General features: G+C 40.8%; 5 protein-coding genes across 5 annotated transcripts; all 5 read right to left on the bottom strand.

Moving 5' to 3' along the window:
- Positions 1-2,998: 2,998 nt before the first annotated feature.
- Positions 2,999-3,780, bottom strand: LOC143631463 (peptidyl-prolyl cis-trans isomerase-like). Its single transcript, XM_077100231.1, has one exon. The coding sequence runs from the start codon at positions 3,525-3,527 to the stop codon at positions 3,009-3,011; it is 519 nt and encodes a 172-aa protein (XP_076956346.1). The 5' UTR covers positions 3,528-3,780; the 3' UTR covers positions 2,999-3,008.
- Positions 3,781-23,373: 19,593 nt separating this feature from the next.
- On the bottom strand, positions 23,374-25,975 carry LOC143634144 (uncharacterized). Its single transcript, XM_077102305.1, has 3 exons — positions 24,611-25,975; positions 23,713-23,911; positions 23,374-23,622 (listed from the first exon to the last, which is right to left on the bottom strand). The coding sequence occupies exons 1-3, from the start codon at positions 24,776-24,778 to the stop codon at positions 23,522-23,524; spliced, it is 468 nt and encodes a 155-aa protein (XP_076958420.1). The 5' UTR covers positions 24,779-25,975; the 3' UTR covers positions 23,374-23,521.
- Positions 25,976-26,427: 452 nt separating this feature from the next.
- On the bottom strand, positions 26,428-31,424 carry LOC143634122 (uncharacterized). The gene is made up of 17 exons (XM_077102288.1): positions 31,215-31,424; positions 30,999-31,118; positions 30,545-30,600; positions 30,329-30,439; positions 30,157-30,255; positions 29,966-30,054; positions 29,727-29,875; positions 29,484-29,627; positions 29,304-29,408; positions 29,104-29,214; positions 28,909-29,016; positions 28,714-28,824; positions 28,488-28,623; positions 28,004-28,418; positions 27,115-27,222; positions 26,572-26,630; positions 26,428-26,442 (listed from the first exon to the last, which is right to left on the bottom strand). The coding sequence occupies exons 1-13, from the start codon at positions 31,422-31,424 to the stop codon at positions 28,495-28,497; spliced, it is 1,542 nt and encodes a 513-aa protein (XP_076958403.1). The 3' UTR covers positions 26,428-26,442; positions 26,572-26,630; positions 27,115-27,222; positions 28,004-28,418; positions 28,488-28,494.
- Positions 31,425-31,458: 34 nt separating this feature from the next.
- Positions 31,459-37,924, bottom strand: LOC143634133 (uncharacterized). Its single transcript, XM_077102295.1, has 12 exons — positions 37,730-37,924; positions 37,478-37,651; positions 36,685-36,774; positions 35,721-35,793; positions 34,416-34,549; positions 34,014-34,154; positions 33,778-33,935; positions 32,256-32,424; positions 32,077-32,175; positions 31,900-31,977; positions 31,744-31,803; positions 31,459-31,656 (listed from the first exon to the last, which is right to left on the bottom strand). The coding sequence occupies exons 1-12, from the start codon at positions 37,835-37,837 to the stop codon at positions 31,459-31,461; spliced, it is 1,482 nt and encodes a 493-aa protein (XP_076958410.1). The 5' UTR covers positions 37,838-37,924.
- A 2,795-nt stretch (positions 37,925-40,719) lies between these two features.
- On the bottom strand, positions 40,720-42,178 carry LOC143634113 (uncharacterized). The gene is made up of 2 exons (XM_077102280.1): positions 41,981-42,178; positions 40,720-41,874 (listed from the first exon to the last, which is right to left on the bottom strand). Exons 1-2 carry the CDS (start codon positions 42,117-42,119, stop codon positions 40,913-40,915), a joined length of 1,101 nt encoding a protein of 366 aa, XP_076958395.1. The 5' UTR covers positions 42,120-42,178; the 3' UTR covers positions 40,720-40,912.
- Between the last annotated feature and the right edge of the window lie 14,076 nt (positions 42,179-56,254).

Here is a 56,254-nt window from a genome sequence, read left to right as displayed (position 1 = left end):
CAACAATTACCTAGCTAACATAATTATAAGGTATAATTTAATTAACTTTGATCTATTATAATATAAATGATCATGTAGGCCATACATAAATATACATATCTATATATTTATTCTTACACAGTACTTATTAGGGGTGTGTTTTTTAAACGTACCCGAATAACGAATCTGAACTGAAGCGACCCGAGACCTGAATAATCCGATCCGAATTCACCTGAACCGATTAAACTCCTAACCCGAAACCGAGATAAAATATGCGGGTCGGTATTTGGGTTGAAATACCCAAATTCGGGTTGACTCGAATAACCCGAAGTATGATACATCGATGCATGCATCCCTAATTTTTATAGGGTAATTTAGTGGTGAAGTAACATAGTGACCATATGTATTCTTGTGCGGCTTTGCTCAAGACTCCAATTAATATTGGATCTATCGCATTGGATCCCAATGCATTAATTACCATAAAACATATTGAGAATGTATTTTCAATTCAAAAACTTAAATGGTATAGTATTTAAACCAATATGTATTGAGCATGTTTCTTCAATCTACACAAGTATTGATCCACATGCTACAACACTCCATCCCGTCTAATGCGTGCCTGTATGATAAATTTCATGTTTTGCTAAATATTATAGGTTATTGTTGAATATGGTTGTATATTATGGTTTTATCGGTTTGGAATATGGTTTTTTTTATGATATTGTTAAAGGTAGATATATTTTTTTAATTTGTTAAACCCGACCCGTTTAACCTGAAACCCAAACAAACCGAACTTATTTGGGTCGGTTCTTGAGTCAATTTGTTTTGAGCTCAAACCCGAACAACTAGAAACCCGAAGAACACCCACTTATACATTAAAGAAACTTAGTCAATGATGAGCTGAATTCGGTACGATCAAACCAAACCCCTAAGTGTGTGTTAGAAGATTTATTTTTTGGTTTGAGATAACCCAACCCTAGTATAATTTCTAATATGAGATTTGATTCGTTTAAATGATTCAATAGATTTTGTTAATTGATTGGCTTAAGCTTTTGTGTTCATGTATCAATAATATATTTCGTTTTTGAAACGGCATATTTCTTTTTAATCCTTGTCATTTGTGGAAGTCGAACCTAAGACATTCCAAACTCATATGTTTTGAAGATTTTGACTCAATTAATGAGCCACAACCCAATTGGTTACACCAAGAATAAGTTCTCTCTAATAATTAGGCTTGTGTCTCTTTATGCTAACCCTTTTTTTCTTTTTTCATGAACAAGCATGAGCTCTTTATCATAAAGTTAATTCACACTTTTCATTTATGGAGAAATGCATCTAAACAAGCTGCTCCTAATGAAGTAATATAATTGTATTCAAATATGGAGAGTAGCTTTTCAGTTAACGATAATTGATTTCAAATAAATTAGTAGCGAGGTAATTTGAAGGTTGTTTTCTTTTTTTGGGGTCTTTCACATGATAATGAAATCATCTTTTTCTCTCTTTATAAGAAAAGGCACAAGGTTCTAATGCATGCCAGTTACCAAGGTTTTAGTGGGAACTGGGAAGCTTTATGTTTGTTGAATATGGTTAAATTAAAATTTTAAAACGACTAACCCACGCATCTTGAATCCTTACCAATTCAGAAACGATGTCCTTTTTTCTAAGACCTTGATACTATTTGACAAAAACCATAGTAATTAAAATTGAACCTTTTCTGTACTCTATCTAATTCTATTAACTTATGACCAATATATGTTGTAGTCAATGTAAATAATTCGGTGTGGCTTGTGTCTTAACAGCAACGTATCAAACAAAAAATTTAAAAAGAGGTTTGATAAAAATGGGTGTTGTAGCGGCATGGAGCACCAACCTTCACATCACCCGTTAAACCCTCGCCATACCACAAGACAATAATTACCAGTTTCCTTTCTCTATATTATCTTGATGGTGCCCTAAGGACTCAAAAGGAGAGCTAAAGGGTTCATCCCCATAAACAACCAATCACTTTCTTTTAAAACAAGAATCTAATTAAACCTTGTTAACACACAACGCGCTTGTTAAAAGGTTAATTAGTTAAAACAGAACTACGTGATAGTGACATGACGTTGATATGACGCTACAACCAGCCCTCGCTAGTTAACCAGCACACGCAGCCTAATAACGAATATCCAAAAAAAAATAAGAAACTACAGCTCTATTCAAGCGTTGTTAGCCTACACTACTATTAGGTTGTTCACTATGTTGACGTCATTGCCACGTAGGAAACGAGGCTTCAAAACGTAGAAAACGAGGCTTCAAAGCTCTTCTTTGGGCGCGAAACACCGTCAAAGGCGCAAAAGGTGAGGGAGAACAGTTACCCCCCTTCTCCGCGCTGCAAGCACGAAGGCGCCCTAACCCCGCCTCCTCCCACGCCTATAGCGACCTTTCTTAGAGAATATAGCTTGACCATAAGAGTTCAAAAATCGCTTTCAAAGTCAAACCTGCTTTTAAACAATTTCTGGTTGAATACATCATGTAATTTCTACCACCACAAGTCTACAACTTTGAACTTTCAATGACTTGGTGACAATCCGACAATACGTTACTTTCATATATCAACTACTAAAAAATCCCTAAAGAATAATATTTAAGCCATTAACAATTTGTCAAACATGTAAGTTTCTTTAATCAGCTGATAAATCAAGACAATAATACCCAAAAACAAATAGATAAATAAATAAATTATAGAGAAGATTATGAACTTGAAGCACTGATCTATAACAAAAAAGTTGCATATCATGCGTATAATAAAATTGTTAACCAAAGATATCATAAGTCATATCATTAAAACAAGCAGATCAAAACCAGATATATAAAAACAATATGCCAATATTAAAAACTGATGTTATTTATCCCAAATAGTTCATCATCCATCAACAATCAAGTCAATGAGAAACCACCACCACCACCACCACCACACACAGTAATTAAAACCCTAACAACCACACACACCAAACAAAAAACACAGTTACTAAACCAAACATTCAGATCTAAAGCTGACCACAGTCAGCAATCACAACCTGCTTAGAGCAACTCCCACTACCAGATCCAACCTTCTCAATCACCTTCACAACCTCATAACCTTCAACCACCTTCCCAAACACCACATGCTTCCCATCCAACCACTCAGTCTTACCCGTACAGATAAAAAACTGAGATCCATTAGTATTCGGCCCAGCGTTCGCCATCGACAGGATACCAGGTCCAGTATGCTTCTTAATAAAGTTCTCGTCAGCGAACTTGTTGCCGTAGATGGACTCGCCGCCGGTGCCGTTGCCACGTGTGAAGTCACCGCCCTGGCACATGAAGCCCGGGATGACACGGTGGAACATTGAGCCTTTGAAGTGCAACGGCTTGCCGGAGGTTCCTTTGCCTTTCTCGCCGGTGCAGAGTGCACGGAAGTTCTCGGCGGTGCGGGGAGTAGTGTCGGCGTAGAGCTCCATCACGATGCGGCCGGCCGGTGCGCCGCCGATGGTCATGTCGAAGAAGACCTTAGGGTTTGATGCCATTTAAGAATTGATTATTCCCAGAGTGGTTTTGTGATTGATGGTGAAATCAAAGAGGTTTAGGGTTTTGGGATTGGAGGTGAAGATGTTATATAGGGAGGTTAGATGGATGGTTAGATGAACTAGGCCGTTGATTTTGGACACGTGGAAGGAGATGAGGTGTGGTGATGAACTAGGGTTGGGTTTTGGTTAACTATGGTTTGTTTTGGCTCACGCACGAATCACGTGGCATATGCTCCCTAGATATTCCTGCTCAACGGCTATAAATTTAATTAATATCAAGTTTTATAAGTTGAATTTCTAAGAGCATTCTCATCCACCCCCTATTCATAAATCCAAAATTACACTAAAATACACTATGTTTTTTCTCTTCTTTTTAATTAAATAATGTTTTTTTATACATTTATCATTATCATTTATCTTTCCTTCACTCACAACCACTTTTAAAATATATTAAAAAATTATAAGGGGTGAACAGTAGCTTTTCAAATATACAGAAAAATCACTACGTTTTCTAAAATATAAAAACCCTTCACTCACAACACCTTAAATCAGTTTCTATATTATAAAAATACTCCATCACATAATATGAGGGCTTGGATGAGAATGCTCTAAGGCCATGTATTGAGCTACATTGGCGAATGACTGAGCATGGTTTTTTTCGGTTATTAGGTGAAGTTCAAATTAAACCGAAGTAATTGGTTATTTAAATATATAAACCGTTTGGTTTTTTGGGTTCGGTTCGGTTATTTTCGGGTTTTTTTCAATTATGTGTAGACAATGCAAAAAAATAATAATAATAAAAATAAATCAATAAATAATGAAAATGCATATTTTAAGCTTTTATAAGAACATATTAAAGTACCACAATATAATGAATTCAAAAAAACCAAAAATAGATACGTGTTACGTGAAGATATACGAATACAAAGTTGTTTAATAGAGTTTAAAATTCAATAAATTTTTTAATAAAAAACATTATAAGTTTAGTCTCAATCTTCATTAATCGTCTTATTTATCTTCAAAGTTTAGTCCATTTATGATCATATTGATAATCTTTAACACCATAAATCGGTTGGGTTCAATTTTTTTCGGTTTTTTTAAAATGGATAACCAAATCGAAACCGAAAATTCGGTTTTTCAAAATAAAAACAAAAAATTAACCGTCGGTTAATGGTTCGGTTCGATTTTTTTCGGTGCGGTTTTTTTGGTTAATTCGGTTTCGGTTTGGTTAATTCGGTTTTCTGCTCACCCTTAATTTTTGGCACGCGGCGTCATGTTAGTAGAGGTACGATTTTCATTTTACGGTGTAATGGTTTGTAGCCTAAAAGTGTCCCATAGATATTAAAATATTATCTATTTTGAGATTCAACTATTCGACAAATACATGGCGCCCACTCCCCCCCCCCCCCCCCCACTCCCAAATCGATGGGGGTGGGGGTGTTCATGGTGAAGTTGGGGCGATTTCCGCCCCCACTACAGTCAGTCTAAGTCGGGTTGATAAAAAATAAGGTGGTGTTTGTTTTCACATATCAGTTATTCTATATTGTCTTTTAAATCTATAAAAGGTATAAAAATATAATAAATTATAAAACAAAATATAACACAATGCTGAGTAATATAACACAATGTCAATAAAAAAAGACATAATGATGAAAAAAAACAAAAAAAAAACACAATGATAAATAAAAAGACGATGATGTGAACAAAAAGTTCTAAATATACAAGCTATAAATCGAAAAGTGATAACTTAAAATCTAATATCATAGAGTTCAGCGAGAGAGTTCTAATGCTGCTAATATGACTTCAGTCAGAGTCCGTTTAATATCCTTCATACGACTTCCTGTTTTTAGAAGGCTATGTCTTTAAACCCGACCCCATGTTTTCACTGTGTTTCTTCCCACTTTTTGGCCGTAACAAAATACAATATTATCAATTTCCTCCTCCATTGATGTGCGGGTTCAAAATAACAAGAACATGACATTTCTATAAATCCAACAACTTCAAAACAACATTGTAATGACTGGTTTAGACTATAAAGTAATGAGATGAGTAGATTGTTATGTTAACCTAGCCAAGACGAGTTAGTTACTAATTAACTACTCGTATAGGAATGTTAACAATGTAAACTAGACACGACGAGTTAACTACAAATAAATTACTCGTATGGGTAATGTAAATCAGGTAAACTTATCAGAACGAGTTAATTACTAATAAAATACTCGTATCGGGAATGTAAACTAGTCACGACGAGTTAACTACATATGAACTACTCGTATGCGTAATGTTTACCAGGTAAACTTATCGAGACGAGTTAATTACCACTAAATACTCGTATAATGAATATTAAGTAGTCGTTGACCAATATCTACTCGTAACGACTAGTTGACCAAACAAACTGACAATTCCGGTTAGTGTTTTGTAAAACAAACCAGTTAGATGCATTTGGTAATCAAACTCATCGTCGTGGTTAGTTTTATAAACTACTCGCCACTCTTAAGGTTTTAGAATCTGCTCGTCGCGACTAAAGGATATCTTATTAACTCGTGAGCCTTGATTATGAGGCTTTAAACTTATTTAATATTCACGAGAAGATGATTAGTGAAACTAGTCGTTACGGTTAGTTATAGACACATTGCAAGTTTTAATTTGTTATACAAACTACTCGTGGTTAATCATAAACTATTGGTCACGACTAGTTTATAATACCTATTTTAGGAATTTGTTGGAAATGACACATAAAACCTGAAAAACGTATTCATAAACGCCTATTTTGAGAATTTTCCCTTTTTTATTTATTAATTTTCACTTTTGACAATTGCCTTCACTCTTATTTAATTGATGACATGTATGTGTACCATTGACTTAATTGGTGACGGATTCTAGATATTATTAATGGGTTTCACTATCAATTTTTTATGACTAAAATGGCTCAATTCCACTGTGAGTAACATACTCATTAGTTGTAGCACAGTGAAACAAGATAATCTCAATCTCATTTATAGTCAACACAAGTGGTTTGGAGAAGTTACACGTAATTGTTCAAGTAAATAGTGGTTTAGCGAAGCTATTTTTCAAAAAAGAAGTATTTTGATAAGTGGTTTGAAGTAGTAATATTATTATTAGTGGCTTGAAATAGTGGTTCGAATTACAAATGGCCTTATGTGGGATCACATTGGCTTGAAATATGGTTGGTAATTGCTAATTAGTATAAGAGGCAATAAACCGTATTTTGTTTAAATTAAATCATTAATGTGTTCATAAGATAAAGTGAAAAGTTTTATTAAACTATAGACACAACAAAGATAACAAATTTTAGCATGTTTTTAGCTTAGTATAAGTGGGATAGTAGGCTATCTGAAAAGACTAGTAGGATTTTTAATTTTTATATATATATATATTCATTCTTTCTGAAATACTAACTTGTGCTATTAAATTATGTGTTGTGTAAACCTAAGGCTACGTTTGGAGGCGTTACAAGTTGTTATTAGAGATGGAGTTTAAGAGAATTATGTTACAATAGCACACTAAACTTAGAGTCGAGTGTTTGGAACAATAGGATGCTAAGTGGAATGTTAAATATGTTGGGTGTTGATAAAGGGGGGAAACAATAAATATAATGTTATTAATTGTGTAGTTGATAGACATTATGTAACTGAAGAAACACTAAATGGCCCCGGCAGATTAAGGATAATCTGGGGGTTAAGTAGATGTTTCCCACGAGGGTTAGGTCCAGCAAAGATGGTTATTCTTCTCGACCTGCAAAACAGACACCGTGAGCTCGTCACTGAGAAGGGGGGGGGGGTTTCCTCCTTGTGACCACCCTCCGGCGTGAGAATCAGACTAGATTGCTCTGAATATAAGTGTATATAGAGAGAAATAGCTAGGGAGAAGATAAGATGATGATACCGTTCCAAGGTGTTGGAGTATTTATAGCCGAAGGTAGGTTTCCAAGCAGGTACGGCCAGCTGTATAATATTCCTTTTCCACCATCTACGGGCTATGTTCGTGCCACGATGGGAGTTGGTGGGTAGGCAGCGGCTGATAGTGACATTTTGTACTGGAGCGTGCTGCTCCTCGTACTATTGTCGGTGAGCTGTCACCCTGTGATTGGTTCATGGGTTGCTTTTGCCAGATCTTGTCTATTTGTCCATACCTTGGTAGGTATAGTACAAAAGATCTTCTAGAAGCGTACGGACTTGGTCTTTTGGGCGGGAATATTCCCGCCCTGCTCATTCCTTCTTCAGGTGACATTACTGAAGTATAAGAGTTAGTGCCTTATGCGTGTAGCCTTACTGTTAGTGCGGGTAGCTGTAACATCTGCCCGAATCCGACCCGACCCAGATACCCGTTTTCTGATCCGATTCTTTTTATGATTTAAAAATTAATTATAATCTTTATAAATCTAACCTTTAATAAATCTTTATGTATATATATATTTTTAAAATGTTTCTTCCGCCTCTCCTTCCTCTTCTTCTCTTTTCTTTCCGCCGTCCCGCCTTCTTTTCTCTTGTCGCCATCCCCCCCCCCCTTTGTTTAACCCTTGAGCCTTGAACCCCTTTTTCTCTTAACTCCTTGCTTGTCCTTTGGCTCTTCCCGCCTAAGGATGTCTGCGCAGCTCCACGCGCTAAACTCCTTACAAGGAAGCCTGCGTGAAGATTGACTGTTCCTGCGCTACGCGCTAGGAACTATAGTTCTTCCCGCGGCGCGCTAAGAATGATACTTCTCCGCGCGACGCGCTAAGAATTGTAGATCCTCCCGCGACACGCTGTAAATTTGTAGTTCTTCTCGCAGCGCGCTAAGAATTGTAATTCTTCCCGCGACGCGCTAAGGATTTATGTTCTTCCCGCGACGCGCTAAGGATCAGTTCGTTCCGCGACGCGCTAAGGATTTGTGGTTCTTCCCGCAGCGCGCTAAGGTTTGTCTGTGTCAGCCTTCTGTGTGTGCCTTCGCGCTCGCGCACTCAGCTTTCTCGCGCTAAGTCTTGTGTCTTTTATCTTGATTTATCCAGCCGTTTACCTTTGGTGATATCTTATCTTTTGTGCTGTTGACCTAACTTGCTTTGTGTCTGAAAAGTTACTTTCGGCGCAGCATGCGCGTCAATCCTATTGGTTGACAGAAAAAGGTGACTGACAATATCTTTTGAGATCTTCTTTTCCTTATCTTGAACAGTGTTTGCCTGACATATCCCATGTGCTGTGAACAGTAACCTGACAGCTTTTTTCCCCTTTTCCTGCTGCCATATCTTTTGCTTAGATTTGGTGAGATATTTTCCCCTTTTTCCGGGATTGTGTTCCCTAGGGTTTGCCTATTTATACCCAGCCATTTTCTTTAACATTTCACACACAGACACTTAATCTCTTCTCCTTCTCCCTGCTGAAGATCCTCGCAGCGCAGCCGTCAACATAACTCCAGCTCTCCTTGCCTCTGTTTTTCTTTCTCTTCTTTTCTGCCCAGATCTCGGTTAGTAAATGTTTATAATTTGTTTAAGTAATCGATGCATATTACCTATGGTTAGTTATAATCAAGACACTAAAACCAATCGTTAAACCGATAATCTTATTTATAGGTTAACTTTGCTTGTTTGGTTCTTGCCTTATTTATCTTCATCGCACCGTTTATCATGTGAGTTATCTCGTACCTAATCCCTTTTTTATTTTTAATGTTTTGGGATGTTCATGTGTTCATACAAACTTAGAGTCTTAAACTGTTTATGAACTTTAGTCGCGCAGTATCCCATGTGTTGAGGATGTTTACTTGGCTGTTATTTGTATGTGTGTATCATTAACCGCTTTGTTCGGCCTATTCCGAAGTTTTCATGGATCCATTGGATGAACACGGGAGACCTATCGTTTACGGTTTTCTTTGTTTACACTTGCACAGTATGTTTTCTCGTTTTTGTGCTCAATTGGGAGCACGGATTGAACTATGAGCTATGATCTATCTTAGGCTTGATCACAATCTGATTACACCCTTGCTAAACTCTAGACATACACGTGTTGCGCGCAGATTTACTGTATTGCATTAAACTTGATTTCTCACCAACACGCAAGTGTTTGACGTTTATTTTAACACATGTTCAGGTTTGCAGTAGCTGTTTTGGAGCTTGTGGACACGTAGGAAGTTTTCTTTTATTTTGGACCTAGATTAAAATGTATCAAGACAAGTTTATGTTGATCGAATACTTTGCTTTATAATATATGATTTTTGTTGATTTATGTTATCTTGTGTTGCGCTGCGCGCGCGCGATAAATGTGTATTAATAAATATTGACACCCAATAGTGTCACGGGTAATGAAACAATGTGGCACCCCGATGTATAATCCGCCTTTGGTCGGGGTGTGACAGATTGGTATCAGAGCTCGTTGACTTTAGGATAGGTGGTTAGACGTAACGACCTAGAAAACTTAAGTCCCCTCTCGCGCATGAGAGAAATCTCGTGTTTGCGCGCTTATTGTTAATTACTCGTTATTTATAAATATGCTCGCGCCTGCGCAGTATATGATTTTATGTTTTATTCCGCGATCTTTCGATTTTTATTTATGTTCGTTTGTTGGAATTGAAAATCCGAGAAGTCATGGTGATACATGAATAGTTGACTTTCAATTCCCATTTACTTTATATTTTTAAGTTGAAGATTGAAAAGTCATGGTGATACATGAATTGTCAAACTCCAATGCTTATTTACTTGTATATTTTATATTGAGGATTGAAAAGTCATGGTGATACATGAATCGTCAATCTCCAATACCCGTTTGCTCGTATATTTTTTTTTAAATTGAGAATTCGGAAGGTCATGGTGATACATGAATTGTCGATTCTCGATTCGAATTTGTTACCTTTATTAAGTCTGCATATAAAGTCATTTACTTTACCTTAACTTTTGTTAGCAACTAACTTCGCGAAACAAGCTTTAACAAGGTTATACTTTGCGCTAAAACGGTTTCTCATAACATGATATTAACTAAAACTAGAACTTTTATAGAATGCCTCCACTATCAGCTCGTTATCAGAGGAGAGAAGCCGCGCGCAGACGTAGGCAGCAACGTTCCCAGGAAATGGCCGCCGCGATAGCCCAAGCCTTAAACCAAAACAATATCAACCACTCTGGTTACAATATTAAATCCTTTAATGCGGGTAACCCTCCGAAATTCAAAGGACTTGAAGGAGCCACCATAATGCTCCAGTGGCTCGAGAAAATTGAAAACACTTTTCTCCATACCCATTGCCCTCCAAACCAACGAACCTTATACGCCTCAAGTGTCCTGGAATCTAGAGCGCTTACTTGGTGGAACGGAGTAGCTCATGCGCGTGGCGCAGAGGTTGCTTCTAGCATGCTCTGGGAGGAATTCAAGGAACTTCTGACGCGAGAATTCTGCCCTCCCAACGAAGTCAAGCGCCTTGAGGAGGAATTCTGGAACTTGAAGCAGTACAGTGGCGAAGCGCGCGAGTACGCGACGCGCTTCCACGAACTAAGTTTGCTTGTCCCTCACCTTGTTACCCCTTCCCGCCGAGCCATCGAAAAATTTCTTGGGGGTCTTCCCATGGAAATTCAAGATTCTGTATGGGCGAGAAACCCAGTAACCCTCTCTGACGCCATCGAGTTGGCCGCTGTGCTCAGCGACAACCATGTCAGAGCAGGAACCCTGTTCCTGCGGGGAACTGAAAAGACCAAACCCACCAAGACTGACCCAGAACCAACAGAAACCAAGCCAGAACCCTCAAACCATAAACGAAGGCGCAAAACCAATCATCAAGCTTACGCGCTTACTAACCCACTCGTTGTCCAGCAACCCCTTTACCAACCTCCAGTATACGCGCCTAACCCACTGTCTACCTACCCAACTCCCCCTGTAGTCCATAACTATGCCTTAACTAATCCTGCACTCCCTACCCCGCCAACTAAGAAACCCTACACAGGAAATCAGCCCTTCTGCCCAACCTGTAAATTTCATCACCCAACTCAAGCCTCGTGTAGGCAATGTAACCAATGTGGCCGCGCTGGTCACTCTGCTGAGTACTGTAGAGTCCCTCCCGCCAACCCAATTGTGCAAACACCACCAACCTACCCGCATAACCCACAACCAACATACCAGAATCCCCAACCAAGATCGTGCTTTAACTGCGGTGATCCCAGTCATTTCCGGAACGCGTGCCCGAGGCTACAAGTACAGATTACGCAAGCGAATCCGGTGAACCAAATTTCGAACCAAGTGACGCGCTGACAAACTTTTAATATAACCGCGCACCAAGCGCAAGCGATTAATGACGTAGTTAATGGTACATTTTTTTTTAACGGGCATTATGCATCTATACTTTTTGTTACTGGTGCCGATAGAAGTTTTATTTCTCGCGCGTTTGAGCAGAAGCTCGCGCGACCCGCGCATTAACTTAAGGAAAACTTGTTGAATTGGCTAATGGCGAAACTATTTTAATAAACTTTATAATCATGGATTGCACGCTTAACCTTAATGAAAACGATTTTTTTTTTTTTTTTTTTTTTTTTTTTTTGATCGACCTTATCCCCGTACCTTTTCTTTGCGCATCCTACTTCGAGATAAATTTCGGGACGAAATTTCTTAAAGTAGGGGAGACTGTAACATCTGCCCGAATCCGACCCGACCCAGATACCCGTTTTCTGATCCGATTCTTTTTATGATTTAAAAATTAATTATAATCTTTATAAATCTAACCTTTAATAAATCTTTATGTATATATATATTTTTAAAATGTTTCTTCCGCCTCTCCTTCCTCTTCTTCTCTTTTCTTTCCGCCGTCCCGCCTTCTTTTCTCTTGTCGCCATCCCCCCCCCCCCCCCTTTGTTTAACCCTTGAGCCTTGAACCCCTTTTTCTCTTAACTCCTTGCTTGTCCTTTGGCTCTTCCCGCCTAAGGATGTCTGCGCAGCTCCACGCGCTAAACTCCTTACAAGGAAGCCTGCGTGAAGATTGACTGTTCCTGCGCTACGCGCTAGGAACTATAGTTCTTCCCGCGGCGCGCTAAGAATGATACTTCTCCGCGCGACGCGCTAAGAATTGTAGATCCTCCCGCGACACGCTGTAAATTTGTAGTTCTTCTCGCAGCGCGCTAAGAATTGTAATTCTTCCCGCGACGCGCTAAGGATTTATGTTCTTCCCGCGACGCGCTAAGGATCAGTTCGTTCCGCGACGCGCTAAGGATTTGTGGTTCTTCCCGCAGCGCGCTAAGGTTTGTCTGTGTCAGCCTTCTGTGTGTGCCTTCGCGCTCGCGCACTCAGCTTTCTCGCGCTAAGTCTTGTGTCTTTTATCTTGATTTATCCAGCCGTTTACCTTTGGTGATATCTTATCTTTTGTGCTGTTGACCTAACTTGCTTTGTGTCTGAAAAGTTACTTTCGGCGCAGCATGCGCGTCAATCCTATTGGTTGACAGAAAAAGGTGACTGACAATATCTTTTGAGATCTTCTTTTCCTTATCTTGAACAGTGTTTGCCTGACATATCCCATGTGCTGTGAACAGTAACCTGACAGCTTTTTTTCCCCTTTTCCTGCTGCCATATCTTTTGCTTAGATTTGGTGAGATATTTTCCCCTTTTTCCGGGATTGTGTTCCCTAGGGTTTGCCTATTTATACCCAGCCATTTTCTTTAACATTTCACACACAGACACTTAATCTCTTCTCCTTCTCCCTGCTGAAGATCCTCGCAGCGCAGCCGTCAACATAACTCCAGCTCTCCTTGCCTCTGTTTTTCTTTCTCTTCTTTTCTGCCCAGATCTCGGTTAGTAAATGTTTATAATTTGTTTAAGTAATCGATGCATATTACCTATGGTTAGTTATAATCAAGACACTAAAACCAATCGTTAAACCGATAATCTTATTTATAGGTTAACTTTGCTTGTTTGGTTCTTGCCTTATTTATCTTCATCGCACCGTTTATCATGTGAGTTATCTCGTACCTAATCCCTTTTTTATTTTTAATGTTTTGGGATGTTCATGTGTTCATACAAACTTAGAGTCTTAAACTGTTTATGAACTTTAGTCGCGCAGTATCCCATGTGTTGAGGATGTTTACTTGGCTGTTATTTGTATGTGTGTATCATTAACCGCTTTGTTCGGCCTATTCCGAAGTTTTCATGGATCCATTGGATGAACACGGGAGACCTATCGTTTACGGTTTTCTTTGTTTACACTTGCACAGTATGTTTTCTCGTTTTTGTGCTCAATTGGGAGCACGGATTGAACTATGAGCTATGATCTATCTTAGGCTTGATCACAATCTGATTACACCCTTGCTAAACTCTAGACATACACGTGTTGCGCGCAGATTTACTGTATTGCATTAAACTTGATTTCTCACCAACACGCAAGTGTTTGACGTTTATTTTAACACATGTTCAGGTTTGCAGTAGCTGTTTTGGAGCTTGTGGACACGTAGGAAGTTTTCTTTTATTTTGGACCTAGATTAAAATGTATCAAGACAAGTTTATGTTGATCGAATACTTTGCTTTATAATATATGATTTTTGTTGATTTATGTTATCTTGTGTTGCGCTGCGCGCGCGCGATAAATGTGTATTAATAAATATTGACACCCAATAGTGTCACGGGTAATGAAACAATGTGGCACCCCGATGTATAATCCGCCTTTGGTCGGGGTGTGACAGTAGCCCTCCTTCTTGGCTTGTATCTGCAGCTGCGGGAACAGGCAGGGTACTTTACCAATGGAGGCTTTCCTGCGGGAACAGCTGGCTTTATTGCGTGTAAGGTCTTCATTTCTCTGAGCATGGTGGGTCCTGCGGATCCAGTTGGTCTTTGCGCAGACGTCCCTCTTCAAGGTGAGTCTTGCGGGTCCAACATGGCTTTGCTGGGACCTACCTCTTCAAGTCCCCCCAGTCCATTGTTCTTCTCATGAATTGTTAATGAGGGGAACTTTTGGACTTTAAGCAAGGGGTTTTGAAAAGGGTTTTTCGTTTTTTAAGGTTTTCCGTGGGGATTCTTCCCGCAGTTTTCCTAATGTCACTTGCAGAAATTCCTCGCAAGTATGATGCGGGTAGGTGTGTAACCTCCTCGCAAGTCGGGAGCGTTGAGTTTCACTTGTGTAGATTCTCCACGAGGTTTTGGTAGTTTGACATAGTGATCAGTTATGTTAAACAACCAATTCCACCTTGAAGCTTCAAACAATCTAGTTCTCAACGTTCCCACCATGCGGGGGTGCTATTTCTCTTTCCGCAAGCATGGCCCATAAGATCCTTCTTGGTTTCAATTCCCTGCAGGTGCTAAGTATGTGAAGGGTTTCGCCTTGACACTGTACCCGCACTTGTCTTACGGTTTCTTGTTTTCCAATGTAAGGGGGTATATTCCCTCTTATTTTTGAATCTTTTTGGAATTCGGAGAGTTGGTGAAAGGATAAGGACAGTCCAAACGGTTGAAGGGACGTTGGCGTCTTCTGACGGTTTCAGGACGTGCAGGAAGTTATGACAACGTGACAGCATGTGGTCAATCAGGACGCTTTTTCAGGCGCGTGGGCGCGAGTTTCATGTCACGCGCCATTCCGACACCTGTTGCCAGCTTGCTTTATCCACACGTGTCGCCGTTTCATTGCACCTGCGCTCTCTCTCTCTCCTCCGCATTAAATTCATCGCATTCATTGCGATGAGTATATAAGGGGGGAGAGGGTGTATCTCATCCCATACCTTCACTTCACTCTTCTTTTCCTTTTAAGCGATTTCCGGCGAATACTCATCTTTTCCGGCGAGCATTCTCCTGAAACCGCTTTCTTTAACATTTAAAAAATGTCTTCTACTCATGATCCTGAGGTTAACGTCGAGGAGTCTGACGTTTACCTCGAGAACCCGACGTCTACGTCCGATAAGGATGATAAGAGTACTGCTGGCGAGTGCCAGTGTACTCTTTCTGTCGATGTATACCATTACATCGTCAACAAGTTCATGCTGGAGCCGTATGAGCCAGAGTTTCCGGAGCCCAACCAGACGGTGTACGATGCCCCTAAGGGCAAGATAGGGGTTTACGCTTCGGTCTTCCTATATGGGAATCTAAGATTCCCATTAACGAAGTTCGTGTACCGTGTTCTGGAGAAACACGGTGTTCATTTGACGGAGGTGCACCCAATGGCGATTGCTAAAGTTCGCCATTTCGAATGGGTGTGCCGTATTTTGGACATTGAGCCCCGCGTCGACCGTCTGATGACCTTCAACACCTGGAGGTGCATCCAGGGCTGGTATACCCTTGTTACTCGGATCAAGGGGTTGAAGATCTGCGCTACTGAGCGTAGTCTTCGTTCTTGGAAGCGGGAGTTTTTCTGCCTCTCCGCTCGCGTCGTCCCCATCGCGATGACGTTCAAGAATGGGAGGGCACTCCCTAACCTTCACGCCTCCAATTACCAGGAGACGTAATGGTTCGCCAAGATCTCCCAGATCCAGACTCCGGTTTATCGCTTCGCGGAGTCTGGGATGGTGATGCTTGGGATGAGCCGCGTGTGGAAGGATGCTGGGTCTCGGACGCCGCAAATACCCATCGTCCTTGAATACGGTTTGAACTATATTCCTTACGGTATGCTCCGTCTTTTGTGTTGGTTTAGGATTTTCTTCTAACATTATCTTTTTTATTTCAGAGGGGAACGACTTACAGTCGCTCTTGCATCCGCGGGAGACTGGTGGTCCCGCACGGTTGGGTACTCGTGATCTCGATGAGAACGAGTTGCCCATATTGGAGCAGACGGCGGATAGATTCGTAGAGGTCTACCCGCCGGGCCACGAAATTTTAAGCGCCACTCGGCCAGGTAAGGAGTTCTTTAATCCTCGTCATCTCCATGCTCAAACTTCTGCTGGAATTCCTCTGATTTTGTCATCTTCTGATGAGGGATCTGCAGATGGGCCTTTCTTTGTGAGGAAGAAGAAGGCTACTAGCGTGAAGGGCAAGGCGAAGGTTGCTTTCGTCGTCGACCTGGGGAATCAGTCTGATTCCGAGACTGAAAGTGAGGAGGCTGCGGGGAACCTTGGTGGTGGTGACGAGACCATTGTCTCAGAGGTTGAGACAACGACTGTCACTTCTGAGCCACCAAGCGCTGCGAAGGTGACTGGCGCGAAGAGGCCAGTTTCATCGGGTCTATCTCCGCCTGTCAGGTTTTTCAGGATCAAGAAAGCCAGTAAGTATATTTTTTGTGTACCTTTTCCGCATTTCCTTCCGCCTTTGTTTTTAATATCTTTTGTTTTTCTTCATGCAGGAGTGGACTTATCCGCTTTCGAGAGCGGTGCGGGAGGAAGCGGTTCAGGACCCACGACGATAGGTTTGGTCAACCTATCCGAGGCGATGACCCAGGCGGCTGCGCCTGTTTCTGGTGCTGGTTCAGTTGCTCATACTGTTGAAGCAACTGTTCCAGTTATGACGTCATCTCCGCCGGCCGTCAGTGCCATCTTTACTACATCCTTCACCGGACCGGCGGTGACTTTTTCCGCGAGCTCATCTGCGGCGGCTACTACGGTTATGAGTTCATCTCAAATGAGTTCATCTCCAATGGTCTCTACCTCAATGGCTTCTGCATTGTCACATTCGGCGTCAGCGACTACCTCTGTTGGGGCCAGTTCTTCAGGTATGTTTAGAGTTGGGACCTCTAGACTTACCTCTGTTGATGAGAGAGTCCAACCTTTGCCTTCTTCCCATCTCCTTGACCTCTTGGATGGATATCCTTTAGGTTCAGGTGATGGGTTAAGCGGCTATCGGCCTGTTATCGACCCTACAGGTGCGTGGGGTTACTTTGGCCTGTTATTCCTCCTGATTCATTTTTTCTTAACTGTTTTTTGTTGCAGTTTCAGATTCCAATGAGGTCTATGCGCCAAGGTGGAATATCCGCCGAGGCACGACTCTCAGGACGGCTGCAGACTGCGTCGACTGGGCGCGCCATGCCGCTCCAAGCGGTGCACTGGGGGAGGCTATGGCTAGCTACCAGGAGGGCAGGTTGTCCAACGAGCTTCGAATTCTTCTCGCCCGGATGCAGCCGCGTGTCGAGTTACTTTGTCGTGAAAACGACAAGTTAAAGACTGCGCGTAGCCTGGAGGTGGCTCAGGTGCGATCGCTGCGGGAGGAGAACAAGAAGCTTGCCGCCACCGCTGCTGAAAAAGAAAAGGCCTTCAAGGACCTTGAGGCCGAGATCCAAGCCAGGCATGAGGCCCGTTCCAAGGCTACTCAAGCTGTTAACGAACAGCTTAGGTTAGCCAAGGAAACTGCGCGTAATGCGACCGAAAGGGCCACCAAAGTTGAAGCCGTTGTTGAGCCTCTGCGCGCTGAGAATGAAGAGCTTAAAGGCAAACTGGAGAAGCTTCAGCAGGCTCATGAGGCTTTGGCTTTAGAGGATTCCAAGAAGCTACAGGAGCTCTTGGATCAGAGGGCTGTGCTTGATCGCACTGAGCGCAAGCTTAAAGGCGTTGAAGAGGCTGCTGCCAAGGACGTGTTGCTTGCCAACCTCAACAAGAATGAAGCCGAACGCGCCCGCGATCAAGCTCAAGCTACCCTTCAAGAAGCTCTATCCAATAAGGATTGGCTTCTACGAGAATCGTTGCCGCAGGTACGCATAGCTCCATAATTTCTTTGCTTTGCGCTTTTCTTTATACTTAGAAAAGTTTTTGATATATATTTTTTATTGTAGATTGTGCATCGGATATTCGCGAACACATCCTATGATGATGCCATGAGCGCAGCCCTCAATGCTTCTCATGAGGATGGGGAGAAGGCTGGTTTCTTGCTTGGTCTAGGATTTGCAGAGAAAGGCATCCCGCCTTCCAATTTTCCTTTACACGATGTTGATACTGAAGCTGCCTATGACCAAGTTGTGAACCAGTATGCTGCCTTCCCGCATCCGGTTGTGGAGAAGGTGAATGAAGTTGCTGCTGCTGATGACGGGCTAGCTGTTCTCAAAGCTTTCCTCGAACCGCCGCAGCCGACTGATGGTGCGGGTTCAAGTGGGTTTGGAGGAAGTGGTCCCGAAGCTTGAATCTTGAGATTTCTTCCAACCGTTAGGATATATTTGTATTTTTTGTAGGCGGGTAGATACCTAGCCATTTTGTAATGTTTGAACAACTTTTATTGTGAATATAAATGTTTTGTTAACGTCTTGCCTTGTAAACATTATATGATTTGCTCATGCATATTTTAGTTTAACTTAGCAATTTTCTAAGTGTTTTGAATAAGTTAACCTTTCGACGCGTGTTAGATAATAGGTTAATGTTCTGTTTCCTCTATCATGATTGTGCGGGTAGGACCGTCACTTTCACTTAGTAGGATGACCAAACTTTATCTATATCTGACATATCTGACCTGCGTGAAGGTTTTCCTCATCTTCCCCTTAGAAATATTTACTGTTTTTTGTGTTTATGCGGGTTGTGCCGCTTTCCACACGCAACGACTTACTTCCTCCATCACTTATTTATGCGGTGAATACCGGCATATCAGTGTGGTCAGTTCATAAGTATAAAGGTAAGGCTATCAACACAATGTGATAAGGAGAATCATTTCCATTAGAAGTGGCTCTAGGCCTTTTCTTTACAAGTTTGGAATTGATCTACATGTAATATCTGCGTAATTGAGCTCCATTCCATGTTCTTGGGATGGGGGTGCCATCGAGCCTTTCGAGCCGGTATGCGTCCTTTCCCAAAACTTCTTTAATAATGTATGGCCCTTCCCAGACCGGGGCCAGCTTTCCTGGGCGCTCTTGGTTCGAAGCCTCATTGTTACGCAGTATGTAGTCTCCGACATTGAAGTTGTAGAGTTTCACCCGCGTGTTGTAGTACTTTTGCATTTGTTGCTTGTAGTTCTCTTCACTCGCTGCGGCTAGGTCTCTGCGCTCTTCGGTTAGCATAAGGTCTAACCGTCTTTCAGCATCATTGTCTTCTGGTTGAGCTATGACTCTTGGTGAGGGTAGACCAATCTCGACTGGAACCATGGCTTCAGTGCCATAGGTGAGGCTGAACGGAGTCTCGCCCGTGCTTGCTTTTTTCAGCGTTCTGTTTGCCCAAAGGACATTTGGAACTTCGTCCACCCAGCAGGATCTATGCTCCAAGAGTCTTTTCTTTATGCCGTCGACGATGCTCTTGTTTGCTCTTTCCACCTCACCATTACCCTGCGGGTGTGCCACTGAGGTAAAGCTGTGGGTGATTTGAAGCTCTTTCAGCCACTTTTGTAGCTTCTGGTCAGCAAAGTTGGTGCCGTTATCGCTCACCAAATTCTGTGGAAGTCCAAAACGACAAATAATAAATTCCCAATTAAATTTTTTGATATGTTTTGTGGTTGTTTGGGCTAAGAGTTTTGCTTCTATCCACTTGGTGAAGTAGTCGATGGCTACCACTAGGAACTGAACGTTCCCTGCTGCTGTGGGAAATGGGCCTGTCACATCGATGGCCCACTTCTGGAATGGCCATGAAGAAGTGACTGGAACAAGTTCGTTCTTCGGGCGATGCGTGTTGGGTGCGTAAAGCTGGCAGGACCTACATTTTCTGATGTAGGCCAGCGCATCCGTGTGCATCCCCAGTCAAAAGTATCCCGCGTTGTTTAGCTTAGCTACAACTGCGCGTGGACCTGCGTGTACTCCACAGATGCCTTCGTGTACTTCCCTTAGGAGGTAGTCGGCATCTTGGTCGTCAACGCATCTGAGGAGTGGGCCAAGAAAGTTACGCCTGTAAAGTATGTCATCAACAAGTTGATAGTTCAGTGATTTACAGCGTATCTTTCTTGCCTGTGTCTTCGACTCTGGTAGTATACCCGCTGCAAGGTAATTTATGATTGGTGTCATCCATGTTCCCGTGCCGGTTTGGATGACACAAATTTCCTTGTGCGGGACTGATGGTGCTCCAAGAAGTTCAACGCGGATGTCCTTTCCCAAGTGGTTGAAGGCTAACGATGCAAGCTTGCTTAACGCATCCGCAGATTTGTTTTCGCTTCGCTTGATGTGCACAACTTTGCAATCGTTAAAATCGCGCATAAGGGTTTTGGCTTGCGCAAGGTACAGGGCCATTATGTCATTCACGGCCGTGTACGTCCCGTTTATCTGGTTGGCTACTAGCATGGAGTCCACGTGGGCTTCCAAGTTTTTCACTCCCATCTTACGCGCAATTCTTAATCCGGCCAAGAATGCTTCGTACTCCGCTTCATTGTTCGTACTTGGGAAATCAAGCCGAATAGCGTAAGTGTATTCTTGGCCTGCCGGGTTAATTAGTTTCAACCCTGCGCCTGAACCTTCGCTGTTGGCTGCTCCATCAGTATAGAGTCGCCAGACATCGTTAATGTCTTGTGCTGGAGAGAGTTGAGCCTCTTCTTGGCACTCTTTTTCCCGCGATGCGGGGACTTCCGCAATAAAGTCGGCCAAGACCTGGCCTTTTATGGCTGGCCTTGGCTTGTACTTTATCGCGTATTCCCCCAACTCAATTGCCCATTTGGCTAGGCGTCCCGACAACTCGGGTTTGCCTAGAACTTTTGCAAGTTTGAAGTTGGTGAGAATGGTGATTGGGTGACCTTGGAAATATCGTCTTAGCCTGCGTGAAGCCTGTACAAGTGCTAAGACTAATTTTTCCAGGGTAGAGTACCGGGTTTCCACGTCCGTTAAGACGCGGCTTACATAGTAGATGGGCATCTGGATGCCTTTTCGTTCTACTAGTAAGACTGCCTCGGTTGCTCTGTCTGTGGCGGAGAGGTAGAGAATTAATTCCTCCCCCACTTCTGGTGCTGTGAGCGTTGGGAGTTCGATCAAGCGTGACCGAATCTCTTGAAAAGCTGCTTCCGCTTCTGGTGTCCAGCGGAAGTGCGTTTTCTTCAAGCAATTTCTCAATGTTGACACGAATGGTAACGACCTATCCGCATGGTTTGCCAAAAAGCGGTTAAGTGCGACTAGTCGTCCATTCAGTGTCTGACCCTGTTTGATGGTAGTAGGTGATTCCATTTTCATAATGGCTTCGACCTTTTCAGGGTTCGCTCTGAAGCCATCTTTGGTAACGATGACTCCTAAGAACTTCCCTTTTTCCATCCCAAAGAAACACTTGCTCGGGTTGAGCTTCATGTTTATTTTTCTGAGCGTGTTGAAAGTTTCTTCGATGTCTGTCAACATCGCCTCTGGCTCAAGGCTTTTGATGACCAAGTCATCCATGTAAACTTCTAAGTTCCTCCCGATTTGGGCATGGAACTCTTTGTCCATCAGGCGTTGGTACGTGGACCCAGCATTCTTAAGTCCGAATGGCATCATTTGGTAACAAAATGTGCCATCGGGCGTCCGAAATGCGGTTTTGTCCTGATCGTCAACGGCCATGTGGATTTGATGGTATCCCTTATACGCATCAAGGAAGCATTTAAGGCGAAACGGTGCTAACGAATCTACCTTAAGGTCAATTTCGGGTAACGGGTAACAATCCTTGGGGCATGCTTTGTTTAGGTCTTTAAATCTATGCACATGCGCCATTGTTTGTTGGATTTCGGTACCATGACGGGATTTGCAAATGTCATACGTTTCTTAATCGTGCGTTGTCAACGAATTTTTACTCATTTTCTTTAAAACCTTACAAATGTCATACGTTTCTTAACATTTCTACATCACCACTCATTTTACATCTATTTGTTATAACCACAAACCACATTTTTTATAATAAAACCATATTATTATTATTATTATTATATTAATAGTAGTAGTAACAGTAACAATATTCTTAAAAATTTAATCCACCCATTTTAACAAACAAATAATTTGTTAACAAACAATTTTTTTAAAAATTAACGCACTATATAATAGATAATAGAAAAAAATAGTGTAAAATTAGATACATCAACCCTTTTTAAAATTAAAACATTATTTTTTTTTATTTATTTCAACTAATTATTACACTTAAAAAAATTTAAATTTAAAAAAATTGTAGTGAATAAGTCATTAATACCCATACACGACCTATAGAAATCCACTCTATTTAAAACATCAAACATGTATAAAAAAAACCTAACCCGGGCCAACCTTTCTTATAACCCGCCCTTGGTCACGGACGGCAGCCAGGCCCGGGATCATGGGCAGATCTACGTATACGAGACCGGGTTCACGGGAACCCACTGAGTTTCGGATTTTATATAGAATACCTATATAAAATATGAAAGTGAACCCACATATATTTTATGAGTGAACACATGTACAAGGTGAAACTTCGGTCTAGTGGTAAACATTGCAACTTGCTAATCTAAGAATCCGTGTTCGATTCACATTTGCATACCATTTTTTTCCTTTTTTTAGTTTAATTTTATTTCTTTTCTTTTAACTAGTTATAAACTGATTTGAAAGTTATAACAATGTGCAGGTACGTGGGGATCCTAATATGCGCAAGTTTTAAAGTTATTTTGTGGTAATTGGATATAAATATAGAACAATGTGCAGGGTAAAAAAATCTAATATATATATTACAATTATTTGTGGTAAAATACTTGCTAAACATTACTAACAGCTTGCTAAACATTACTAACAATTCATCTTAATCTATAATTCAGTAATATGTGAATGCTTTAATAAAGATGTTTGTTTTTTGTTACAGTATCGTATTTTTATCGTGTGATGAACCTTAGCCACCCGAAACTGTCAAACCGAACGGAATAGTGAACCCACTAGAAAAAATTCCAAGATTCGCCACTGCCCGGGGTGGAGATGTTCTTACCTTTTATCATTTCAGAATTTTGTTATAATTATGATTGAACAGTGTGGGCATGGCATGGAAAACAATGACACATAATCCGTAATACATGGAAAAGCATCATTTCACTTTACATTTCCGCCATTCACAAAAAGCATCTCTCCCTTAGACCACTCCAAACGCCTCAGAATCCAATTCTCATGCACCACCATCATGTTTCACATACCAAAGTATCAACTATTATAATATTAATATCTATCAATAAAATATCCTTCCTTAAAATAAATCTACAACAGTTACACAGTTCGTTCGCCATTGATCAGTAATGATCCTCAAATCAACAAAACCGAAACTCAAAGTTAGATCACAAGCACCCTTCGGTCTGTAACAATCCCGGGTAAACATACGATGTTATTTGCTTCAACGACTTCACTGTTTCTTCAAGAAAGACATGCCCTGTTGTTGCTGCATGCATAATAATAACAATTCTAACTCAAATTCACAAAAATATATAATAAATCTATAATAATATTAATAATAACAATTATAAAGTACCTGCAAACAATAATTTGATTTCCTTTGAGAAATCTTCAATCCGTCCCATTACTGGTCTTATACCGCAAACTTGTGAAACGCAGAATTCCAAATATAAACTTTTTTCAACTATTTGTAGCAGTAAGATGCAGACACTCCTTATTTCTGATGTCATCTTGTTGGTTTCACATAACTCCCTAACAACACTAATTCCTTGATCCTGTTTTCCGGATAACAAAAACCCGTTATCAAACGACCCTTGTGAACTACTTGAGATGAGCTAAAACAAACTGTAGCTAGTTTAATAAACCAACTCAAGTCTTGAGCTTCACATACCGAGTTTGACTAACCAGCCCATTATATACATGATCAAAAGAATTTTTAATTATATGTAATAAATGTATGACTATATAATAAATATTATTGTGTATAAAGTTTCAATTGTATGTAAATAAAATATTAAATATTAAGTCAATACCAAAATAAAACAAGCTCGAGCTTGAAAATTATTAACAAGTCGCACTTGAACTTCATAAGCAATGTTTACAGAACTGGATCAGAGAGTGATCCAGTCGCCTTACTCGTTCATTAACCGGAAGGCGTCATAAATAATACAAAACTTTAAACTATATATGTATATATATAAAATATAAAAATACATTATGGTTTGGTTTGAATTTACCACTTTAATTACATATTAATACATATATAAGACTCGAATCAAGCCAAGCTCGAGCCAATCTAACTTTAATGAGCAGAACTCAAGCTTAGAAGAGCTAAGGCTTGGCTCAGCTCGTTTACACCCCTACTTATGAGTTGACTCAAAGCCAACTTACAAATCATTAATAAGTGTAGTAATTCCTTAGTTACAACTTACAAGTCAACGACTAAAATCAAGTTGTGATAGTAAACCGAGTACCTGAAAACCATGTAAGATATCAGGCATGGGCAGATCAGGAAAATGAGCCACATCAACAAACCCTAATTCCTCGGCTCGTTTAGCAGCAGCGGCAGCTTGCAGACACAAAAAACTTAAAAGATAAAACGCAATTCTGTAAACCTCAACTGCAACCATATCTGAAAACATTGTTTGATGAGGAACACCAATGTTTCCACCTGGCGTGTCTTTAACCACTACAAGTGCAGTCGAAGATGATAATGTTTCAACAGAAGAAACAGAAAACCAACCACTTTTGCTGTTACAAGAGACGGTTTCTTGTCCCACTCAAACTCTCCTTTACGAACTGGATGACAAAGTAACGAACCGACCCGATTGTGTTCTGCAAAACGCGGGCCTTTACTGATAAAAGATAGTAAATGAATACTCATTTCCCGTAACTGAGGATCCATTTCTTTTATTATTTTACTCCACACGTTGTGATGTTTGGCTAGCACGCATATTAGCACGAGGGTATGTTGCGTTTCCTTAAGATCGGTCAAACTAAGTTGTTTTTTATGAGAACGCGCTCGTTTTTTTCGGTCAATAACATCGGGCGGGAAGTTTGGTGTGGTCAAACAATTAGAAACACAATCTGATTTCTCCAATATAAAACAAGAAATGACATAATCGACCATATCGGGAAAAGACGAATAACTGTCCTTTAACGAGTAGATAATCATCGACAAGACAGCCGATCCGAGACCCCATACACGGTCAGAATTTTCGGTTTCCACCTTTTCAGACTCGCTTCCGTTTTCCAATAATGCCCTTAAAGACGAGAAGAATCCGGTGTTAGCTAGTATCTCGGCACCTTCTTTCACATGTGAAAATGTCAAAAAAAGTTTTAGTATCACGGGAACCGAAGGTAGGCACGCTTTATCATGAAGCTTTTTAACGATAGTTTGCACGTGCAGATGGTTCTGGAGGATGGGGAACCATAAACTAGGTGATTGGATGCGCTTCAGTAGTAAATCGACTGTAGCTAACGAAAGGGTACAAAAGTCATTTGGTTCAATGAAGTTGCAGAGAATTGGTAGAAGCCTTAAATACAGATCTGATGTCTCAGATTCATTGTTGATTGATCCAATGGTTAAGAGAAGAAGTGTGAGTAAAAGCTTGATTGTGGGTTTAAGGTCAATAGATGACGGGGTTTTCAAGTCTTTTAATCTTTTTAAAGTGGACCCCACGGTTTTTATAACGAGTATTGAAGATGGTAAAGATTGAGTTATCACAAATTTGATAAAATTCTGAAGTAATTCCACTTGAGCTGCAAGAAAGTCAAAGGTCAATGATTCTGTGGCTTGGTCAACAGACTGACATATCAGTTGAACACAAGAACTTATTACTTGTTCAGAAAGTCGTCCACCATTTGTAACCTTGAAAAAACAAAAGAAATAATATTAGAAAAAAAGAAATAATTTATTTTTTTTTAAATGAGGACTTACATTTTCATCATACATAGGCAGCATGGTAGCTAATGACTTCAAAGCAGAAAGTTTGCAACTACTGAGCAGTAACACAGAGTTGACTTCTTTCAAACAAGTCAACATTGTTTGTGCAACTGTTTTCGAGTCTTTAAATTCTGAAATACCCCATAAGTCTAAGCATAAATCCTTTTCTAGACGAGTGTGGTCGAATAATAAGACATCCTTATCATGAATTGACAAGTTATCGACATCTTTGGTCTTGTAACTTTCCAACAACGTGGATTCTAGAAGGAATTGAAACAGTTGTTTAAATAACTGATGCTCTAACTTACGGCCTTCGAATTCTCCATGCATGTGGTAATATAGGTCAGCTCCTTCCCTTCGCTGTCAAATGAAATATGCAACAAAGTACAATATGTTTCTTTTCAGTGCAAAAATAAACAGTTAAAAGCAGTTGGAGAACATTGCACTCACAAAAAACATGCTTAATGAGAGATATGACAGTAATTGTACCTGTAACCGTGTTGTCCATATTGAGTTACCAACTCAGAAAATGCAGGTAGATCAAGTAACTGCAATATGAAGAGAAGCTGTTACTCGACAACAAAGTGTGTGTATGCCGTGTTCTTTTCAGAACCAATAGTATGTTGAGAACCGCAAGAACTTGCATATGACGTACACACCTCGCCTCAATGAAAATGTAAAACTGAAAAATAAATATTTATTTATCTCCCCATCCTTATTTGATTTAATCTATCCTGAATTTAAAACAAAAATACACACATATGCATATATATGTATATGTGTGTGTGTGTGTGTGTGTGTGTGCATATGATGTAAATGCACTTAAATAAAATACTATCAATTATACAATTATAAATCTTAAAAATATTGAAATCTACATGCATTTTAGTCAAATTATATAATATATAGTACAAGAGTTGATATAGATCTCGCAGTTCTCAACATAGATCTCACATGTGTGTGTGTGTGTGTCTGTGTACAGCTACAGCAAGACAGATATGATAAACCAAACAAACATGAAAAAAGACAAACCTTTTTTCCCAGGATGCTTATTTTCTCAACTAATGATACAGACAAACTCCCCGTGTGACCATTTCTTAACTTTGAAAAGGCTTGAGCAAAGAACAGAGCAGCAGAAACCTGCAGATTTTCCATAATTAAGATAAGTTTTAACATAATATTAGGGGTGACAATCTTGACCCAAACCCTTTCAAATGAGTCAATTTGAGTTGCTTTAAAAATTAAATGGGTTGGTTTGGGAAAAAGGTTTTAACTAAATGGGTCAAAATGAGTCATTTGAAATTCTATTCTTTTTATTTTCGGGTTAAAATGAGTCGACAAGTTCAAAAAAATGGGTCGATGTGGGTTAGTGTCCTAAGGAAATGTGGCAAGCTTCAGATCGGAACGGGTTTTCGTACAACACAGGTTTCGACACGAAACGGGTTCGGTTGAGGTTTCAAGCCAACACGAGTTTTCACACGGGACTGGTTGGGTTTTGTTTCTTTTTGGTCGATTCCGGACTCGTTTTTGTACGTTTTTTCAGTTTCGTTTTTGTTCGGTTTGAATTCTTTTAGTTTCATTTTGATTATTTTTTCAATTTCGATTGATGTGGTTCGGTTTTGGCTTTTTGTTTCATTTTCGTCGATTTTTTCGGTTTCGGTTCGATTCTCGGTGGGGTTTTTTTTATGGAACGAGGACATCATAAGAAACATTTTAGTGTTATTACTTTTTTTGTTTATTATTTATATTTTGAGTTATAATTCTTTTATTATTATTATTGAATATTTTTTTGAGGGTTTTTGATCTTGATAGAAAACCCCTCAAAAAAATTCAAAAAAAATCATAGCTCAAAATATAAATAAAAAACAAAAAATCTAAAAAAACTAAAATCTTTCCGCCATTAATCTCACTCAAGTGTTACCTGTCCTTTAAGATACTTGTCATTGTCATATTCACAGTAAACATATGACTTTATGAGGTTGTTCAGAACCGAGTTCTTGCACCAGCTAGATAGTATGTCTTTTGGACCATTTTCTGCCTTTTCACCATTACTAGCTTTCCCAGCAATATCTTTTTTTATAATCTCAGCGTGCGATAACCTGTTTTGCAAAAACATCTCAAGGGACATGATTTGCAAAATGTCAGACTGACATTGATATCTGTATGATGAGATTAACGAGTCTGAACTCAAAAAATGCTGATCTTCAATACAGCTAGACAACTTCTTAAAAAAATTTCCCGGCTTCTTCAAATGGTGCAGAATATTAATGAACTGGGAAGCTCCTTGCCATAATGCCATCAACAAGTCCAAAAAATTCAGCAGTATTTTGGGATGACTGGTGATAAAATAAAAATAAGTTTTTAGAGATGGGACTGTTAAGTATCAGAATTATTAAAAGTCATACCTTTTTATCATTTCAGGGGATTTTTCAACATACAAACAAAGAGAATCAAGTATATTTTCTCCCTTGGGTTCCACAGAGACAGACTTATCTTCAGTTTTACTATCCTTAAGTCAACTAGTGCTACAAAAAAAGCAGGCTGCATAGTGAACAATTACACATTAACTAACTTATTGATCGATTCTTTCACAAATTCAAACAAACAAACAAATAAATAAATAATGCAGACCTGGTAATATGCTGCTGAAGCGAGCATCTTAAACATATTGACAATGAGATCTTCATGTGAAAAAGATCGGTCGCTTATTATCATAATAATAGAATTCCTAAAATCTGCAATCTGATAAATCATGCATACAAGAGTTATAATAGGTATAATAATATAAATAACCAACCGGTGAAAAAAAAGAAATGTGTTTTTTACCTGTTTTTCATCCAGGCCAAAGCATGCATTTCCAGATAAGTATGGTTGTAACTCATCAGCTGTCAAGAGTAACATAGAGAGAGCACTCACAGCACCCAATTGGATTTTCTGTTTATAAAGTTAACTTTAAAAAATTAAACTAAGAAAACTAACTGTTTAATATTTTTAATACATTGTATATTTGTACTCCCTTACAGGATTTCTAAAGAATGATACAAGAGAAATGATTGCTGTAACCACAGGAATTGGTTTGGTTGAAGATGACATTACTGCTTGATGAAAAACTTGGTAGCCAGGTGAAGTATCCTAGAAATAAAGTAAGACTGAACATCAGTTTATACTCGCATTATTTACTAGAAAGTAACTATAAATTAAAATAATATATTCAAATGGACCTTAAAAAGATCAGAAATCAAGCTGAAAATATCCAATATGGAGGAAATTGCTAGCTGTAATCCTTCAATTTCTGTTAGATCATACATGCGGCTGACATACAGTTTCTGCGAGAAGTTGGCGAGATTATAATATTTGACCAGAAGTCAACAAATGGGGTACAAAAGAAAATGAAAGTGAACCTCTAATGTTGGTGTCGTTATACAAACAATGCGAAAAAGAGCATTGTGAACTGATGAATCAGATAGCAATAAGTCACGAACAACCTCTCCCGTTTTTGGAAAATGTGGGATTGACACAATGCATGTCTTCAAAAAGTCGAGCACCTAAAAGAATAATCAATAATTGCCTTAATGTGTAATGAAATGAGCAATTTAAGAAGCTTGTTAATAATTTCTTAAAACGTGCCGATCCATCAGAAATACCTTCAATGTCACCTTCCAACGAGATTGTTTCGCTTTGTATTTCCAATATTCATGATTTAAAAGAATATACTGAATGCAGAAAACGGTAAGAGCCAATAAGAAGTCATTTTCTATCCCCCTCTCCAAAAACTGAATGGTGAACTCCAACACTGTAAAACTCATTTTTTTAACAATAAAAAAAAGTGAAAAGTCAAAAGTCAAAACGAAACAATAACTGTTACTAAGGTCATGTAGCATGCCTGATACTGCAAGTGTGCATGAACTGTCATTATGCTCACAGTCAATAACTAGTAATTTAGCAAGTCTTCCAGAAAGCAACCAGGAGCCACTGATCAAAAAAACGCATCACATGTAAAGCTCAACATAAAGCAGGTTTGATATTATCCAATATAATGGGTGAAACACATGAGAACATCTCAACTGAACACACCTTGATAATCCATCAGGGCCATCGTTAAAAGAATTCGTCCTTAAAGAAACATCAAAAATATTAGTCTTCAGAATAGTTGGAGTGACATGAGATGGGGAGCTGCAACATAATAATGATAACAAAAATTAAGACCTTAAAGTACCAATGAACAGAAAAGAATTAAAAATCTTACCAATTTAACATCATAGCTAGAATGTTAACACCTCTTGACATCATTAATGCTCCACTAATGTTAGAAGAAAGATTCTTGATCAAAGTGCATATTATCTCGGCCACATTTAACCTTTATTAAAAAATAATGTAACACGAGATATTACCTTATAAATAACAAGACATATCTAATTAGATAACAAGAAAAAAATATGAGAAGGAAAGTTTGTTTATGTACCTAATATCTTCGCCATGAAATGTATCACCAATACTCGACAGAGAATGACACACAGCCTGTACATAAAACACGTGAGCTCACTGTAAAAGTACTTTTAGACTACCAGAAGTTTGCACAATGCTTGTATATATAGCGGTTTTGCAAATTGTTACTGAAAATCACAATTAAAGTAAGAATATATTTAACAAATTCTACCTGCCTATAGCCAATAAGGTTATTGTTCTTGATGTCAAAACAATCAACCAAGAGCTATACCAAATATACTCTCAATTACAACATTTAGAATAAAATTTGTTTTATCTCTGATCTATTTAAATAAAACATTATTGAAATACTTTGTTTCTAGCTTTGGTATTGGCTACAATGTTTCCAAGAAACTACAGAAGTTTTTTGGGCCATATTTTGGCAAATTAAGATAAAAGATAAGTTTAAAGAAGACCACCGTACAACTTACCTTGTTAAAAGTGACAAGTCGACTGATCAAATCAAGGATAACAAGTACTTCTTCAGAACCATCCGGATACATTTCTTGTGCCACACGCAAAAGCAGCACTAGAACTCCAGATTGAGTGTACTTCATATAAAATAATGCAAAAGTAAGCATAGACCAAGTAACAATACAGTATATATAGCCATTTACTAAAAAGTGAGCAAACTAATCATAATTTACCTCCCAACGAACAAGGGCAGTGTTATCATCTAATAATTTTAACACGTGACCTCGTGTATCCCTTGGTATCTGAAGACCTTCAAATCCCGGAACACCCAGTGGCAATCGAGTCTCAACAATTCTTGAGTTATTATCAATCCCAAGGTCGCCTCTTAACTCAACCAAAGTAGACAACCCAACAGATTTATCAAGAAAATTATACCTGTTCATAGGTTAAAAAGACATTACATGTATATGAAAACGATCATATTCTAAATAAACTAAAAAGAGCCATTTGGGTACTCACACATTCTGCAGGCCACGCTCCTTCAGAGAGAGCTGATAATAAGCTAACAAGTTCCCCAGTCCTGAACGGGAATTCACCTTCTAAGTTATAAAGCAGACAACGAATAGGACTGTCTATGAAACTGTCTCGGTCCCAAAACTGAACACAAAGAGATTCCTGTATCATTAAAGTCAACAAGTCAAATGAACTTGCAATAGAATGGAATAATTAATCATAAACCACAAAAGGGGTTACTAGCCAAACCTCTCCTCGATAGATTTCTTCAAGAATATTCAATATCAGTTTGAGATTATTATCCTCTAACTGCAACAAAGAAGTCGCTGCGAATATAAAAATGTGCAACACAAACTACAACGTCTTTGTTAATTAACTGAATGCAATGCAAATGAAACCAGTTACCTGAAGACTGATCTCATAGGATGCGATGAAAGCAGAAATGAATGTCCTCAAAACACTACGAGAACTCGCAATTGGACCCTAACAAAAACGGAATTGTAAGTCTTTATTAACTTACATGATGTTAATTAGTATAAGAACTTAATTAGAGACATTAAGAAAAATGGGAGAATGCCCCACCTCTGAATCCTTCAGGAGATCACTGTGAAGAAATTCATCAAAATAATTTAATGATGCAGCGTTGATGGCTTGGCGAACATAACCCACGTGATCGGCTTCCTGTAATATGAAACAAAAGTATGATTACGGTTTCCTGCAATCATTGTGGATAAAAGAACAATTGAAAACAGTTGGCGTACCATAATAATATTATTCTCAGGTTTTTCTGGAAGAGATGAAATGAGACAGAGAAACACTGCCCAGGCCAAAATTAATGGGCCTGCTTCTTTCGTCTCAAACGGATCAAGACTAGAAATAATCGCATCCACTTCTTGAATATCACTTAAAGCAAAAGAAATACTTCCCTGACTGCAATGAATTTCAACATGAACTTTGTAAACAACTGAATATACATAGAAACATAGTAGAAATATTTTAAAATATCAACATGTTGATATGCTCTAGGTTAACTCAAATTGGATTTGATTGTTGATGTCGCTTGCATGTGTATGGGTAATGATTCCTTAAGGTTAAATTACTTCTATTGTGAGTAGTGAATGGATATAGGATCTATAATGCAACATAGACTCATTAATAAAAAAAACAGTAGAGTATACCATGACAAGAGAACTTCTGCTTGAAATTAGGTTTATTGATAGTTAATCCAAATCACATGAGTAACTGCATAAAGGACAAATACCATATCTAAAAACCAGCATACTTTCTGGGTTTTTTTTTTGGTATAAGTACCTTAATAATTTTTTGCACATAAAAACCAACATACCTTTTGTTTTATCATAAAAGTCCCTTAACATGTTAAATTTGAAATATATATATGTGTGTGTTTGTGTGTGTCACTGTGTGTGTGTGTGTAATATAACGATTGAATGAAATCATGAAAACATTAATTTCCAAGCTACATTATAATAACTATAAAAAACATTCGCTGATAAACTTTTAACAAGTTGAACCCGTCATGAGCTCAAACTCGAGCTTGAAAATACGACTCATGAGCCGAGCTCGAACCTTTAGAATAAGAGCTAAAAACAAGCCAAACTCAAGCTTTAGAAAAAGAGCACGAAAAGAGCCGAGCTCGAGCTCAGCTCTCCAAAGTTAAAACAAACCAAGCTAGAGCCTAGTCAAGCTCGGGTTCGACTTATTTACATCCGTATAAAAAGTTTAAAAAACACAATTTTGTTCACGTCTAACATGTGGTGAGACTTTTATGTGCAAAATAATGTTAAGGTACTTTTACAGAAAAAATATAAAGTAGGTTTTTTATGTACGAAAAATTGTTAAAAAACTTTTACGAGGAAAGAAAAACAGAAAGCATGTTGGTTTTTTATGGTATTTGCCCTGGCATAAAAGACCGTTCGGTGTAATTAATATGTTAAGCATATTTTCTGTCTGATTTGCAAGGACTAGCAACATGAGACCTCTGAGTTAGTTTCTCATGGTTAGAAGTTAGGTGAGGTTCTATGTAAACAAGTACAGATTCAGTATTCATAGTTATTTGACTCTGGTTTTTACGTTAGATTAATTGACAAAATGAGTACGTTGATTCAACTTAAAACTACTAATAGTCTTTAATTACTTCATAGATTTAAACTTGCATAATCTGTTGTTGCTAGACACGCATCACATGGTACAACAATAGCACAATATCTCAACATACTAAGCATTATGTGCTTTTAAATTAAACCAGGGTTAAAAAGTTTGGACCTGAAAGGGGTCTCATCATGGACCATTTGAAGAATATTTTCTAGGTAAAGAGTTTCTATTAGAATAAGTAGCAGTTGTACTCTAGCATGATATATAAATTTCACAGATTCAGTTGATATGGCCAGTTTGCCAAAGTTACAAGATCCAGATATCATCCTCTGCATTAAAAAATTTTTTGAGTTACGTACCATACAAAAACAGTATCAAAAAGCAGTAGATGTAGATAGAAAATATACCTCATAAATCAAACACAAATTCTTCCACTGTTTACCATCACATGTACAAAATGATTCATAATAAGCAAGAAAAAGAATATCCAGAATCAAATTGTCTTCAATTAGCATCTCTTCAGCCCATAAAGTGAACACATCAACCTCCTGAAAAACAGACAAAAAATTACTTCCTCTGCCCCAAAACAAATTCCCATTTATACTTCATCAATAAACTGCATAAACTGCATGTTCCTATAAACTGTATTGTTTCATAGGGATAAAACTAGCATCTAACTATCTGTACTGTATTAACTGCACCTTTCAAAAACTGTCTCTCGTCTATCTGACTAACTTCTTATATTAACTATGAAAGATCCATATAAAAAAAATCAATGAGAGAAACAAACCAAAAAAGTATAAATTTACCATGCTTTCAGGATAAGTAGCAGACAATAGACTCTCGATAACAGACAATAATTTGGTTTCCAACCCATCAGAAATCAGCTTCAGCACCATCTCCCGCACAGAAGAATCTGCTTTTGAGCTATCTTCAACATACACTGAACAACAAGGTGATAATAAAAAACAATGTATAACATAAATTACTGCCTGTCATGTCTTAGAATCAGAAACAGATAAATAGAAATAAAAAAATTCCCCCAAATGATTTATGTATAACGGATACAAGACAGTATACAAAAATAAATAGTTCAATAATATGCTTACATGTATTTAAGTGAATAAAAGTTATAGAGGGTTTAAAAGTCATCGGTGCTGGAACTGCTACAATTGCTTTAGCTGGAGCTGCAGTCGGAATTGGAAAGATATTCAGTTCGTTGATCCATTCAGTAGCACGGAGTCCGTAATTGGATACTAAATTGTTTGGTTATGCCATTTTAGGCTTTGCTCTAACCGAAGCTATTGCCTTGTTTGCTCTTATGATGGCCTTTCTGATCTTATTCGTATTCTGAGATTCGCTACCGTCAGTAGCCTTCCTCCCAAGGCGAGCGAAGTGACGTGAGGCGAGCGTCTGAGTGAGTTGAGTGAGGAAGTGAGGGCCCTGAGGAAGCGGAGGGAGCGAAAGCTGGATCGGGTTTCACTGTTGTGTTGGTTAATGCCCAACCACCTTCAAGAAGGCAAAGAAGTCAACTTCATAACCTTTTTCCCTTATCAGTAGCAGCAGTGGACGAATCGAGACAATAAAAATACAGGTAGGAATCTGCTTATCTACTTGCCTTTCAACCTCAAAGCATTCAGTTCAGGTACCGCAGCAGTCGACGACTTGGCTGGGGCGGATCTTCACTCATTATGCTTCTTCGAACCTTTTGGTATGTATTGCCCCCTAACTATAGATCAGATCCAGCAGACGAGAAAGAAAATTCCGCACTGCTGCTGAGTCGTCGGACTTATCCACCAAGGGATTCGTGGAATTTCTGTGGATTGCGTTGGGGGAAATCTACCAAAGCTAGGCAGATAGATAGACTCCTTTCCCGCTGCTAAGGGAGAGCAAGAAAGAGAAAAATGATTGTTTTTTAACCAGCGCCCCTTTTTGGGTATGCAGGTACTAAGAGTCCTCTCACTACCAACCAGCAGACATCATCTGGCTGGGTCTTGCCGGTATCAACAACGAGAAAAAACTACCAAAAGGAAACAGCAACTAACTATGGCTCTTGGTGGGCCCAGACAACGTCCTAGGCGTAGAATAAATAAAAGCGGGGATTATGGACTTACAAGATAGCATGAGAAGATGGCGGATACACTTCAACACACACTGTCGCTCAATGTAATATTGAATCATAACATTCTGGGCAATTGAAAGAAAAAATGAAAAAATCAGGCATATCAAAGTCAAATTGTTACTTTATATAAAGCTGCTTGAGTCATTGATCATGTTAACTATTTTTTTGCAAACTACTTAAAAAAGATAGGAAAGGTTTCCTAAATGTTTGCTTCTATTAGCATTGCAGACAACATCTACAAGCATATTCACAGTGTTTGTTTTGTTGCCAGTTTATGAAGATTGTTATCTAATTATTTTAGTCCCCAACTTGAGGATTGCAAAATAAAGAAGTAAGTTATAACTGAATTGGTATAATAATCAGTGTAGACTCACCTAATATACTCTATGTATGTAAGGTAACCCTTCGTTGGTTATTATGTGTTCACCCAAAACAACTATAGAGTATAGAGCGAGCAAAGCACATTTTGGATAGGACGTTGTGACCACTTCTGGGTAGTACAAGTAAATATCAAAGCCTTAAGGTTTAATTTGAATTCTTTGAATTGTTATATCCTAACTTACAAAATTAAAAATACAGTAGTGCACACATGTACCTAGTGAAGCACCAGTACCACCATTTAAAAATTCCTTTAAAGTGCTATCTTATTACCCATTAAAAATCCAAATGAGAGGATATATTAACACCAAACAATAACAGCAAACTCACCATATTAATTCTACATATAAAACATGTCAAGTGATGAAGATATGCACATCCCCTCTATCTAACAACATCGTTTGATAAACAAAAATGCCAAAGTTTAGTGGCTGGCATGCATTACTCAATAGAGGATGCAAGTTATTCCCTAAACTCCTACAAGGCTACAACCATACTATGCCAAAGTTTACTACCTTTCTATGTGCATGTTCCTGACTTGGTTGTTTAAAAATAACATGAAGAATAAAAAAACTAACCAAATGAAGTGGCTCGAGAGCTGCAATATCAGGCGTGTCACCTTCACATGACCTTTCAACGAGTATATAAGACTGCACCTCATCCAAACCCTACAACATATACAAGTTCATATAATTTTCTTATCAGATTCTAAAATTACAATGACGGTTGTGAAGTATAAAGTCCTATAATACGACTAAAAAAGATAGCATGTATCATTAAGCCTTTATTTGTTTAGTACCCAAACCAGATATATGATAGTTCTAGTGCAAGTCAAATTGTCTACACAAATACTCCTAATGGCTACAATATTGAACAAAACTTAAAACCTTAAAAGACATATGTTTGACCTGTGTTGCCCAAAGTTATTACGTAAGGATACATGTGAGCAATGCACAAACATAAGAATTCAAAAAATCTTAAAGCTAAATATCATGAACACCAAAAGATGCTTAATCATTAAATTATTAAGCAATAAAAGGTGAGACTACTAACCAATATCATTATCCCTAAAGAAGGCTATTTGACAGACTTGCATATTTTATGACTATACCAGTAATTCTGTGTTAACTAGAGAAACAATCATCTTGGTTGCACATAATACTATCACTAGAATCTTGCATATTCATATTTGATATAGATCATAATAGAGCCATGTTTTTTCTGATATGTTTTAATTTTATTTCAGCAACAATCTAATATGTCATCTAATCAATTGTATAACATAATTCAGTAATTCACAATAGCAATGTAGAATAATCATAATTAGGTTAACTAGAAAAACAATTAAAAAAACGTATCATCCAAACTGACCAATGAGGAACTAATCTTCAGTGCCAGCTCTTTAAACTCGGGCTGCACGGTCAGCCGGTGTTGGCCAATTTGAACCTGTTGAGAATCCAACGCCTCTTTGGACTTCTGATTTGGCAGCTTAAACATCGATACAGAGTTCAATAACCACAGGTGGTTTTCCTTCAACTTATTCGCCTGCAACAGACACATTCAATTGAAACGAGTGCGGAGATTACAATAAAGTGAAATTTGAAAATAATAATCGAAATTTACCAGAGAAATTGGTAGTTCAGACGACGGAGGAAGGTTCTCGAGATCCGTGAGTAGGTCCGTGAAGGGGTCCCACCATAATGAGGCTTCGACGGACTTCGTCGTCGCCATTGGAGGTAGCTTGAAGCTCGATTAACGAATGGAATGAGGTGAAGAAACAAACCCTAGGGGTTTTGACAGGGTTTGTGCGTGGGTAGCCCGCGCTTTTGTGCTTCTTATGGTTTTGCTTCAACAATGGCCTATTATGATTTCCTCCTACAAAGGCAAAAATGAATATCTTCAATGGGTGTTTCGTTAGAGTGGAATTGTTTGTTCGAACCCGGCTCGGTGCAGCGGAAGTCGTTCGGTATCGGTGAAACCCGTGTTACGGCGGAGACGCGGTTAAATCCGCGTGTTGCGAAAATGACGTGATACGCGTTGCGGCGGGGGATGGGGCATGAACCAGGTTGGTATGGGTTCGATTCGTTAAGGTATTGGTTTCGTACAGTTTTAAAAAAACGTATGTGGTTGTTTGTGTTACGTACTGCAGTTGAGGGTTATCTTATTATAAAGTTGAAGGTTAATTGTGTAATTAATGAAAGTTGAGAGTTATTAATGTTTTAAAAGGTTGTGAGTTTAATTGTGCGACCAAGTGAAAGTTATAGGGTGTTATACGTAAACATGTGTATAAGGTACAATTTGTGTAAATATATAAAAATTTTGGATATAAAAAGTAAATATTTGTGCACGAAAATCAAAATTCCATTGTGTAACTAAGGCCATACGTTGTCGTTGAAACCCAGCCCTAGATTTACCCTCTAATATTGTGTCATCTAACGCTGACTAAAAGTTAGTTGTGCACTGGATAAAACCTCTATTGAAGCCATCTAAACTAGTTGTGGTTCAGATTAACTGATGCTTCAGCGATTTTTTGTTTTTAATTTTGTATTTTTTTTCTTTCTAATTTATAAACTAATATTTTTCCCATTTAATATTTTGTTTTATATGTAAAAGTAGTAAAACACCCTTTTTATATAATTTTTGTATTATTATAAATGTTATTTTATCGAACCATCTGGTCCATTTCTTTAGTATGAAGACTTCAATTTTGCACACTCATTGGGTTTACCGTTTATGTCTTAGTTGGTCTGGCCCATTTATCCTAAGAACAAATCTAAGTCATTAAATCTTTGTCACCCATATTCCCTAAAAACTTAAAATACTCTAACCATATTCCCTTAAACTTAAAATACTCTAATACCAAACGTATGACCATGTTCTTCATCCTTCTCCAAATACCACCATTTTGCATTTATTGAAAAGCTGGAACATAATCCAAGACCATCCACACTTCCAAATCCCCTTTCGTTGGCGCTATCGCACTCACCTGATGCCAATCGCGCCCTCGTTCACGAGAGAATGTTGTGGTGTTCGCTGCCAGTGTGGAATATTCGAGCAAGGAATTCAAAATTCCATCTTTAACATATTAATTTAGCCGAAACATGTGTATTACACGGGTTAAAGCTTCAATTATTGAGAACATTTATGAACCTTTTTCGGGTAAAAGTCTCAATTATTAAGGTCGTCGAAACCCTAAAAAATAATCGAATCAATTTGTGGTGCTCAAGTGGTGGTGGTTGGTTGGTGGTGGTGGTTATATTCAGGTTATGGCAAAAAATGTGACTTTTCCTGACATCCAACTAACAACTTTAGGATTCTTTTATTCGCGGATCGTTGAGAACAATGTAGAGGTGGCAATATGAGTGGGTTGGGTTAGATTTGGGTGATGGGTTAGAATGGGTATGAGTCATGATGGATTTTTAAAATAAAGGGTTAGGATGAGCATGAGTCAACATGGGTAAAATTAACTCATCTTGAACCAAGTGAAGTTTAAAATACAAAGAGTATAAAAACCCCTCAAAAAATATTCAAAAAAATTAATAAAAAAATAATATCTCAAAATATAAACATAACTAAAAAATGCAAAACGTAAAAAAACTAAAATGATTCCCCCTGTCATTCTCGATCATTAGAAAAAACCGGTTTTGTATCGGTTCAGGTTCGATTTTTTCGGGGTTTTTTTTAGTTTGTTTTGTTTTTTTTTTTCATTTCGGTCGGTTTTAGTATCTTTTTGGTTTAAATGGTTTCGATTTCGATTTCTCGGTTTCGATTCGGTTTTGTGGGTTTTGTTGAAAATAAATTAGATGGATCTTGTTTTAGTCCATTCTAACCCATAAACAAACACATTCTAACTCATAACCAAAAGTCACTACTATTTCCCCAACTCATCTTGACCTCCTTGGAAAATTCATTTGATCCATCCTAACTCATTTTGATTTTAAAAATTATCTATATTGACCCAAAACAACCCATTTGGATTTGTTTTGCCACCCCTGGAACAATGCGTTCAAATTTGGGATCATCAGCACCCAATTCATCCGTTGAGGTTGGCAACAACAACAAAAAATGATGGTTGAAATTAATAAAAACCAATATATTTTTTGTCGATTTTCGCTAGCATTTGATGACCATTTTGATGAAGTTAAGCTATAAAAACCAACATACCAAGCAACCCTCATGACATGCAGCAACAGCAGCAACAACACAATTAAATAAAAAATCTTTTCTAGTTTATTTTCAGTTTAGTTATAAAGCAAAAATGTGTTCTAAAGTTATGTTTATACCATTTTTAGAAAGTTAGTTGGTCTATAATTACTTTCCACAATTTAATAATTTAGTAGGTGTTTTTATAGTCAAGAAACAAATATAAAAATAAAAATAAATTATACAACAAAAATCCCATGGTGTAGAAAAGCAATTAAATATAAGAACACATGGTGATGCAAATAAAAGAACCACACGATAGAAGACTTATGAGAACAACACAGACTTTTTTTATTTCAACAAGTACATGCAAATATAATCATAATAATAATAATAATAATCATAAATATAAAGATACACAACGAGTAAAACAGTTCAAGTTGCCACAAAAACAAATCAAACCTTGAACATTTACAAATTCATCAAATTCACACACCAAATCTTACATCATAAACAAAAGATCGAGGCCTCTCATCCTTGGCAAATCGCAACACATCTATCCATCTACTTTCATATCTTTATTACTTTCATGAAACATAAAGGGTACTCGAATAATCCTACACAGAGTCGACTCAGGAAATTGAAACACTTTGGATGGAAAGTTTAAGGGTGTGGTGGAATGGGTATGAGGGGATGATGCTTCCATTTTGGAGGAAGGGTGGGTAGAGGAGGAAGCTTAGGGAGTGAAAATGGTGGGCATGGTTTTTTATAGAATGGAGGGATTGGTGGCAAGATTTTTGGATGCGGCTTGTAAATTGGAACAGGTGGTGGCAAGATTTTAGGATGCGGCTTGTAGATTGGGATAGGTGGTGGTAAGATTTTTGGATGTGGCTTGTAGATTGGAACAGGTGGTGGCAAGATTTTAGGATGAGGCTTGTAGATTGGAACAGGTGGTGGCAAGATTTTTGGATGCGGCTTGTAAATTGGAACAGGCGGTGGCAGGCTTTTCGGGGGATATGGCTTTGGTTTCGGCTTGTAAATTGGAACTGGTGGTGGCAAGATTTTTGGGGGGCATGGCTTGGGTTGTGGTTTTGGCTTTGGCTCTGGCTTGGGTTCTTGTTTTGGCTTAGGCGCTGGCGTTGGCTTTGGTTTTGGCTCTGGCTTTGGCTTTGGCTCTGGTTTAGGCTCTGGCTTGGGCTCTGGCTTAACAACAATTGGCGTCGGACATGGCTTTTTGTATGGTATCGGAGGGAGAACAATGGGTGGGTGTTTGAAAATATGGTGAAACTTCTTTAACCAAGGGTGGTCTTTAGGTAACGGCGGCAAAAAGGTGGCGGAAGAGCAAATTGCCGACGAGAATTTGAGTTTCCCTGTCGGTCCAAAAGTGTGTTTTTCGTTTGACTTTGATACGAAAGTGATCTTAGAGGCTTCTAACCCATTGTGAAATGTACAAGGTGCATTTGCAGCATTGTGGAGTTGCACATAACATTCTTCACTCAACTTCCCATCTTTCAAGATTTCTTGAGGAAGGTCCACTTTGAATTCTCCTTCCTCGTTGAGCTTTCCAACACCTCTTGTTTGGAACTTACCATCTTCAAGCTTACAGTCAATGGTCACTTTTAACCCTGAAAATGGTTTACCATAGTCAAGATACAAGACTAGTTGACTACAATTACTTGCATTGAACTAGATATGTTTAATTATGATAAGAGACAAAGTAAACCATAGTACCTGACAATGCCTGGCTTGTCTTAATATTATTCTCCTTGCAATCAGCACATTCTCCAAATCCAACTACCTCAACACTATTGGCATTGCCATAACAAAAACTCCCAACAAACAAAAACCAAATAACAAAACCGCGCATCATCGCGAGCTTTTAAAAAGAAAAGAACTTAAAAACTCAAAGAGAAGAACATAACAAGAACTTGGTGTTGGAATGAGTACTTGAACTAGATTCTACTTGCATATATATAAGTGGAGCTCATGAGTTATGTGGTTGGCTCAACTATAGGGAAGTAAATAACCTCACATGAAGCCATGGGACCCACCATAGAGCATGGTGACTGGTGAAGAAAGGCTACACTATACCAGCACATTGAATGAGCTCTCAACTACACCACATGTATGTTCATCTTAGTTAGCATGCATGTGAAGGCAATATATATCTCCACCAACTAACTATAAGTTTATCATAAATACCTTAATTTTCTAATCACATTTGAGTAGATCAATGACTTTTTAGCAACCAATTTGACAATTTTATCAAACAGTTGGCAGATACATGCCCACATAACAAAACATATAGTCATGACCATGTGAAATCAATATATATTATCTCCAAAGTCCAAACCAACTAACTGAAAGTTTCTCATAAATATTATGAGTAAATCCATCATTTTAATATATGTGTTTAACTCGGTCTCATTATTTACGTATTTTATCGAACAGTTAACCGGCATGATGGATTCAACCCACACACACATTTTCATATTTGTCGCGAATTAAGCATATGGAAGACGTTTGCCGACTGAAATTGAATTTGACGTGAATTGGTTAATTATACGATCGGTATGAATGATGAATGGTATAATGATGCATGCTCTGACACAAATAAGAATGTTGGAATGAAATGTCATTTCCAAATATAACAAAAATAACAGAAAAAATTTATATGTACGGTATTGATTCTCCTATCCAATAACAACTATCACGTTTAAATGTTTAACCTACCTATGCATTTATATATGTTTTTTCTTTTTTCTTTTTTTATATTTTGTAAATGTTAAATTCATTAGACAATAATTTTATACGAGTTAAATAAAATAAAATTATATATGAAGAGGTATGTACCCGCCTCAACACCAATCAAGGCGGGTCAACCCACAAGATAAAGACATTATGAAGGCACAAAGCCAAAATCTAGGCGCATGGCGCATACAAAACATGCTCAGGCATCATATGCTCGCGCATCACACATGCACGCGGCGCATATCACATGCTCTTGCACATCACATATGCTCGCGCGTCGCATATGCGCGCGGCGCACCATCGCGCGGCGCTTTATCACACGCTCGTGCATATCACACCTGCGCATGAAATATCTGCGCGTGAGAATAAAAAGAAGACTTCGCGCATCCTCAGGATGGGCGCATATCACACGTGCACATAATCAACCTCGTCCTTATCCAAATCAGGGTTAGGGCAACCTTGATTGTGCACGTCAGACAATCTTCTAGAAGGCATCTTTTTAAGGAGTAAGAATATGCTGATGTTGACAGCTGCCAAATGAAAGGTCGACAACTCAGCATGACACGTGGGCTACCACATAATTACAACCAACGAGAAAGCGCCAGGTGTCCCAGAGGACACATGGCGCAGTGCGGTTGGAGGAGGCCAACGAGGCTGAGCCCAACCAGTGGAAACCCTAGCACTATAAATACAGCATCAACTCCACTTTGATGAGACATTCATTCACACTCAATCATTGACAGTTACAAGCAGTGATATCACATTCAATCATATTGAATTATATTCACTCACAGTCAGTTACAGAGAAAACACACAGTCACACAAATCAAGAGTATTCAGCGATCAGCAATACTCTTGAGATTCACTTACATACAACATTATTATCTTCTCCAAAAGATACTGATTCTCACGCCGGAGGGTTACCCCAAAGAGGACCCCTCTGTCCCTTTCTGAGGGGTAAGTAACGGCGCTGTTCATTTTGTAGGTGGAAGAACTCGGATCCAGAAGAACCATCGGTGAAATAGTTTAATCACACCCGAGGAAAGTAGATCTGCTACCAGTGAGTAGATCCACGTTTCTTCATTGGCGCCATCCACTGTTACAAACGGCAATCAGATCTCATCCAGATCTAAAAAATTCAATCACCATGGTTTCTGGAGTTCGTAACGTTGATCAAGCTCTGGAGGATATTGAACGTGAGGGTGTTAACGACGGACAGCAGGTTCTGAGGGTTCCGCGTGATTCTACGCGTACCACCAGCAACCGTCCCTTCGTCACAACCCCTCACGGCCAGACTGAAACTCCTCCAGACGATCGCACGTTACAAAATATGGCCGGCGCGAAGCTGAAGGGACCAATGGGTCCAGAAGATGAAGCAGACGATCCGAATGAATGGCTCATAAATGAGCAGCGGCGTCTGATGGAAAAGTACACTGAAATGATCAAACAGAAGAAGCTAGCCGACCAAACACAAAGGCAAGCGATGGAGAAGCAGCCCACAAAAAGGCCGCGCGCGCCGGAAGAAGGGCATTCTGTTCACACTGCACACACAGAGTTCAGTGATGAAGAGGTGCATAGCATGAGAAAGACAAGGGATACTCATGCAGGAGGCTCGCAGCTCCGCGCGCCTGTGAACATGGCGCCAGGAGCCAGAGCAGATCCGGATCTGCACATGCCATACAGCCCACCGGTCAGAGGGCAAGTGGACGTAACCACACCCTACAGACCAGCCATCCTGGTAAAACACTCAAAGTTTACTGCGCGCATCGCGCAGGCTCCCATCCAGCACAAGACCAAGATGCCAAGTGGTCTGGGGAAATATGATGGCACGACAGATCCAGATGACTTTTTGCAAGGTTTCTATAACACGGGAAACCTAGAGAGCTGGACGATGCCAACATGGTGTCATATGTTTGCCCGCTGCCTCACAGGCGCAGCGCGAGTATGGTTCGAGAGCTTGCCGACAGGGCAAATTGATGGCTTCGAGGAACTATTAGAAAAGTTCCAGGCCCACTTCGTACAGCAGCGCAGGCACACGCGCGATCCTGATGACATCATGCACTGCATCCGCAGGAATGATGAAACGATTGAAGATTACATCACTCGTTTCAATCAGGAGTCCCTGGCAATCGGGGGCATAACTGAGCAGCTCCTGCGCGTGGCCTTTATACAAGGCGCGCGCAGTGATCAGTTACGACGAGCTCTCGTAAGCAAAGATGGTATGCCCACCACGTGGGCCAAGTTAATGGAGGCATCGCGCGTTTTCGCGAGAAATGAGAAACAGATTGCCCAAGATAGGGCAAGAGAAAGAGCGCATCAGGCTGAATCACCGCGCAGCAAAGAGAAGAGGGCCAAACAGAACTCTGTATGGTCCAGGTTGCAGCCAACAAGTTTTTCTTCCGCGGAAAAACAAGCGCAACCAAACTCACCCCAGCCCCAAAAGGATGCTCGTAAACACGGGGAGGGTGACAAGAGGGAGGGCGGCAGAGATCCTAGCAGACCTCTGCCAAGAATATGGACTCCCCTCACTAAAACACCTTCACAGGTGTTAAGTACTGAGAATGTCCAATTCAAGCCTCCCAAGCAACTACACTACAAGGGGCCGCAAAACAGTGGTAAATATTGTGAATTTCACAGGTCCCCGGGCCACAACACCGACGCATGCCATCATTTAAAGGATGCGATCGAGAAGGATGTAAAGTCTGGCAGGCTGGCTCACTTGGTAAAAAACCAAATAGAAGATGAGCAACCGGAGGGAGCCTCTGCCAGCAAGAAGTACAAAAGAATCTGTGTGGCTGAGGGGGGACGACAAGGGCAGACGTCAAGAAAGAGAAGCGCGCAAATTCACGGAGATTGGCGCGAGCAGCAAGTCATCTTCCCAAGAATCAGGGGAGGCCCTTCAATAAGCAGTCCTCTCGTCATTACCACACACATTGCTCATTACGAAGTGTCAAAGGTCCTGGTGGACACTGGAAGCGAATCTGACATTATGTATGAGCAGTGTTTCAGAAAGTTAGACCCGGCAGACCAAGCTCGGCTCGAAATTGTGAACGCACCAATCTGTGGTGTCTCAAATGAAATCATACATCCCCTAGGCCAGATTCAGTTTGAACTAACTATGGGGGATGATGACCACAAGCGAGCCGAAGTGGTCAACTTCTTGGTCTTGCCCACCACGTCATGCCACAATATGATCCTGGGTAGGGGAACAATTGCCCAATTTAATGCTGTACCATCGCCAGCGCACGGCGCATTGGGGATCCCTACACCAACAGGCGTAGCATTTGTTTACCGCGATCATTTGTGCGCAGTGACAACCACGCCGCGGGAAGGGAGAATGAAACTTCCAACGGCGGACAATGCGCCAGAGAAGTGGATTTTAAACCCAAAATTCCCCGACCAAACGGTCACAATTGGCGCTACCATTTCAGACGACACCAGATTGAGAGTGAAAAGGTTGCTCACAAAATACATGACGGTCTTCGCGTGGCAACACTCCGATATGACTGGGGTCCCGCGAGACTTGGCGCAACACTCTCTTAACACGTTCAAGTCGGTGGAGCCAATTGCTCAGAAGAAGAGAATCATGGGGGATGAAAAGGCGAAGGCCATGAATGAGCAAGTTGAGGACTTGTTGCGCGCAAACATTATCCGCCCGATCCGATACCAGACGTGGGTAGCCAATCCTGTGATGGTAAAGAAAAGCAACGGGTCATGGAGGATGTGTATTGACTTCAAGGACCTCAACAAAGCATGTCCGAAAGACTGTTACCCACTACCAAACATCGACGCAAAGGTGGACTCCGTGGCGCCATTCAAGCTCAAATGTTTCCTGGATGCCTACAAAGGCTATCACCAGATTCAAATGGCACCACAGGATGAAGACAAGACGGCCTTCAGAACCGACAAGGGTGTTTTTTGTTACACAAAAATGCCCTTTGGTTTAAAGAATGCGGGCGCCACCTATCAGAGACTTATGGATTCTGTTTTCAATGAACAAATCGGAAGGAATCTAGAAGTCTACGTTGATGATTTGGTGATAAAGAGCAGGGAGGAGAGACAAATGCTCAACGACATCGAGGAAACTCTTCAGCGCCTAACGGAAGTTAACATGAAGCTCAACCCGAGCAAATGTACTTTCGGCGCGGAAGAGGGGAAATTTCTTGGTGTAATGGTCACTAAGGATGGTTTCAAGGTGAATCCTGAGAAGGTGGAAGCCATCCTTGACATGCCTTCACCAGCCACCATGAAAGAGGTTCAGAAGCTGAATGGTAGATTGGTGTCAATCAACAGGTTCCTAGCGAACCACGCCAGCAAATCTACTCCATTCGTTAACACCTTGAGGAATTGTTTGAAGAAGAGCCAATTCAAGTGGACGCCTGAGGCTGAGCAAGCTTTCAATGAGATAAAAGAATGTCTCATAAAGCTGCCCGCGCTCACAGCTCCACTTCCTGGCGAAACCCTTACATTGTACTTGTCAGCTGGAGATCGCGCCATTGGCGCAGTATTATTGGTGGATCGCAAGGGGATCCAAACGCCAATATACTATGTGAGTCGAGTGCTCACAGACCCTGAGACGCGCTATTCCATCATGGAAAAGTTAGTTTTGTCGCTAACACACGCGTCGCGCAAGCTCCATAGATACTTCAATGGTCATCCTATTGAAGTACTGACTGGTTACAACATCCAGCAAGTCTTGCGACGTCCCGCGCTCTCCGGAAGGCTGACAAAGTGGGCGCTGGAATTAGGTGAACACACGATCACTTATAAGCCCCGTCCAGCAATAAAGGGTCAAGTTTTGGCGGATTTCATCACGGAAATCCCAGAGGGACAGATTGAAGAAGCTCAGCGCGAGGTAGACCCTCCGCGAGCAAATGATGAAGAAGATGTTTGGAGGCTATTCACTGATGGAGCCTCCAACAGCGAAGGGTCTGGCGCAGGTCTCAAACTGGTAGACCCTGATAATCATGAATATACTTATGCTATCAGGTTGGACTTCAAGAGTACCAACAATGAGGCTGAGTATGAAGCCCTGCTGGCTGGTCTGCGCATCGCGCGCAAGTTTGGGGTTAAAAGACTAGAGGCGCATGTTGATTCTTACTTGGTAGCTGCTCAGGTCAACGGCCTATATGACGCCAAGGAGAACACAATGCCTCTGTATCTAGAGCAGGCAAAAAAGCTCGTTGAGCAGTTTGACTTCTTCAGAATCATACACATCTCGCGAAGCGAAAACAAGTCCGCAGACGCGTTGAGTAAAATGGCATCAACTAATTTTGATCACTTTGGCAAAGATGTCAGGGTGGAAATAATGAGCAGTCCGTCAGTGCAAACGCAATCGGTCCTGGTAATTCATACAACTCCTTCATCCTGGATAACTCCAATAATGGAATTCCTGAAAGAGGGGAAGTTACCGGATGATCGCGCACAGGCGAGAAAGATAAGACACAAGGCGCAGAACTATGAACTGCTTGATGGTACAGTGTACCGGCGCTCTTATCTTGGACCGCTCATGAAATGCCTGGATGCGGAAGAAGCAAGCTATGTGATTAGGGAGATTCATGAGGGAATCTGTGGAATTCACGCTGGTCCGCGCATGGTGGTTGCCAAGGCGATGAGCTCAGGCTACTATTGGCCAGGCATGTACTTGGATGCGCTAAAAGAAATCCAAAAATGCAAGGCATGTCAGAGCTACGCGCCAAACACCATGCGTCCAAAAAACAACTTGATTCCAGTCACCTCAGCATGGCCTTTTCACAAATGGGCCATTGATATTGTGGGGCCCCTGCCGCAAGCGCAAGGGCGAGTGAAATTTTTGGTAGTGGCGATAGACTATTTCACAAAATGGGTTGAAGCTAAGCCACTAGCAAAAATCACAGCTGAGGCGATGAAGCAATTTATCTGGAGCCACATCATTTGCCGTTTTGGCCTTCCTATGGAAATTGTGAGCGACAATGGCAAACAATTCACTGACAGGAAGATGTCAAGCTGGCTCAAAGAATTGCACATCAACCAAATCTTCACGTCCGTTTACCATCCTCAAGGGAATGGCCAAGTGGAGCGCGCGAATCAAAGTTTACTAAATGGGCTGAAGAAAAGATTGGAGGGAGAATCCCATTCTTGGGTCGAAGAGTTACCTAATGTCTTGTGGGCGCACAGGACATTAAGCAAAACTAGCAATGGCGAATCCCCGTTCAGCCTAACCTATGGGACAGAGGCTATGATCCCAGCGGAAATTGGATGCCCATCCCATAGGGTACTCATGATGAGCAAAACTGATAACGACCGCGAAAGAAGATTAGATCTTAACTTGCTTGAAGGGCGCAGAGAAGCGGCTATCATTAATGAAGCCAGATACAAGAAAAAGCTGGAAAAATATTATAATCAGCGCGTTAAAGAGTGCCACTTCAAGAAAAATGATTTTGTCCTTCGAAACAATGAAGCTAGTCGCGCAATACCCCCAGGAAAAATGTCCCCCAATTGGGAGGGACCTTATCAAATTTCAGAAGACCTGGGGAAAGGCGCGTATGCTTTAAAAGATTTGAACGGAAAAAAGATACCGCGCGCGTGGAACGCGGCACAGCTTAGAAAATGCTTCATGTAAAAAGTTCAAATTTGTAATCAAGGCTTTTAAGCCATCATTAATGATGATTCGCGCTATCTTTCAATATTTGTCGCGCTATCTTTCAATATTGGTTCTATTACCTTTGCATACATGTTTCACACTTCCTTTATTAAATTGGAACAATATGACAACATTATATTGACTTCAAGACAAAATAAAGCGAAGTAAAACATACATGCGCGAGCCTTAGCTCAAACGCGTTAACGAGTCTTAACTCTAAAACGTCAGGGCCTTAGCCCAAAATTACGAGCCTTAGCTCAAGCACGTTAATGAGTCTTAACTCTAAAATCGTCAGGGCCTTAGCCCAAAACAAAGAGCCTTAGCTCAAAACACTCACATACATCCATCTTACACCCCGCGCAGCCTGATCATAAAAATCCTTAAACAAAACTAAGGCAAAGTACATGCCATATCATGTTAAGGTCTCAGGTCGAGGCCGCGCGCGGAACCATAGTGGATATCTGAGTAACACAAGCTGACATGTAATGGCTAAACTCATACTTCCATACCGCGTGACACCAGCGCGTGAAAAAGAAATAACGAAAAATTAGCGCGCATGTCAGCATGAGCAAGATACTGCGAGAGCCACAAACAAAATAGAACTGAGGTTAAAAGTGAATAATTTCCTTACAACCTTGTTCTTATTTTAACGTTCAAGCATATCTTATATCTATACAACCAAACATGAAGAGATGAATGGAAATGCGCAAGATACGAAAAGGAGATAACAAGTTTCATTTCATTGGATCGAAATCTACAAGTATGATGAGTTACAAACTACAAGTATAAAAGATAAATATACAAAATTTGATGAAGGGCTTCTCAAGTCTCCACGTCGACGTCAGCCGCTTCATCATCCTCATCATCTCGCGCAGCATCTGGCGCGGTCTGCTCTTCATCTCCGAACTGACCATAGTCAAGTTCTTCCTCCTCATTGGAGTCTTCGATCACAACGGTGTCACGAGCAGATTCTTTCGCCGCGCCAGAGCCGCTGGCAGGGGCAACATCCCCCGCGCCACCATCATCGCCACCAGCCCTCTCGCAATCATCAAGCAACTTCTTTAGTGCGCCGAGGTCGGGCTGGTCAGCAAGCGCAGTTATCTGTAAATCATTAGAAAAGTAATGAGTACAAACACTTAGAAAGGTTAGTAAAGTAAAACTCATTAAGATCAAGGTACCTGCATAAGGATGGGGATGGGAGTATTCATATACTTTTCCCCCACCGCGGCCATGTCCGCGCAGGCCGCATCGAACTTGTAAGGGTACTCGGATGGGTTCTTCCTCAGCATGCCATACTCATACCCATCCGTAAACCCTTCAGCTCGGCCCACCAAACGCGCGGCGGCATTACAGTCCATCACAAGGGCTTGAAACTCGGCGGAATATTTCATCGCCAAAGCGCAGCGAGCCATGCCCTGTGACACCAGCCATTGGCGATCCTGCGCGAGGCCAGCAACAGACGTCTCGAGGGCAGGAACCTGAGAGTTTAATAACTCAACAGTCTCCTTAGCCTTTTTTAGTTCCTCCTTGTCAGACGCTGCTGCCGCCAAAATTTTTTCTTTCTCCGCCTGCGCAGCACCAAGTGCTTCCTGGCTGGACGCCGCCGTGGCCAAGGCCTCATCTCTATCGGCCTGCGCGGCCGCCAAATCCCTTTTCAGGCGCGCAACCTCGCTCTCCAATGATGATTTCTCAGTAATACTCTTGATGATAGCTTGGTCACGCGCCTCGGCCTGCTGTTCCAAGACACGCACTCTGCGCGCGTACTTGGCAACTTCGGCCTCCGCCAATTGCTGCTTCTCCCGCGCAGCCTGGAGCTCATGCCCGCGCTTGATGTATGCGGTGTTGGCACTTGCTCGATTTTCACTGAGCTCCGCCTGGAGTTTCTCAGCTCGCGCACGAGCATCAGACAGGTTCCAGGCGGCCACCTTAGCCTCTCGCTGGGCTTCCACAAGAGCGTCGCGTACTTTAATATAATCACGACGCAGCTCTTGGGAAGCAGCGAAAAAAGCCGACCCAGCGAAAACATGTTCGTTCAGCAAGTCCGCGCGAGTGCGCTCCTCTTGATACCTCCTTTCAGTAGGAGGCACGGCATGAGCCCAGAAGTCCTCGCATACGCCCATGGATTGAAAGGAACTTTCTTCATTAATATTCCATCTCGGGCGGTAAACGTGGTCACCTTCCTGCAAAAATGTAAGAAAAATCCTAAGTCATAAAACATACTTATAGGGAGATACGCGCAGCGGACCAACAAATCAATACATACCTGCGGGGATGAAGCAGGAATGTCTGCGCCAGCCCCACCAGAGGTCTGCGCTGCAAACACTTGCGGCATCGCAGGGCTGGCGCGATCTCCTAAGGAGTCTTCACCTTGAACCCCCTCGTCCTCCTCGTCTTCTTCAACAGGCCTCTTCTGCTGCGACCTGGAAGGCTCCAAACCAGCCTCGCGGGGAGGGCTACGTGCAGGAGGAGGCGAAGGAGGTCTAGACGCCGCCAGTTCGGCGCGCAACACCGTCTCCTGCTCCTTGGTAATCCCAATAAGGGGAGACTCAGCACTAGCAGGAGCAGGACCAGAACCAGCGGCGCCGGCAGCCGCGCCAGGAGTATCATCAGCAACTGTTGTACCAGCTACAACTCCTATGAACAAATAAACAAGGAATGGTTTATGACTAAGTCCAAAAGGAAAAATTCAGAAAACAAATGTGCAACACTTACCTTGGCGCAACTCTGTTCGCGCGTCGAACATCGCCATAAAATTCATTCTACCCTTTTCAGAGGGTAGAACAGGGGACTTCGATGGAGTCCCCGGCGCAGCCGTAGCACCTTGTGGCGCCTGCGGCTGATCTGTTACCGTCGCCGGCTCTGCAAACATTCAAATAACCAACGGTTTAACAATTACTCAATCAGACGAAGATAGGCAAAGTATACCTGTTGCAGGCGCGGCGCGGCTTATCTCTTCAGCAGCGCGAACGGAGGAGGCGACGGCACCATACCTCAAGTGGACAGGAGGTCTGCCCACTCTCACAGGCAGAGAACTTAAAGAAACCTTTGTGGTTTCCTTAGGTCTCTTCGTTTGAGCATGGGGATGAGCGACAGGGGTGTCCTCTTTCTTCTGTTTCTTACTGGCCCCTGCGCCAGATTTCCCCTTAGCTTTGCGCTTTAGTAGAGGTGCCTCCTCTTCCTCCTCCTCCTCCTCTTCCGCGAGCTCTAGCTCGTAGTTTTCAAGCGCATCTACAAAAACAAGCGACAGAACTGTTAATAAGCTTGGGTCTTCTAAAGGAATGAACAAGAGTGCGAAGGCTTACCAGGCGCGTCACCGTCAAAGTCAAAATCCAGATCCACTGGGATGAACATGTCATCGAAGCGATCCGGGAAACCAACCTCCCCAATGCCAAGTTCGACGGAGCCGCCCTCCACATGTTCATCATAAGCGGCAAGGATGTAATCCTTGGTGACTGCGCAAAGACGAGTTAAATGATATCAGCAAAAGAAGGATGTTGGCGCAATAAAAAAAAAAAAAAAAAAAAAAAAAAAAAAAAAAAAAAAAAAACTTACACAACCCGTCGACTTGGATAACGGGCTCAAGCGCGCTGTCGGCCCAGAGCCTGCTCATGCCGACCCCAACCAGCGCCTCCTCGCAAATTTTCTTCGCGGGGGATGGTTCGGCGGTCAGTTTCTTAACCCATGCGCCAGTTGGGTTCTTGAGGACATCCTCATCCGCAGGCGCAGAAGTGATAGAGCGCATGGTCATACGGATGGGGATCACACCGGCCTTAATGTAAAAAAACCTCTCTGACCAGTCATGAAGGCTCTTGAATGAAACAGTGGAGCACTTCACCTTCTGACTGCGAGGAATAAAAGATATCCAATTGTCTTGGATCTTGGCCTTATAAAAATATTGAAAGCGCCGAGGAGTGGGTTCCTCGCGCTGGGATTTGCACATGAACTCAAAGTGAGTCACGCGCACGAGTCCAAACGGATGGACTTGGGATATGTGAATCCCATAGAACTTCAACAGTGCACCCACAAACCTTGTCATCGGGAGACGAAGGTTGCAGTGGCTGAAAAAGTGGCTATATAGGGATATATAGCCGGCAGGCGGGTTCGCCGCCGTTTGCCCGGACCTAGGCAACATGCAGCCAAACAGGGTGGGAAACCCCTGAGAGGTGATGAGGTTGTCGAGATCCGCCTGCTTCAATTTGCAGGGGATTTCATTCCACCTTTTGGTCGCCTTGGTCCTCCCTACTTCCTCCGATGTGGTTTCAACAACCTTCTTCCCCTTTCCTTTTTGCTTCAATGTCGACATCACCACAGACTTCACACGGCGTCTTCGAGAGGCAACGGAGGTGATTGAAGGGCTAGACGAGTATGAACTATCAGACATACAACTGTAATAGCCGATAATCGAGGATTCGAATCGATGTAAACACTCAAGTCAGAATGTGAAAGCAGGAATTCGAATTTGAATAACAATAAAGATGAGGATAAAAATTACCTAAGGGCCTGCTTTTATAGGACCAGGAGAGAGAAAAGTGGCAGCTGATCGGACTCCACGCGCCCCCACTCGCAGAGGCAACCCAACGAAGGCGCGACACGTGTCCCTAACAGCTGTGTGAGGTGACAAACCGACCTGCCACGGAACAGACACGCGCCCCCACTCGCAGGTACTAACCAATGCGAGCGCGACACGTGTTCAAGACAGCTGTGAGGGGACGTGAAAGGCAACTGTAGCACCTCGAGCACACGAAACCTCTGACACGTTTACGGCGCACGTCACCACCAACCAACCACGTGTTTGGACCTTTGGTTTTCAACAAAGTGGATAGAACTTCGCGCGATGACGGAAACAACCAGGAAAACGACAAAATCCCCTATAAAAGGACAATTCAGTGAGTCTAATATCTATCTTACCACGCTCGCGCGAGATAAGACACACATTAGACTGGGGGGGCTTGAAGAGGTATGTACCCGCCTCAACACCAATCAAGGCGGGTCAACCCACAAGATAAAGACATTATGAAGGCACAAAGCCAAAATCTAGGCGCATGGCGCATACAAAACATGCTCAGGCATCATATGCTCGCGCATCACACATGCACGCGGCGCATATCACATGCTCTTGCACATCACATATGCTCGCGCGTCGCATATGCGCGCGGCGCACCATCGCGCGGCGCTTTATCACACGCTCGTGCATATCACACCTGCGCATGAAATATCTGCGCGTGAGAATAAAAAGAAGACTTCGCGCATCCTCAGGATGGGCGCATATCACACGTGCACATAATCAACCTCGTCCTTATCCAAATCAGGGTTAGGGCAACCTTGATTGTGCACGTCAGACAATCTTCTAGAAGGCATCTTTTTAAGGAGTAAGAATATGCTGATGTTGACAGCTGCCAAATGAAAGGTCGACAACTCAGCATGACACGTGGGCTACCACATAATTACAACCAACGAGAAAGCGCCAGGTGTCCCAGAGGACACATGGCGCAGTGCGGTTGGAGGAGGCCAACGAGGCTGAGCCCAACCAGTGGAAACCCTAGCACTATAAATACAGCATCAACTCCACTTTGATGAGACATTCATTCACACTCAATCATTGACAGTTACAAGCAGTGATATCACATTCAATCATATTGAATTATATTCACTCACAGTCAGTTACAGAGAAAACACACAGTCACACAAATCAAGAGTATTCAGCGATCAGCAATACTCTTGAGATTCACTTACATACAACATTATTATCTTCTCCAAAAGATACTGATTCTCACGCCGGAGGGTTACCCCAAAGAGGACCCCTCTGTCCCTTTCTGAGGGGTAAGTAACGGCGCTGTTCATTTTGTAGGTGGAAGAACTCGGATCCAGAAGAACCATCGGTGAAATAGTTTAATCACACCCGAGGAAAGTAGATCTGCTACCAGTGAGTAGATCCACGTTTCTTCAATATAGTTAATAACGAAAATTTAAGAACTAAAAATTGATCTTTTTGAGATGTTTTTCAAATGTACGAATAAATTTTGTAAACGTGATGTTTACTAAGTTTATAAATCTATATCTATATTAATAAATAAATAAAACTTCCCTCATGCCACGTGTCATCTCCTTACCACATTATCCCTCATCATTTCCCGCCTCTCTAAAACCATCTCTCCAAAACGGGTATCCGACCCATTTTATCTCACAAAACATCCATTTTATCTTTTCCGAACCCTAAATCTATCTTCATCATCAACATGTCTTCATCATCTTCTTCATCGTGTATCTGCAGCCCACCACAAATTCCGCCATCTTATCATCATCTTCATCATCATCCACGTCTCATCGATACCGCCTCCCACCACAGATCCGGCCATATTCAAAATCACCTTCCAGTTTCCTCTCCTCGCCATCGTTACTATTCAATCGGAACTTTTATGTCGGTCGGTATGCCTTTCTTCGATTACTATCACAGTTTAATTTAAATATATAGGTTTAGCCATTATAGGTTTAGCCGTTATTTTTTTTAATTTGGAATCAGTTCATAATCATTTGTTTCAGTCGATTAGGTTGATTTACGAATTTATTTAGGCATACTTGATTCTACGATTTGAAAATTAATCTTTTTTTTTTTAATTTAAGTTGTGTTTGTA

The sequence above is a fragment of the Bidens hawaiensis genome, unplaced genomic scaffold (genome assembly GCF_021521415.1).
Source record: "Bidens hawaiensis isolate Kalapana, Puna unplaced genomic scaffold, B.hawaiensis_p1.1 tig00000512_1, whole genome shotgun sequence".
Classification (NCBI taxonomy): Eukaryota; Viridiplantae; Streptophyta; class Magnoliopsida; order Asterales; family Asteraceae; genus Bidens; species Bidens hawaiensis.
The sequence above is the reverse complement of the archived record's forward strand: the minus strand, read 5'-3'. Positions and strand labels throughout refer to the sequence as shown.

What these genes read in the sequence shown, in the direction of transcription:
- LOC143634122 (XM_077102288.1), bottom strand. Translation starts at nt 31,424, where the DNA reads ATGAACAGGTATAATTTTCTTGATAAATCTGTTGGGTTGTCTACTTTG. An exon ending in GTTGGAAGGTGACATTGAAG is followed by an intron (nt 29,628 to 29,726) that starts GTATTTCTGATG and finishes TTATTCTTTTAG; the next exon opens with GTGCTCGACTTTTTGAAGAC. An exon ending in TATCATTCTTTAGAAATCCT is followed by an intron (nt 29,017 to 29,103) that starts GTAAGGGAGTAC and finishes CTTTATAAACAG; the next exon opens with AAAATCCAATTGGGTGCTGT.
- LOC143634113 (XM_077102280.1), bottom strand. Translation starts at nt 42,119, where the DNA reads ATGATGCGCGGTTTTGTTATTTGGTTTTTGTTTGTTGGGAGTTTTTGT. An exon ending in GACAAGCCAGGCATTGTCAG is followed by an intron (nt 41,875 to 41,980) that starts GTACTATGGTTT and finishes AACCATTTTCAG; the next exon opens with GGTTAAAAGTGACCATTGAC.
- LOC143634133 (XM_077102295.1), bottom strand. Translation starts at nt 37,837, where the DNA reads ATGGCGACGACGAAGTCCGTCGAAGCCTCATTATGGTGGGACCCCTTC. An exon ending in CTACTTATCCTGAAAGCATG is followed by an intron (nt 34,155 to 34,415) that starts GTAAATTTATAC and finishes TCTGTTTTTCAG; the next exon opens with GAGGTTGATGTGTTCACTTT. An exon ending in CATGATGAGACCCCTTTCAG is followed by an intron (nt 32,425 to 33,777) that starts GTCCAAACTTTT and finishes AATTCATTGCAG; the next exon opens with TCAGGGAAGTATTTCTTTTG.
- LOC143631463 (XM_077100231.1), bottom strand. Translation starts at nt 3,527, where the DNA reads ATGGCATCAAACCCTAAGGTCTTCTTCGACATGACCATCGGCGGCGCA.
- LOC143634144 (XM_077102305.1), bottom strand. Translation starts at nt 24,778, where the DNA reads ATGTTTTCAGATATGGTTGCAGTTGAGGTTTACAGAATTGCGTTTTAT. An exon ending in ATATCTTACATGGTTTTCAG is followed by an intron (nt 23,912 to 24,610) that starts GTACTCGGTTTA and finishes TCCGGAAAACAG; the next exon opens with GATCAAGGAATTAGTGTTGT. An exon ending in AATCAAATTATTGTTTGCAG is followed by an intron (nt 23,623 to 23,712) that starts GTACTTTATAAT and finishes TTATGCATGCAG; the next exon opens with CAACAACAGGGCATGTCTTT.